The 71,646-nt window shown below is 47.2% G+C and overlaps 1 protein-coding gene across 2 annotated transcripts; it reads left to right on the top strand.

The window, feature by feature from the left end:
• The first annotated feature begins 17,986 nt into the window (after nucleotides 1-17,986).
• Nucleotides 17,987-50,303, top strand: LOC123353661 (adhesion G protein-coupled receptor E3-like). 2 transcript variants are annotated; one of them, XM_044994961.1, is made up of 17 exons: nucleotides 17,987-18,031; nucleotides 22,095-22,170; nucleotides 23,499-23,564; nucleotides 25,860-27,074; nucleotides 29,634-29,710; nucleotides 30,480-30,569; nucleotides 31,107-31,290; nucleotides 32,206-32,322; nucleotides 33,062-33,186; nucleotides 34,504-34,674; nucleotides 39,705-39,899; nucleotides 40,566-40,801; nucleotides 41,547-41,613; nucleotides 43,025-43,116; nucleotides 46,676-46,844; nucleotides 46,955-47,059; nucleotides 49,945-50,303. In XM_044994961.1, the coding sequence occupies exons 2-17, from the start codon at nucleotides 22,140-22,142 to the stop codon at nucleotides 49,978-49,980; spliced, it is 2,976 nt and encodes a 991-aa protein (XP_044850896.1). In that variant the 5' UTR covers nucleotides 17,987-18,031; nucleotides 22,095-22,139; the 3' UTR covers nucleotides 49,981-50,303. The 2 variants fall into 2 exon arrangements, with proteins under 2 accessions (XP_044850896.1, XP_044850895.1); XM_044994960.1 differs by having other exon boundaries at nucleotides 33,062-33,261.
• Nucleotides 50,304-71,646: the final 21,343 nt, after the last annotated feature.

Here is a 71,646-nt window from a genome sequence, read left to right as displayed (position 1 = left end):
TGTGTAGATCACTCTGGACCCTATCCCTACCCTCCAGCGTATCTACCACTCCTCCCAGCTTAGTGTCATCTGCAGACTTGCTGAGGGTGCAATTCATCCCATCATCCAGATCATTAATAAAGATGTTGAACAAAAGTGGCCCCTGAGGCACTCCGCTTGATACTGACTGCCAACTAGACATTGAACTACCCATTGAGCCCAACGATCTAGCCAGCTTTCTATCCACTGTATATTCCATTCATCCAATCCATACTTCTTTAACTTGCTGACAAGAATACTGCAGGAGACCGTATCAAAAGCTTTGCTAAAGTCAAGATATATCGCATCCACCACTTTCCCCATATCCACAGAGCCAGTTATCTCATCATAGAAGGCAATCAGGTTGGTCAGACATAACTTGACCTTGGTGAATCCATGTTGACTGTTCCTGATCACCTTCCTCTCCTCCAATTGCTTCAAAATGGATTCCTTGAGGGCCTGCTCCATGATTTTGACGGGGACTGAAGTGAGGCTGACCAGTCTGTAGTTCCCCAGGTTCTCTTTCTTCCCTTTTTTAAAGGGCACTATATTTGCCTGTTTCCAATAATCAGGGACCTCTCCCAATCACCATGAATTTTCAAAGATAATGGCCAATGGCTCTGCAATCACATCAGCCAACTCCCCAGCACCCTTGGATGCATTGGATCTGGACCCAGGGACTTGTGCATGTCCAGTTTTCTAAATAGTCCTTAACCTGTTCTTTCACCACTGAGGGCTGCTCATCTCCTCCCCATACTGAGTTGCCCAGTGCAGCAGTCTGGGAGCTGACCTTGTCTGTGAAGACCGAGGCAAAAAAAACATTGAGTACTTCAGCTTTTTCCACATCATCTGTCACTAGGTTGCCTCCCCCATTCAGTAAGGGGCCCACACTTTCCCTGACCACCTTCTTGTTGCTAACATACCTGTAGAAACCCTTCTTCTTACCCTTCACATCCATTGCTCGCTGCAACTCCAACTGTGCCTTGGCCTTCTTGATTACACCCCTGCATGCGCTAGCAATATTTTTATACTCCTCCTTAGTCATCTGTCCAAATTTCCCCTTCTTGTAAGCTTCCTTTTTGAGTTTAAGCTCACCAAAGATTTCACTGTTAAGCCAAGCTCACGGCCTGCCATGTTTGCTATTTTTTCTGCACTTCGGGATGGTTTATTCCTGCGCCCTTAATAAGTCTTCTTTAAAATATAGCCAGCAATCCTGGACTCCTTTCCCATGCATGTTAACCTCCCAGGGGATTCTGCCCATCAGTTCCCTAATGGAGGAATGCTTTTCTGAAGTCCAAGGTGACCTCCTGAGGTCCCTTCCAACCCTGAGATTCTATGATTCTATGATTCTAAGGTCCATATTTTGCTACTCTCCTTTCTTCTTTTTTTCTGGATCCTGAACTCAACCATCTCATGGTCACTGCTGCCTAGCCTGCCACCCACTTCTACTTCCCCTACCAATTCTTCCCTGTTTGTAAGCAGCAGGTCAAGAGGAGCACGGCCCCTCGTGGGTTCCTCCAGGACTTGTACCAGGAAGTTGGAGCCCATACGCCTCCCATACCCTAATCCCCTGCTCCAGATCAGAACTCCTCATTCCCAGCCCCACCCCAAAGCCTTCATCACCCCCAGCCAGAGCTCTCAGCTCCCCCAGCCCAGAACCCCCTCCTGCACCCCAAACCACTCTTCCCTGGCCCGACCCCAGAGCCCGCATCTCCAGCTGGAGTTCCCACCCCCTCAGCCCAACCTGGAGCTCCCTCCCACACCCTGAACCCCTCATTTCTGGCCCCGCCCCAGAGCCCACACCCCCAGTTGGAGACCTCACCCCCTCCTGCACCCCAACTCCCTGTCCCAGCCTGGTGAAAATGAGCAAATGAGTGAGTGAGGGGAGAGTGAGCGACAGAGAGAGGGAGGATGGAGTGAATGAGAGGCAGGGCATTGGAGAAGGGGAGGGAGAGGGGCAGGGCCTCGGGGCAGAGGTTGGGCAGGGGGTGGGGCTAGGGTGTTTAGTTTTGTGCTATTAGAACATTGGCAGCCCTAGCTACATACTATGGGTAACATTCTAAGGAGCCTCACAGATTCCTTAAAATAGTTATATCAGAAAACCCTTCCTAGTGTAGATAAGGCCTTAGTTACCATCAGTTAGATTTGGGCAAAACTTTTGAAGACAATGAAGTTACTCTGGTGTCACTGAGGTCATTCAGATTTATACCAGTGTAAATAAGATCAGGAGTATTTCCAGTAAAAGCCCAATGTAAATGACAGGAGACTAAAGCCCAGACACTTAATTTTTTTTCATTCTGGTCTCATCCTCTGATATTGCTTAGGGGCCTGGGTCTGAGTGGTTTTTCATTCTCCTAGCACTGCGTGTTTTGAGGCTGAGACAGGTCTTTCCCTGTGTGCCCTTGTTAGTTTGGGCTCTGGTTATACAGAACTCTCCCATCCACTCCTCATTGCTCAGTGGTGGAGCACAAAGATTTCTACTAGGGATCTAGTTTAAGAAGACCTTAAAACTCTTCTCTCCTTTTATTTTCAGGACATGACTGCTTGCCCACTGCCAAGTTTGCAGCTATTGGTCTTCTGCGCTACCCACAGCGTGTGTCTTTGTGAGGAACATCTGCTAGGCCATCATCCCTTCAAACCCTCCTGCCTGCAGCCCTCTTTCTATAGGAACATAGCTAGAAACACACCCAAGTCCTGCTACTGCTGCATATGGGTCCTGTGACATTCAGGGAATGTCCACACTGCATTCAGGAGATAAAAGCTAGCTTGAGTAACAATAGCAGTGTCGTTGCTGCATTGGGTAGCTCTAATATGGACAGCACAGTACAGAAAGAGCAAGTTTAAGGTGAATATTGGAGAATAGCAGCAGACAATAAAGCTAGTTGACTTTGACAATCAAAATTACTACATGACCCCAGGAACGGGGACCAAAGCCTGAGCCTGCCTGGACCCACCCGAGCCCCACCACCTTGGGTGCAGAGGTCAAAGCTCAAGGGCTTCAGCCCTGTGTGGGGGGCCTGTAATTTGAGCTCTGCCACTCAGGGGAGGAGGGATAGCTCAGTGGTTTGAGCATTGGTCTGCTAAACCCAGGGTTTGTGAGTTCAATCCTTGAGGAGGCCACTTAGGAATCAGGGGCAAAAATTGGTCCTGCTCGTGAAGGCAGGGGGCTGGACTAGATGACCTTTCAAGGTCCCTTCCAGTTCTAGGAGACTGGTATATCTCCAATTATTACCTTTTTTGCCTGTGGGCCCCAGGCAGTGGGGCTCAGGCTTTGCCTGTGGGCCCCCGGGTGGCAGCAACTCTAATGCCAGCCCTGGTGACCCATTAAAATCCACTTTGGGGTCCCGACCCACAGTTTGAGAACTGCTGATCTAGCTAGATCTTGTAGCTTTGATCTAGCTAAATCTTGAAGTTAACATAGCCAGAAACACACCTACAGGTCCTGGAATGGCTGAATATGGGCCCAGGGAATGTCTACACCGCATTGAGGAGATAAAAGCTAGCTTGAGTAACAATAGCAGTGTCATCACTGCACTGGGTAGCTCTAATATGGACAGCATTTGTACATTAAATAATACGAAAAGCATCATATTTAATATTACATAATATATGAATCTATAAGATAAAAAAGGTAATTTTACATGCAAAAGGTATTAATTAAACTATTCGGCAATTACTCTTTCACTTACCATGTGAATTTGCTCTTTTTTATCTACCTGTAAGAAAAATTAAGGAGTTTTTACAAAATGAATATAACAAACAGTCTTCATCTTATTTATTTTAAAAAAGTATAACGTTGAACTGCTTGTCCAAATATATTTATTATTCTTCCTTTAACATAGGTAGCCAGTTATGGTTAATTAAAAATATTCTTTATATTGTTACTTTATTGAAATCCAGATACAACAAGGTTCCTTCTTTCTGGGGAGGGATAGCTCAGTGGTTTGAGCATTGGCTTGCTAAACCCAGGGCTGTGAGTTCAATCCTTGAGGGGGCCACTTAGGGATCTGGGGCAAAAATCAGTACTTGGTCCTGCTAGTGAAGGCAGGGGGCTGGACTCAATGACCTTTCAAGGTCCCTTCCAGCTCTAGGAGGTTGGTAACAAACAAATAGGAAAAAAAATTAAACACAAGTTAATCATATGCACTCATCAGCACTTAATGGAAAATAGGTATCATTAATTTATGTGGTTTTTCTAATAAAGTCAGTGTGATTTTTGGCACTGCATTTCTTTAGCTAATTTTTCTTAGTTGGGAGAGTAGGATGATATTCCCGTTCATAAGCCATCGTTAAGATGAGCAATTTTAAGGGAAGCAACAGTAGCACTTTTAGTCGTTACCACTTGTCTAGTGAAAACAGATTGCTGGGCAGACAGGTTTGATTTGAGTTGATTAATTTTCTTCTTTCTCAACTCAGATTTAAGTGGATGGCTAATGTCAAAAGAGCCGTGATCAGTTTGGAAATGGCGTTCGACATTATGTTTTTTCGGCACTGCAACAGTACCACCGCACAATAAGCAAACATATTTCCCTTTATTTTCAACAAAGCAATAGGATTCTTCCCACTCCGCATTGAAATAATATGTACATTGTCTTTTATTTGAACTTCTCATTTTGGGGCAAAATGTTAAAAAAATAATAAATCGCAAAGCACGAGAAAACAGCAGTATCAGTGCAGCGGAAGAATACTCACATACAGGGTCGGCTCCAGGCACCAGCGGAGCAAACATGGGCCTGGGGTGGTACATGCTAAGGAGCGGCATTCCATCCATTCTTGGGGTGGCAGAGTCCGAGCGGGTTTTTTTTTTTAATTTTTCTGCTTCGGCAGTTCGGGCGTTTTTTGTTTTGTTTTGGTTTCTTTGCACATCGGCAGTTCGGGCGGCGGCAGTCCGAGCTGCTTTTTTTTTTGGCAGTTCTGGGCAGCGTGGAGAGAATCTGGAGAGAAGCCGTGGCCCCGTGCCTGCCAGGGACAGAGAACACCAGTGCCCGCAGCCTGCAGCCCCAGAAGTTATATATATATATATATATATATTGGCAGTTCTGGGCAGCCTGCAGCCCCGGAATTCTCTGTCCTCGGCAGGCACGGGTCCGCAGATTCTCTCTCTCCTGCTGGGCACTACTTTTCACACCTTGTCACTAGGAGGCATTTTGGCGGGTGCTCCACCGCCACCACGGTCCTTCGTCTGGCACCCGCCGAAAAGATTGGGGACCACTGGTCTAAAGCATCTTCAACAGGCATTCCATTGAATACATTTCGAGCTTTACCAGTTAATTTTGCAATCAGGGTAGGAACTCTCTTATCATCAGGGATTTCATATACACCTCTACCCCGATATAGAGCTGTCCTCGGGAGCCAAAAAATCTTACTGCGTTATAGGTGAAAGCGCGTTATATCGAACTTGCTTTGCTCCGCCATAGCATGCAGCCCTCCCCCCCCCCAGAGTGCTGCTTTACCATGTTATATCCGAATTCATGTTATATTGGGTCGCGTTATATCGGGGTAAAGGAGTATTACACACAGCCTTTCAAAGATAGATATTCAGCAATATCATCCTCTTCACTGTATGCAGGACATAAGCGTTCCCATTTATGGATTTTTGGAGTGATGAGAGTTGTTGGGGTCGGGAGCCTCTGGATCTGCTTCTCTAGCAGGTCCAGTTGGTGTTTTCGCTCTCTCTGTCCCTTTTTCTATCATGGCCCTTCTGTGTGCAGCCTCCTCTCTGGCTGCCTCCCTGGCTGCCTCTGCCTCCATAGTTTCCCTGGCCGCAGCTGCTTCTTTGAGCCTCATTACTGCCTGCCACATTTGAAACTCGCGGTCCTTTGCCTTCTCTGCCGCTTCCGGTCTGGCCAGCTCTAGTTTCGTAGCTGCCTCAGTAGTAGTCATTTTTCTGCTTTCTTGTGCTTATTTCCTCACCCGAAATAAACATACAGAAAATAAAAAACTGTGACCTCCTCCTGATTGTTTTTAGCAACTGCACTTAAGACTCAGTTAAAATCACAAATATCAGTGCTTAAAGTGTGAATTCCACTTGTAGTAACACGCTGCACATACAACCCTGCTCACTGTGCCACTGTGAGGGAGGGTTAGCTCAGTGGTTTGAGCATTGGCCTGCGAAGCGCAGGGTTGTGAGTTCAATCCTTGAGGGGACCATTTAGAGATCTGTGGCAAAAATCTGTCTGGGGATTGGCCCTGGTTTGAGCAGGGAGTTGGACTAGATGACCTTCTGAGGTCCCTTCCAACCTTGTGATATTCTATGATATTCCCCACCAGTGATCTGCTAGATCACTCCAATTCTTGACTCTGGGAGCCAGCCTTAGCCTGCTCTGCTGTGAGAACCCCCACTTCTGGGCTGTTCACACACAGCCTCTGGCATGTAACTGCTCCTTGGACTGTGGAACTGAATGACACTAGCCAATATCTCCAGTTCCAGACAGGAACCTCCATCTTGCAGTGTCCAGTTATGCCCACCTGATGCTGCAAGCTTATATAAGTTCATCAGTGTAACAAATAAATTGATATGTACCAGACTTGTTATCCCAAGGAGAGTCTCTGTCATGCTTCAGACCAAACACACTGCTTCAGGTAGAATAAACAAACAGATTTATTAACTACACAGATAGATTTTAAGTGATTATAAGTCAAAGCATAACAAGTCAGATTTGGTGAAATGAAATAAAAGCAAAACACATTCTAAGCTGATCTTAGCACTTTCAATGCCCTTACAAACTTAGATGCTTCTCACCACAGGCTGGCTGGTTGCCCTTCAGCCAGGCTCTCCCCTTTGGTCAGCGCTTCAGTCACTTGGTGGTGGTGTGTGTTGATGTAGGTGGAAGAGAGAGGAAGAGCCTGGCAAATGTCTCTCCCTTTTATCATGTTCTTTCTTCCCTCTTGGCTTTGCCCCCCACTTCAGAGTCAGGTGAGCATTACCTCATCACAGTCCCAAACTGGCCAAAGGCAGAAGGGTGACTCACACAAGAGTCCAACAGATTCTTTGTTGCTGCCTAGGCCAGTGTCGTTTGTTCCTGTGAGGCTGGGCTGGGTTTGTCCCATACGTGCCCTGATGAGGTGTGAACTGCCCCTCTGCTCTTGGAGACTTTTGCCTGGGCCTGTTTTAAGCTATGAGGACACATTTTCAGCCTCATAACTATATACATGAAATTACAACCTATAGATTTACTATAACACTGTAACAACAATTACTATAACATCACTATAACAACAATGCTCAGTGCATCACGAGCCTTCCGAAGACACCCAACATGACAAACTTTGCATTAGATACCACACAACCATATTATAAGGATGAACATGGGAATGTAGCGTGTTCCCCTGAATGTCACACATCCCTCCTTAGTTTACTGCAAGAGGGTTAGTCACTGACTATCTTGAAGGCAGTTTGTGTTATAGTTCTCTTGGTACCCAGCCATCAAGGCTATGAGGCAGCGTGCCTCAGTTTCCTCATTCACACACAGGAAACTGGGCTTTTTATGGTTTCTCTTCTGTGATAAGCTTTAAACCTGTTTACAGGTATTAATTGAAAAGTAGCATTATCATAAGGTTTAACATCCATGTTAAAATTCTTATCCCAAAAACTTATTGGAAAAAATAACCCCAACTATACATACAATATGATGGGGGCTAATTTAGCTACAACCAATCAGGAAAAAGATCTTGGAGTCATTGTGGATGGTTGTCTGAAGACATAGAGGCAGTGTGCAGCAGCAGTCAAAAAAGCAAACAGGATGTTAGGAATAATTAAAAAGGGGATAGAGAATAAGACAGAGAATATCTTATTGCCCTTATATAAATCCATGGTACGCCCACATCTTGAATACTGCATACAGATGTGGTCTCCTCAGCTCAAAAAAGATATACTGGCTCCAGAAAAGGTTCTGAGAAGGGCAACTAAAATGATTAGAGGTTTGGAACGGGTCCCATATAAGGAGAGATTAAAGAGGCTAGGACTTTTCAGCTTGGAAAAGAGGAGACTAAGGGGGGATATGATAGAGGTATATAAAATCATGAGTGATGTGGAGAAAGTGAATAAGGAAAAGTTAATTATTTGTTCCCATAATACAAAAACTAGGGGCCACCAAATGAAATTAATGGGCAGCAGGTTTAAAACAAATAAAAGGAAGTCCTTCACACAATGCTGTAGCCTGATTTGGGGTGTGTTAGTGGTGTTGATTTAATTTATCAACTTAATTTTATTTTAATTAATTAATTTTAGTTAATTAAATAATAATGATAATAATAATAATATATTAATTAATATAGGTTTAGGCTCGCCAATTTGTTTGATCAGAAGATAAAAGTTCGTCCTGAATCAGGCTTCACAGATTTTTTAAAAGGACCTTTGGGGGTATGACAGGAAGCTCACACTGAGACAGATATAGTCATAACGACTTTTTATTAAAATCAATTAAATAGTAAGTAAATGGTAAAACAGTTAAAATTACAGAGTTACAATTGTATTACTGTTATTCAAGAAATACATATGATAATACAAATGAAATTAATAGACAGCAGGTTTAAAACAAATAAAAGGAAGTTCTTCTTCACACAGCACACAGTCAACTTGTGGAACTCATTGCCTGAGGAGGTTATGAAGGCTAGGACTATAACAGGGTTTAAAAGAGAACTGGATAAATTCATGGAGGTTATGTCCATAAATGGCTATTAGCCAGGATGGGTAAGGAATGGTGTCCCTAGCCTCTGTTCGTCAGAGGATGGAGATGGATGGCAGGAGAGAGATCACTTGATCATTGCCTGTTAGGTTCACTCCCTCTGGGGCACCTGGCATTGGCCACTGTTGGTAGACAGGATACTGGGCTGGATGGACCTTTGGTCTGACCCGGTACGGCCGTTCTTATGTGCTGCAAACTTAGGTTAATACTCACATTTTATTTTAATAACCTGGTGTTGGAAGATACAGGACCCTGCCTCTGGCAGTTCCAGTTTCACACCTCTGGCAGAGGAAACTAATGCAAAGAGCTGTTAAAGCTGTTTACTCTTTAACTTAACTTAATAAACCTTGAACTGAAATAAAACTTTAGGGAAACCAAGCTTAGGCTAGTCCCCTTAAAACTTAAAGTTTGAAAAGAAACAAAGTACGGCCTATTAATAGTTAATAGCCATCGTAGATGGGTAGCATCGATACGTTGTTGAAGATGGAGACAATGAAGAGTAGATAGGTGGATAGATTGCATCCAAAATGATGAGATGAATTGCCTTTTTGTAGGGCATTGGCTGGAAATCCTTCCTCTTATGCCCAAATTTCATCCTTCCCCCATGGAAATATGAGGGTACACTTACCCCATAGGCTAGTATGTATGTGCGTATGGATGACAGGTATGTACGCACTTGTGGTGTACTTGTTAAGTCTGTGAGTACAACTTTGAAAAATCCCCTTTTCCATCCTTCATTGTCTCTTGGTTTAGGTAAAGGTCTCTAGACATCTGCATGGGTGTTTTATCTATGTGGGTAACAAATACAGGTCATCTTTACTTTTCTGGGTAAAGGGTCCCAATATAGATATGCTAACTTTGCCTTAGCTTAACATACAGGGTTTTGGCCTGTAGGTCTCTTGTATTACAGCCAAACTTATTTTTAATATAAATCTATAAACGTATTACATCAAATACTCAAGTTTATAAGAAAAGATATATCTATGCAAGCAAGCACATTAATCCTTAGGGCTACACTCCCTTCCCCACCTTTGATGTGGTGGTTTGCACCAATGAACCCTATCACATAGATAGGATTTAGAATCCCTGGGGACAATTTTAACCCCAGTTTCATACCTGGGCAGATTTAGGTATGTATCTGGAATGGGCACCATGTATATTTATTTATGTTCCTCACCATGTGGCTCCTATCTAGCTGTTTGTCTAGGTTTTGGCTTGAGTTTGTTGGATTTATACTGCAGGCAACCTAAAATAAGGAAATGAATTCCAATTGCAATTCGTTGAATAATCGCCCATCCTTTTAATTCAAAATTTTCCATGGGAGTTGTTGCAGGCTCATTACTTTCATTTATTACTTGGATAATAATTTGTTGGGATTTGTCCATATCGTTAGTCATTGGATGAGGTGAGTTGCCTTACGAGCCATTAATGATTTTAGCTGTAACCCTAGTGGGGGACTATAGGCCAGAAAGGTGGGTCTGCTTTGGCTAATTAAATCCTCATAGGCGGGCTTGGACTGAATAATGGTGATGTGCTTGAAAGTGGGAATAGGGGAAATAGCTTGATTTCCTATTAAAGTGGGCTGCTTTGGGGTAAAACAGAAATTTAGCTCTGTGACAGGACACTCCAAGGGACCATATTGGTACCTCTTTTGGTTGGTAACCACGCAAAATTGGTTACTTCCAGCATAGGTCACCCTCTCCATCGAAGTCTTCCACTTGGTCAGCCTCACCAGGCATGACGATGATGAATTCTGTATTTTCTTTCCTTGTAGTCCACACAAAACAGTGTCTGTTTCAAACACATTACACCTACAGATATACCGAGGCCCTTTCTCAGAACAACAGGCCATCGGTGGCACTTTCCAGGTCCGAGCTGGAGTGTGATAGACCACCAAGGGAGGTGCATTAACGCGTTCCCTGTAGATGTCATCGTCGAGGTGACCTATAGAATGGATAGCAGCCGATTGCCTGTACACATCCTTGCCTGGGTCAAACACTGGCAACAAGACCGTGAATGAGACATACAAGGATCGTGTCATCATACAATCTTTTGAAAAAGAACAACTGTCTCAGTTGGGGTGAGGTGTCACAGATCCTATTTCTCTCATAGCACAAACTGACAAATGCTGGCATGATTCCAAACAAGTGGATCTTTCCTTTTTCAGCTTTTGAAAACATTTAGGACAGTACCAACTTAACAGTTGCTCATTTTTAATTGTCAGGATCTTTTCCTAATCTTAAGGATCGTAATGCATCAGTAATTGTACTTACGATATATTCTCCATATGCAGAGCATATAATTTCTTTCCCCAAATGTTGATCCCTCTGCTGATCATTGTTTAAAGCAATTAACTGATTAATTTTCTGTTGAGTCTCACTAAACAATTGGGTTATGTCATGCATATTATAAACAGTAAATCGCTCTTCCTGTGCCAATCCCTTTATTCCCTGTAATTTTGGATTGACCACCCGGTTGGCTTCCTCTTTTAACACATAATCTATATGCCTGCGGATTTTTCAAATATCCACTTGATTCCAAACTGACATTCCTGAACCAAATAGTCCTGTTAGGGATCCTATATCTCCAAGGAGATTCAAGCTACGCTTTCTCCTAGGAGTATGTGACTTAGGGATTGCATTATCCACTCCCAACAGAACAGTATCAGAACAGTATCAGTATCAGAACAGTATCAGAACAGTATCAGTACAGTATCAGTATCAGAACAGTATCAGTATCAGTATCAGTATCAGAACAGTATCAGTATCAGAACAGTATCAGAACAGTATCAGTATGTAGCTGATAGGCTACAATGCTATCCACAAGTCGTACTGAGAAAAAGGAAGCTACTTTAGTATGCTGACGATAGCTAAATTCTCCTAAATACCAATTGGACAAATTTAGCACTACAGGAATATGCATAAACTAAACTTAATTAATCATTTCCCCTACTATGGGCGTTGTGGTGAGACCACTAGCAGGTCCTGGGTTTAACATTGGACAATTTACATCATTTTGGTATTGAATTATCATAATCATAGTTAATAATTGGGTCCTGAACCTTAAGTTCAAATGTCATATTCTGTACATATCTTTGGCTTCCTGTTTTGGTTTGAAAGGTAGCTATAATGAGTACCTCATATCGCCCTTGGTCCTCATATTCAAGCTTATATAAGGTTAAACTCCCCCCCCCTTATCAAATTATTACAACTAGCTTTGTCTTTCCAAGTTCCACAAGGTATACCATGTTTCAGGCAAGCTGAATTTGTTGTTGAGAATGTATAGGTTTTACATCCTCCCCACTTTGAATTTTCATCTAATCTTTTCCAGCCACTAGAGGGCAATGAAGTTACTCCCACCAACTGATATTCAAAGTAACATCTTCCCCTCTAATTCCTTAACCTGTTGAATCGGGTTGTAGATAAGTTCTGGCTTGAGTATAATAGTTCGTTCCTTTTTTGTCGGTATGTTCTGTTGCTTTTGCTCAGGCAATTGAGCACGACTGGGTCGTCTGGTTTATTGGAGTTGTAATAGTTCAGTCCCAAATTCAGGATTTTGGCTCAGTCCTACCCTTAGAGCAACGATAAGTGTGTAATAAGTAAGAAATAACAATGTCAATTTCATGGTTGCAATCTGCTGGGCTCTAGTTGTCGCGATTTCATCTGATGTTGTTCACTTAAGTCCTGAGGTGGAAGTTGCTCCTGCGACCTGGACGATCAATACAGCTTTAACTGGTTAGCACGGTAAATTCTGTCATTATTACGCTTTCCTCCTGTTATTTTAATTTTATATACTGCTGAACTGAGTTTATTGATGATTCAGAAAGGTCCAATCCATCGGTTACACAGCCCGTGTTTTGGTGACTTATATGATAACAACATTACCTGGTCTCCTACCTCCCGAGTATTCTCTCTGTTTTTTGTCAAAGTAAGCCTTTACTTTACGGCGGGATTTTCCCAATTTGGCAGCTACTGCAAGTGGATTTGATTTAAATGTTTTTGCAGATTTTGCAGGTAGGTATCCATTTTTATTCCCTCTAATTGAGTGCCACTAGTGTGCCAAATTAAATGTTCTGGTAATCGCATTGTTTGGCCTGTCATCACTTCAAAAGGTGTTTTAACAGTTGATGCAGCAGGTGTCGCCCTCAATGGCATTAAAATTAGGGGCATGAGAGTGTCCCAGTTACGTTCATTAGCAGCAACCAGTTTCCTCAACATCACTTTTATAGTCCGATTGGTTCGTTCCACCATCTCAGATTACTGTGGTCTGTATGGGATGTGTGGTCTCTGCGGGACTCCCATTAATTTAAGACAGTCCCTAAAGAACTGTCCCGTGAAATGTGATCCCTGGTCCGATTTTACCTTTGCAGTGATCCTCCAGCAAGAGAAGACTTGCTCTACTAGGACCCTGGCGGTGGCTTTTGCAGTATTGGCTTTAAGAGGAAATGCCTCTATCCACTTTGAGAAAGGATCAACAATCACCAATAGGTATTGCTTACCTCTTTGAGTCCTTGGCAAAGGACCTACAAAGTCAATCTGCAAAGCCATCCAAGAACCTTCGTACACCTGGGATTTTAGTGGCACATTTCTTTTGGATGGAGTTGGATTAGCTTGGGCACATGCCAGACAATTTTCACAATATTGTTGTACATCCATCCGAAGAAGTGGCCACCATCCTACAGATGCAAGATGTTGGAAAGTTTTGTCCACTCCCTGGTGTCCTCCCGTAGGAGTGTCATGGACCATGTACATCGTTTCCCTCCGTAGGTGAGCTGGAACCACCCACACAGGGAAAGGACCTCCTGTATACATGAGAACTCCATCTACTACCTGTAACTGCTGCTCATGTCTTTTGTAGAAAGGGTTTATTGTTAATGACCCTTCTTTTCCTGTTTTGGAAAACTCTAGGATTTCTCTCACTATATCCTTATTCAATTTTTGCATATCTTTTAAATCTGGTATATCGGGTTGTACCAATTTAGTTGCAGCTATAGGACATTTAGGACTAGGGGTAGTAACAGAATACTCCTGATCTTTTCCTTTCCAAAATTCTCCTGGTTGGGCTCCTTCTTGGGCCAATTTATCAGCCTTCTCATTTTCTATAGCATAAGGGTCTAATTTCCAGTGAGCTTTTACTTTTTTTCACTTTAATTGGCCACCATGAAACGGTAATTATTACTGCTAACCAATGGATATATTTCATTAGCGATGCATACCTAATAGGTGTGCCATCAGAAGATGTAAACCCATTTGTTTCCCAACATGGTAGAAACTCTGTGAGAGAATTGCATACCCATGCAGAGTCTGAAAACAGACAGATATTTTGGTAAGTCGTGGTGATGGAGAACTGCATACAGTACTCTAACACACAAGCCACTGCAGCTAATTCAGCATATTGAGCCGAATGTGGAGTGCATGAATATGCCTTCTCCCAAGGCTCTCCTTTCCCCTCAGGAGGAGCTGTATAGATTCTGAACCCAGTATATGGTTTGCCTTGATGGTAATAACTAGAACCATCAACAAAGAAATGATACCTATTAATGGAATCTGTCTCCTGGATCAAAGGTTGGAAAAGCTTTTATTTTTCCTCCCCCCTTAGATCCAATTGACCAAAATTGGGACACATGTGTGGTTCTCCTTGATACAACTGAGCAGTTGGTAACAAGGATGGTGTCCTAATAGGTTTGACTGCAATATCTTTTCCTTGCAGTAATAATGCCCAATGGGCTAGGCAAGCATTTGAGACTTGCCCATCTTTTACCCTATTGGACAGTAAAAACTGAAGGGGAGTGTGCAATGAGTGTAATATGATCGGGCTGAGACCAATTAGAAAAGCAAAGTGTTGTATGGCCCAACTGGTTGCCAATAGATACTTTTCACAATTGTCATATTTAAGTTCAATTGATGACATTAAACATGAGGCATAGGCCACAGACCTGATTTTCCCATGCCTTTCTTGTGAGGCCACAGCTGCTAACACATTAACACTCACTGCTACCTCAAGATGATAGGGTATTTCAGGATTTGGAGTGATCAACACCGGAGCCTTAACAATGGCCTGTTTTAGCGGGATACTGCTTCCGTGTCTTTCTTAGACCATTTCCATCAGACACCTTTCTTTACTAGTTGGTACAAGGGACCTGCAATAGAAGCAAAATTGGGGATGAAATCCCTGTGGTACCCAGCTAAACCTAAAAAGGATCTTAAAGCAGTTGGGTCCTGTGGTAAAGGCAATGGTTGGATTGCATCTACTTTCTGTTGCGCCAGGGTTCTACCCCACTTTGTCAGGGCGAGGCCCAAGAAAGAGACACAATCGGCCATTAGCTGGGCCGTGGCTGGATTGCACTTTAACCCTGCTTCCTTTAGAATCTGCAGGAGCTCGTCAAGTCTTTCTAAATGCTCCTTTTTTGTCTGTGCTGCAAAACATTGGTCATCTACATATTGAAATAGAACATTTGGTTTAGAAAATTGCAACAGTACCCACCTCACTGGTGCATGGAATAAAGCTGGAAATTTTTTATACCCCTGGGGTAAATGATTCCAAGAATATTGCACTCCCTGGAAACTAAATGCCAAACGGTCCTGTGAAATGTGGGCCAATGGCAATGTCCAAAAGCTGTTACTGATGTCTAATGCAGTAAACCCTACAGCCTCTGGATCAAAGGATTTGATTAGATCTGGCATTTTGGCCACAGTGGGGGCACAAATGGGTGTGATCTGATTCAGGCGTCTGTAATCTATTGTGAGACGCCACGAACCATCTGGTTTCTTTACAGGCCAAATAGGGGAATTAGCAGTAGAAGTACATCTGCATAGTACTCCCTGTGTCAGTAAAGACTTGATAGTCTTTTCTATGCACGGATTCGCTTGTTCTGGGTAAGGATACTGTCATTGGGCTGAAATCTCTCCTCCTTCCACAACAATAGTGACTGCCATGCAACCACAATCATGTTTCTGTTTAGCAAAGGCATCTGAATGCTTGCAAAGTAATGCCTGTAACTCAGGTTGGTCTGCATGCTTAGCCACTATTTTGTTCAAATCATACCCCTCAGGTTCAGAGTCCTCCACTGGAGCTACCATGCCACACTCAGGTATGACTACTGGAGAGTCATCCCTTGCCTGTTCTACAGAAAGACACAATAATTTGTTACACAAATCAAGAACACATTCCTGTTTGTATAAGAAATCAGTGTAAACGGCCCACAAAATTCTTGGGGTCTAGGCAATGTTGATTGCCCAAATGCCAATAAATGTCCACCCACAGGGACTGGATCTTCTACTCTATATGGTCCTAATGCAATACTGGGTGGAGGAGCAGGAATTCTATTCCTTGGTTGTTGTAGCTTTCTCTGTTGTAATTTAGAGATTACTACATCACATAGAATCATAGAATCATAGAATCTCAGAGTTGGAAGGGACCTCAGGAGGTCATCTAGTCCAACCCCCTGCTCAAAGCAGGATCAAACCCAACTAAATCATCCCAGCCAGGGCTTTGTCAAGCCTGACCTTAAAAACCTCTAAGGAAGGAGATTCCACCACCTCTCTAGGTAACCCATTACAGTGCTTCACTACCCTACTAGTGAAAAAGTTTTTCCTAATGTCCAACCTAAGCCTCCGCCTCTGCAACTTGAGACCATTGCTCCTTGTTCTGTCATCTTCTACCACTGAGAACAGTCTAGATCCATCCTCTTTGGAACCCCCTTTCAGGTAGTTGAAAGCAGCTATCAAATCCCCCCTCATTCTTCTCTTCTGCAGGCTAAACAATCCCCGTTCCCTCAGCCTCTCCTCATAAGTCATGTGCTCCAGCCCCCTAATCATTTTTGTTGCCCTCCGCTGGACTCTCTCCAATTTATCCACATCCTTCTTGTAGTGTGGGGCCCAAAACTGGACACAGTACTCCAAATGAGGCCTCACCAGTGCTGAATAGAGGGGAATGATCACATCCCTCGATCTGCTGGATATGCCCCTACTTATACAACCCAAAATGCCATTAGCCTTCTTGGCAACAAGGGCACACTGTTGACTCATATTCAGCTTTTCGTCCACCGTAACCCCTAGGTCCCTTTCTGCAGAACTGCTGCCCAGCCATTCGGTCCCTAGTCTATAGCAGTGCATGGGATTCTTCCGTCCTAAATGCAGGACTCTGCATTTGTCCTTGTTGAACCTCATCATATTTCTTTTGGCCCAATCCTCTCATTTGTCCAGGATACAGGTCCCTCTGTATCCTATCCCTACTCTCCAGCGTATCAACCACTCCTCCCAGTTTAGTGTCATCTGCAAACTTGCTAAGGGTGCAGTCCACACCATCCTCCAGATCGTTAATGAAGATATTGAACAAAACCGGCCCCAGCACTGACCCTTGGGGCACTCCACTTGATACCGGCTGCCAACTAGACATGGAACCATTGATCACTACCCGTTGAGCCTGACCATCTAGCCAGTTTTCTATCCACCTTACCGTCCATTCATCCAGCCCAGACTTCTTTAACTTGCTGGCAAGAATACTGTGGGAGACTGTATCAAAAGCTTTGCTAAAGTCCAGAAATAGCATATCCACTGCTTTCCCCTCATCCACAGAACCGGTTATCTCATCATAGAAGGCAATTAGGTTAGTCAGGCATGACTTGCCCTTGGTGAATCCATGCTGACTGTTCCTGATCACTTTCCCCTCCTTTAAGTGGTTCAGAATTGATTCCTTGAGGACCTGTTCCATGATTTTTCCAGGGACTGAGGTGAGACTGACTGGCCTGTAGTTCCCTGGATCTTCCTTCTTCCCTTTTTTAAAGATGGGCACTACATTAGCTTTTTTCCAGTCATCTGGGACCTCCCCCGATTGCCATGATTTTTCAAAGATAATGGCCAATGGCTCTGCAATTTCATCGGCCAACTCCTTTAGCACCCTCGGATGCAGTGCATCCGGCCCCATGGACTTGTGCTCGTCCAGCTTTTCTAAATAGTCCCGAACTGCTTCTTTCTCCACAGAGAGCTGGTCACCTCCTCCCCATACCATGCACTAGCTACTCGTGTCACTTGTGACACTGCATCTTCTAATCCCTGAACAATGACAGTTCCTAAAGGCACTGCCTCTTCACTATCAGGGGCTGGCACTAACAGAGGAGAGGATTTTTCCCTCCCCCTTTGCTTTGTTCATCTTCTCTTTTATATCACTAGCTTCCTTTTCTATGACACTCACCTCCACCTCCTGTGATGTCACCTTAGGACTTCCGTTTCCTATTGGCAGACTGCTGGTAGCTTCTGCATTGCCAACTTCCTCTTCTGACTCTCCTCGTGGGTCTTCAGACTCCATCTCCAACTCCACTCCTAAAGGTATTTTACCGGCCTGAGCTAATTTTCTTGCCCTGTAATTGGCCCTGTAGGTTTTTTTACCTCTGTCGGTTCCACCATGCCGATAGGGATGGGAATTGATTCTTTATCCTCCTCTACCATATCTTCTCCCCTTTCTAATTCTTTAATCTTTTCCAACATCTGACCATGGTCTACTCTATAGGCCCCCAGCATTTGCTGAGCTTCCTTGAGTAACTCTATTTTTTTATTCAATTTCTTTCGCAGTGAACTACAAGCCACGAGCAGGCATTCAACAGCTGTTCCCTTTACCAATTTAACCCTTTTCTTTTTCAGCTCTATTTCTTCATCACATACCTCACTTACAAAACCCCATGGGTTACTATGCTCAGAAATCATCTCGTTATTCCTCAGCTGTTCTAATCCTCCTCTATGTTCCTGAATACATTTCCTGGCAAAGTTTTCTAAAGTCAGACTGCGGGCAACTCCAACAGACTCTACTCTTGCCCTTGCTCCACTCTTAACACGAAATAGAGAACTCATTTCAATTCTACAACTTTACTAGCTTATTCAATAAACTAGAATAAATACTCTGTTGTTTTACTCTGAAACTGAAGGCTTCCCTTCACAGAAACAACAGGAAATAACCCCCCAACCGTTTTTTTTACACTTTGTTCAATAAGTCCCACTCTCTTCCCTCGATGGCTTGTAGCAAATTGAGAGGTCTTTTCCCTCTGTTGGGACCTGCCGAATACTGGAGAATACTGAGGCAGACGGATCAGAGGTGCAGTCCAGGAGAGTTAAGGGGACTGAGATAAGGTATCTTTGAACTGTTCAAGTTCCGACTTATTGTGGCCTTTCTGGCAGCGATTAATACCTTGCTTTGTCAACTCCCCCGCCACCACTAGTGTGGGTCATCAGATCCAATGCTACTGCTAATATCTTATTGGTACCATTCGTTATAACTTCAACCTTTACAAAACCCCTTAAACACGTGTATCACTTTAAATAATATTAATTCAGTCAATAACTTTATTACTTTATAATATTTAATTTTATCTTGCAGTATTATATTCAAACCCTTAAACTTAAACTTCTAAGTAAAAAACACAAATACTTATAAGGCAAAACCACAAAAAACTGGAAATACTGAAACTGCCGCCAAGCTGCAGCCACAGGAAATTAGGTTTCTGCTTTTCTTAAGAGAGAGAGGGTGAGACACATAATTTGCAAGTCTCTGTAATTTTTAACCATTTACTTATGCCTCAGGTGAGATTTCTTAAGGGTCTAAGGATGTCTGGAATCCCTGAAAATTCCTGTCGCACACTCCTCAAAACTCCTGGCTGGCTTGCCAGTCTGTAGCCTGATTTGGGGAGTGTTAGTGGTGTTGATTTAATTTATTAACATAATTTATTTTTATTTAATTAATTTTAATTAATTAATAATATTAATAATATTTATTATGGATATTAATTAATATGGGTTTAGGCTCACCAATTTGTTTGATCAGAAGATAAAAGTTCATCCTGAATCAGGCTTCACAGAGTTTATAAAAGGACCTTTGGGGGTATGACAGGAAGCTCACACTGAGACAGATATAGTCATAATGACTTTTTATTAAAATCAATGAAATAGTAAGTAAATGATAAAACAGTTAGAATTACAGAGTTACAATTGTATTACTGTTATTCAAGAGATAGATATGATAATACCTATGATAATACAATATTACATGCTGCAAACTTTGGTTAATACTCACAATCTGTTTTAATAATCTGGTGTTGGACGATACAGGACTCCATCTCTGGCAGTTCCAGTTTCACACCTCTGGCAGAGGAAACTAATGCAAAGAGCTGTTAAAGCTGTTTACTCTTTAACTTAACTTAATAAACCTTAAACAGAAATAAAGCTTTAGGGAAACCAAGCTTAGCCTAATCCCCATAAAACTTAAAGTTTGAAAAGAAACAAAGTACAGCCTATTAATAGTTAATAGCCATCATAGATGGATAGCATCGATACGTTGTTGAAGATGGAGACAGTGAAGAGTAGATAGGTGGATAGATTGCATCCAAAATGGCGAGATGAATTGCCTTTTTATAGGGCATTGGCTGGAAATCCTTCCTCTTATGCCCAAATTTCATCCTTCCCCCATGGAAATATGAGGGTACACTTACCCCATAGGCTAGTATGTATGTGCGTATGGATGACAGGTATGTACGCACTTGTGGTGTACTTGTTAAGTCTGTGAGTACAACTTTGAAAAATCCCCTTTTCCATCCTTCATTGTCTATTGGTTTAGGTAAAGGTCTCTAGACATCTGCATGGGTGTTTTATCTATGTGGGTAACAAATACAGGTCATCTTTACTTTTCTGGGTAAAGGGTCCCAATATAGATATGCTAACTTTGCCTTAGCTTAACATACAGGGTTTTGGCCTGTAGGTCTCTTGCATTACAGCCAAACTTATTTTTAATATAAATCTATAAACGTATTACATCAAATACTCAAGTTTATAAGAAAAGATATATCTATGCAAGCAAGCACATTAATCCTTAGGGCTACAGCGCACAGCCAACTTGTGGAACTCCTTGCCTGAGGAGGTTATGAAGGCTAGGACTGTAACAGGGTTTAAAAGAGAACTGGATAAATTCATAGAGGTTAAGTCCATTAATGGCTATTAGCCAGGATGGGTAAGGCATGGTGTCCCTAGCCTCTGTTTGTCAGAGGGTGGAGATGGATGGCAGGAGAGAGATCACTTGATCATTGCCTGTTAGGTTCACTCCCTCTGGGGCACCTGGCATTGGCCACTGTCGGTAGACAGGATACTTTGGTCTCACCCAGTATGGCCATTCTTATGTTCTTAACATTAATACCAAAAATCTCAGGTGTGCGTTTACAAGTATCTTTATGTTATCACACCCTCTGTTCTGATATTCTAGTTTGAGGTTAGTTTGTTCATTACCCAGGTTGTCCTTTGACTCTCTCCCATGTAATCAGCCACTGGCTTTTCTTTCCCTCCAGTGTGCCCCTCTGTGTGGGCTCTTAATTTAATCATGTTTCTGGCATTTTGGTCCCTCAGAGTCTGGCAAGATAGGTATTCAGGGGGATCCTGCACATTGGTTGGCCCTTTGGGGAGTGGTTTCCCAACCCCAGGACTGTACACATGCAGAAAATCCTTTTGCGTTTCCCCTATGTTTCCTCCTCCCAGCATTGAGACCTTCTCTGGCCCCTAGAGGGCTGTGATCTGTGCTCCCTGGGCTAGGTGTATTTACCCTTCGATCAGATTCATCTTCTCCCAGCACCTTTCCCATAACTACTCCCTGTCTCTCAACAGCCTGGGGGAAAACACTCCCTTCTCTGTCAGTTGGGTCATTTGTATTCTGGCAAACTACCACCTGGCAATTTCCTGGTCCCATCTCCTCTGTTATCACAGGCATTGGAGCTGCATCTTGATTTAAAGAGACACAGATACTTTCCAAAAACTTATCAGAAATAGCATCCTGAAAAACTGGAATCTGGCTTGAGGTACCCTCCGCCACCCCCTGCTCTGTCCCTGAGAAGTCAGCTGTGTGACTGCTCCTCTCCAGGAGGTCACTTACACAGTTCCCTCTCAAAACCTGGGTCACAGGCTGAGTGCCTGGGTGCACAGATGCTGACCCAGCCATTCTCTTAGTGTCATGAGTGACTAGGGAGGAGACATTCCTGTACCCCCATTATTCCTTCCCCAGTTCCCTCCTCTGGGCCCCCTCCTAAGACACATTCCACTGTGGGTCATCAGCAGGGATTGTACCTAGAATCTTCTGCACTAAAAGCCTGAGCCTTGTACCCTTTTAGCTAAGAGATATGCTGCATAAGGCCTGTCTGATTCCCTGTTGCCCTGTCAGGGCACCCAGCACACTGCAGGGGTGAGGGAAGATAATAAATAATAAAGGGCCCATCCCCTTAGTGGGATCAGTTACTGACTCCAGTGAGGTGAACTTGGCTCAAAGACTCTGTTTCCAGAGACCAGAGATAAGGGGACTAAAGAGGAAGATGCTGTGACTGAGTGTGTGTCAGTTTTGCTTTTGATCTTGTTTCTGGTTAATAAGGAAGCTGCAAGGGTCAGAATCCCAGAGCTTGTCTTCTGAGCAGCCATGGGACGCCGAGGCTTCGCATTTCCTGCAAGTAAGTAGAACCGAGTTAGTGATGACAGAGCGATGATGTATGGGAGAGTGTGGCAGGCAAGCCGCTATCCTCTGAATAGCTGGGAGTAGCCAACTGGCAACTTACTGGAGATGCCAGGGAGAGGAAGCTAGAAGGGTTCTGTCCTCAGGCCCTTTGGAGGTTCCCTGGCCTATCAGGGGACATCTATACAGCCTGTGGCAGAGACCCTCTAAGCCCAGTTTGACAGACTCGGGCTTGTGATACTATGATAAAAATAGCTGTGTAGATAGCACTTTAAAATTGTGGTTTGGACACGCTGAGGCCCATCCCCCTCCCTAGACCCTGACCTCCTGTCCAAGCCACAACTTAGAAGCTCTGTGTACACAGCTACTTTTAGCACAGTCGCATGAGCCTGAGTCTGTCGAGCTGGGTTCTGAGCCTTGCTGCTGCAGTCTGCTGCGCGCTGTAGATGGACATTCTGTTACCTGTTCAGCTTCACAGGCGGGCAGAGAGCAGCTGCAGCACCAACTGTTGGCTGAAGAGATTAGCAAGATACATGCTCTCCTGCAAACTTACTGTACATCTTTCCCTACAGCAGCCTGGCCCATGGGAGCCCTGGCATTGGTCAACATGGACCATGTCCTAACTTGTGCCTCTCTATGCTAAAGTAAGGACAGTCAGATTCTGGAGGCCAGGTGGCTAATACATTCTTACCTTGTTTTGAAAAAGCTGCCTGGCATTACTGCAAATACTCATTGAAAGCGTTGTTCCCTGAAGGAGTAAAGAACAAACCTCCCACTGGAGTTTGGCTCTGCTGGACTTACTACAGGGAGCCATGGAAAATGACGGGCGTTGCTGGCGCCCAAAGGCCTAGTTTTGGAGGCCACGGGTCTGTCCCTGTGGAACTGTGTAGGTCCTTGGGGCCCAGCAAGCTACAGGGATCTCTCCAAAGGGACTGGTTACAGGCTGCCACATAGACCAGACCCTGTGAATCCATGACACCCTGTCCCAGGGCACTGAGAAACCACTCCCAGCCTCCCAGATGCCTCCTACAAAGCATCAAAGGATGAGATTAGAATAGAAAAATTCAGTGCCTAGCTTCCATTGTCCCCACATCAATGAGGTCCAGTGCCCTGATCGTAATCCTGATCTCCTAAGTCCCAGGATAAATCCAGGGTAACTCCAGTAAAAGTAAACCAATGGAGTCATTCCAAATTTACACCAGTGTAATTGAGATTAGGGTCAGACTCATACAAAGGTGCTTAGACTCCTTTATTTAGTAATATCTCCCTGTGTTGTTTGTTGCCATATCTTAGATTTTAAACAAGTTTTGTTCATCTTCTCTCAAGTGTTTTTCCTCCTTGGACTGTTCTGGTTTCTACCACCAGCAGGTGCTCAGAGGACAAACAGAACTGGTAAGTGAAACATAATGCCTTGTGTAACGTTTCTGTGCCCATAATAAGTGAGTCACATATAGAGTGTCTGCAATGAAGCTGGTATTGGTTTGGCAGCTCTCAGCAGCATTATCTGGACTCTGTGGTGGTTCACTGCATATGGGTCACTAGGAGTGGTGGAATGTCCAAAGGGGTGGGTACAGCTCAGGTTTTAAACAGGCCCTGAAAAGAAAACCCAGAACTTTGAGAAGAGGAAAGACTGGGTATCAGGGATAATTCCTCCTCCTCTGTGTTTGTTTAGTCATTCACTCCCTCTTTCTCCCTCTGTCACTCCTCAGGGTGTTCTAGCTTTAGTCTGCTCACACTCTGTCCCATGGTGGACAAGAACCTCTTTCTGCTGCCATGTCCCACTGAGAGGTCTTTTAATAGTGTCACTAGGCCATACTGAAAAGCCAGAGGTGGGCCCAGAAAGCAGTAGCTGGAGACTATACTGGACTGCGGTACCTGGAGGTCTGTCAGAAAGGAGCGAAGGAGACTGAAGTAGCAGTAACTCTGGGTCTGTCCTTTTGGCAGCTTCCCCTTTAAGAAGCTGTTAGCATTACAGAATTGCAAATGAAAATGGAGATCATGATTAAGTTAATATAGAAACTAGAAGCACTGGGAAATCCTACAAATGGAGCTAAATCCTGAGAGGCATTGTGGACCGGCAGCCAGGGCCGGCCCTAGACCAAATGGCGTGTGCCCTTCCCCCCCTGCATTTCTTAAACTTTTAAATACCTTATTTTGTATTGAATTTGTTGCCATTTCATGACTTTGATGCATGATTTATCCCTGTCTCATAAGACTGATTGGTGATACCAGGGTTGCCAGGAGTCCGGTTTTTGAACCGGAACGCCCAGGTGAAAAGGTTCCCTGGCAGCTCCGGACAGCATCACTGATCAGGCCTTGAAAAGTCTGGTGGCGACGTAGTGGGGTTAAAGCAGGCTCTCTGCCTGCCCTGGCTCTGTGCAGCTCCCCGGAAGCAGCCGGCATGTCCGTCCCCTAAGTGCAGCAGTGATCAACGAAGCTCCGAGTGCTGCCGCCGCTCCCAGCGCCAGCTCTGCAGCTCCCCTTGGCCAGGAACTGTGGCCGATGGGAGGAGTGGAGGTGGCGGCTGCAGGTGCAGGCTGCGCACACCGCGGAGAGCCACCTGGCTGAATCTCCGCCTATAGGCTGAATATGCCGGCCACTTCTGGGAACAGTGCGGAGCCAGGGCCGGCAGCGAGCCTGCCTTAGCCCCACTGACCGGGAGGTGCCTGAGGTACACCGCCCGGCCAGAGCCCCCACCCTCAACCCCCTGCCCCAAGATGGAACCCCCTCCTTCACCCAAACTCCCTCCCCCAGCCCGCATCCCCTTCCGCACCCCAATACCCTGCCCCAGCCCTGTGCTTTCTTCTGCACTCCAAATCCTTTGGCCCCAGCCTGGACCCCCCTCTTGCATCCCAAACACCTCATCGCCAGCCCTACCCCAGAGCCCGCCCCCCCCAGCCAGAGCACTCACCCCCTCCCGCATCCCAATCCCCTGCCTGAGCCCAGTGAAAGTGAGTGAGGGTGGTGGAGAGCGAGCGCCTGTGGGAGGGGCGCTAAAGTCAGTGGGGGCAGGGCCTTGGGAAAGGGCAGGGCTTGGGGAAGGGGCGGGGCCCAGGTGTTCAGTTTTGTGCAATTAGAAAGTTGCCAACCCTAGGTGATGCCCTAATCTGTGTATACTCACGAGGGCATGGCTGACAACATTCTAGGAGGCTGGAGGAAAATGTAGTTCTCAGAAAATCTGGAAGGTTCCATGAGATCCTATAAAAGTCCAGAACATTCTAGGAGACTGGTGAAAAATGAATCCACATGCAGAATACCTGAAACATTTTACTGCAAACATTCTGTTTTCCCTTTTGTCGCTAACAATAACAGCACCCTGATCTCAGCGCCACGCAAGCCTGGCACCCCAGGTGGTTACCAGGGTCACCTGCTCCTAAATCCAGCCCTGCCCAATACATTCCCCAAAGTCGTGTTTGGTTCCAAGGCCTTTGTTGGGTTCTAAGATGTCTAAGTTGTGCTTGTTTATTATTTAAAATAATATTTACTATTGATAAAAATTATTTTCATTTAGATTAAAAATATAATGTGGAAAATTTCTAGCTGCATTAAGATTTTCAAGATCCTTTTCTTTTTTACTGGGCCTTAATTTTAGGCCTGAACAAAGTTGATCCAGTCCCTTTTACTCTATCCACCACTTGACAGTATCTCTCTCCACCTCCAACATTTTATTATTATTTTTCTTTGCAGGCACATGTCAGACTGAGACTCTGGGAAGAGAATTCATCACTTCCTACATGGAGGAATGTGGGAACTCTAGTCAATTTGAAATGCAAATTAGTGGCTACTTTGCCTTCACTTCAGTGTCTGTTTCCATCTCCAATTACTCGTTTGAGGAGAAGATTATGGTAAATCAGGGAGAGATGGTGCCGGTCAGGCTACCAGAGTCAGTGGGAATTAAGGGCTCTACCAATTTCTCCAAGGTGGTCCTAGTCAAGGCTGACAAAGATATCTCAGTAGTGTCTGTCAGCAACAAACATATGAATCCTGAGACCACTGTGCTGTATCCTGTCTCCAGCTTGGGAAATGAACACTACATAGTGACTCCCTCTACACAATCCTTAGATAGTTACCCAGAGTTCTCTGTTATGACGTACGAAGACCACAACCGTGTGGAGGTCCATGTGAAAGGCATGTTACGTTACGAAACAGGGGTCTACTCCACTGGCACCAAACTGGAAATTAAGCTCCACGCTTTCCAAGGCATCCAGTTACAAGGCATAGCAGATCTGTCTGGCACCAGGATTGTCTCAGAGAAGCCAGTGGCCGTCTTGGTTGGCCAGGTGTGTTTTTGTAATAACACAAAATGCAACCATGTCTTTGAGCAGCTCCTACCAGTTTGCAGCTGGGGTACAACATACATCATTCCTCCCTTGCCCTGGCAGAAAGTAGATGAAATGGTCTACATCACTGCCTCCCAGAACACAACTGTGTTGTATCAACTAGGGGAACAGCAAGATAATGTTACTCTAGCAGGAGGCAGTGTACTCCAGCGTCCTGTCAAGCGCTGGATCCCAGTCTCCATCTCTGCTAATGTGGGCATCCAGGTGGTGTTCTACAGCGTGGGCGCAGCTGTCCCTAATTCCTCCCACGCCTTCCTGATGAATGTTCCAGATGTTGCCAGTTACTGCCCGATGTATTCTATAAATGCCCAGGAGGGCTTTGAGAACTTTGCCTTGATGGTGGCCAATATATCAGAGACTGGTGCCATCATCCTAGACAGTCAGCCTCTAAGGGATGTGGTGTGGAACCGAGTCCCTGGCACTGAGTTCGTTTGGGGCATGCGTCCGCTTGGACCTGCCATGAGCTCCCATGCTGTGGAACATCCCAGGTCTCCATTTGCACTCCTGAGTGTTGGCACTGCCACCATGGACAGCTATGGGATTCCGGGGTCCTGCAGGAAGAGTGAGTAACATGGGTTTTAAATCGATTTTGGCCACAGTTTGTGTCCATGCTGCAAAGAAAACAGTGTCACAACCAGGAAGGCAACCTTGGGCCTGGTGTAAAGTCTGTTGATTTTGATGGGGCTCCATTGAGTTACACCAGCTGAGAATTTGGCCCAACATGCCATCCTAGGCCACCACTAGCCACAGTTACTCAGGCTATGTCCATACTACAGAAGCGACAGCAGCACAGCTACAGCGCTGCAGCTGTGCCTCTGTAGCACTGTAGTGTAGACACTTGGTACAGCGATGGAAGTTGTTTTTCTATCACTGTACTTAATCCACCCCGTCACTCAGGGGTGTGAGCTGCATTGAACTAGTTTCAGCCCAGCTCATGCAGGTAGGGAGATGCTCGCCAGCTGTTCTGAATTGGTTTAAGAACTGTTGCACTTTTCCTCCTACACTTGGTTGTAATGCCCGCTGGGTACCCAAGAGAGTTTTGTGCCTTATTCTCATTTATGCCACTCCTGTGCTTGCAGCGGGAGACAGAAAGGGTGGAGGAAGAGGTATCTTTAAGCCACCTTTGTTCGCTATGTATTCTGTGACCATGCAGGGTTGCTGTAATTTACCCTCTGCTTCCCATGGCCCCTGAGAACCAGGAAGTAGCTGTAGCATGGCACATTCTGACCACATCCTTGATCTGCCTTGCATATGAAGCCAAGATCATGTAAAGGGTCCCTCCACAGGGAACATTCTTAGGAACCTTTTACACCCACTTTAACCTCCTTTTCCATGCCAGAGCAACATAAGGCTTTTAGTGTAACTGAGGCCTGCTCAACACATGAAACTTCAGTCAACCATAAGCCAGGGAAAGATGTTAGACAGCTTATTCCTTCACTCTCCCACTTCCCTGGTCCTTCTCGTATGAACAGAGAGCAACAATACCTGAAGTCCGAAGGTGCAAACAATTTGATGTTTATTGGGGTGAACTTTCAGCAAGCTTAAATTCAAGTTCCTTTTTCTTATTTTCGAATTCCAACTTACTTCCTGTTTGCCCCTAATTTATATAGTAATATTCTCAGCTATACCTTAACCAATCATTCTACTAAAATTTACCTAACCAATCCTAACGTATTGTAACATGATTAGCTAACCAATTATATCCCACTACCTTAATTACTTTACACCCAGCAAAACTAATTATACAGCAGACAAAAACAATTACAGAACCAGACAGAGCCCATGCAAATAAACATACAAAGCAATAGAGAAGTGAGGATTTCACAACTACATCTATACAGACATAAGGGTTCTCCAGCTGTGTCTATTAATAAGTGAGTTCTTACCAGACAGAAAACTATCAAACTAAGTTTCCTTTTACATGTTTTAGGCTCTTCCCTTTCTCTGGAGGTGATAGATCAAATCACCTTCCTAACAGCCCCAGATTGCCTTATTTTAATATGACTAGTTTGGAATGTGAGGATGTGACCATACAGTTTATGGCTGCTTAGCTGAAGAACCAGGCCTCAGACTGTCACAGTAAGAGAAGGCCATTAAACAGACAGACAGTGATTTCTGATTCTTTCTTTTATACCTCTATAACTAGCTAAGTGATGAGAATACACCTACATTTTTAAAGTATAGGCCTTTGCAGACAGTCCTGAATATCTATATCCTAACAAAAGCCTCAGTGTAGGCAATACTAGGTCAACAGAAGAATTCTTGTCTTGTCCTAGTTACCACCTCTCGGAGGTGTATTTACTACAGCAATGGAAGAACCCTTCCAACACTGTAGTGTTTCTAGTGTAGACATACCTTGATGAGACTCAGGCCTTTTAGAAGTACAATAGCAGGGTTAGAACAGTTCCTGGGAAGGGAAACTTCTTGAGTACAGATGTAACAACAGTCATCTTCGTTATCACCAAGGATCAAACCCAAGACCTTTTAACTGCATGACCCTCACTGTTTGAGCTGAGGGACGAGCTCCCATAGCTAGGAGCCGTAGCAGAACCAGACCTGTGGTGGACCAGCCCCTAGAGGACACATAACGCACACTGATCAATGAGATACACAGACAAAGCTTAAGTGAGTATTAACCAGGTGATGTGTGGACACATGCCAGGCTTTTAGGGCCGAATGTATTGCTAACTGATTACAGACTCAGTTGAAAGTTGTCAGATAGACAGGGCTTAAGGGATCAATGGCGTTAAAGGGAGAAAACACCTGCCAGATTTCAGTAGATCATCAGCTTTGTATTGTGGAAGGAAGAAAGGACGTCCCTTGTGGCTAAAATGCTAGGCTAGGACTCAAGTGATCAAGCTTCCATTCCCAGCTCTGTCCTAGAGTCCGTGTGTGTGTGGCCTTAGGTGTGTCACTTAGGCCAAGGTTTTCAAAATTGCCTTGTGATTTTGGTTGCCTAACCTGAGACCTTAAAGGGGCCTGATTGTCAGAGGGTGACTGCTCAGCACTTTTGAAAGTCAGGGCCCTTTTATTATGTCTCAAATCACAAATCACTTTTGAAAACTTTAGCCCTGCAGATGTTAACCTGATGTAATTGTCCTGCCTCTCTTTCTGTTGCTAGATGTTACCTTTCAATGCCAGACTGAGACTTCACAGATAAAAGAGCCATTGAAGAGGTGCAAAGGTGTATTTCTGCGGGTACGTGGAAAGCGTTTATTTGGGTTTTTGAGGGTTTTCACTTTGAGCCTGAGGATTCTCAGTCTATCCAGGGTTTACCACTGACTTCAGTGGGAGCCGAATCAGTCCAACACAAAGTGCTTTTGAAAACTCAACCCTATCATGGTGTGTGACACCCCCACTGTACATCAGAGTTCTGCAGTTAAGGCATCAGCCAGAGATACAGGAAGTCAGAGTTCAGTTCCCATCTCTGCCCCAGAATCATTGCATGACTTTGGGCAATTTGCTCAGTCACTCTGTGCATTGGTTCTCCATTTGTAGAAGGAGGATAAAGGTAATAATTGCAGATATACCAATCTCCTAGAACTGAAAAGGACCTTGAAAGATCATGAAGTCCAGCCCCCGGCCTTCACTAGCAGGACCAATTTTTTGCCCCAGATCCCTAAGTGGCCCCCTCAAGGATTGAACTCACAACCCTGGCTTTAGCAGGCTAGTGCTCAAACCACCGAGCTATCCCTCCCCCTTATGGTAATAATCCTTACAATTCCCTGTGAGGAAAGGAAGGAGAAATTCATCGATATGCATGAACGCTTCAATACTATGTGAAATGTTAGCGTGTCTGTGGGCTTCACCACACTTAGCCTTAACATGTCTTAATCTGTGGGCATTCCAGTGGGACGGCAGCCAGTCATAGATCAAAGCAAGATCACTCTGTGGAACCATTAACCTTAATTTTGGGTGGCGTTTCCATGCTTGCAGAAATAATCCATTTCCTCTGACTGTTCTGCAGGGCAACAACAGTGAATTTTGCTCCTTCATGAATTCAACCTTGGTGAATTTGGAGACCATGTGTGCAGAGGACAGAGCAGTATCGCTGCAGGTCAGAGGTTCTGCCCCTATGGGTGTGGGCGCTCTATGGCCAAATGCCCTGAGCACAGGAATAGCAGTCTAACTTTGGGGAGAATTGTGGCTGCTCTTCAGAAAAGGAGTGTGTGCGCATGTGCATGCTCTCTAGCTTAAGTGGCAGGAGATCTGGGTTCTGTCCCCACTGGTCCTAGGAAGATCCAAATTCCTTCCGGGGGCAACACAGAGACAAACTAGATGCCTGCTGGTTTGCTGCAATGTTCTCTGGCACGTACACTGATGAAGGGACCAGGGATGAGGAGGGAATGGCACAGGGTGTTAGCCCGACCCTGGCTTCAGGTGACTGTGGAGTCCTGAGCAAACCTCAGCAATCTCACTCGCTCTGTAAAGGGCTCCCTCCTTGAGAATGCTGCAGTCCTGCTGAGTGGGGAAGGTCACTATGAACCCATATGTCCCTAAGAGGGTCATTGTTCCCCTGGGAGTCTGAAGAATGTGACTCATGAACCACTGAAATCCTCCCTCCTTCTCAGGATGTTTCCTTTCCCAATCCCAGGAAGTTGCTCGCCCCTTTGGTTCCTTCCTGAATAGCTCCACCCTCAGTGCTCATGGGAAGGAGAGAAAGGGGGAGGTGGCCTCCGCTGTGACGTTGCTCCTGCAAAGTGTGGAATTGGCTGCACTGACGGCTGCTTTGAGGTCTCCGAATAATACGACCCAGACTGTGACAACAGAGACTATGGGTGAGGAGGATGGGAGGCTCCCACATCGCCTCGCGGTTGCTGTGAGATAGAGGGTTAAACTCTTTTCAATATAGAACAGTCCTGCAGCCTCTCTCAGGGCTTATAACCCAGCCGTGGGTGGCAGGTGAACGAGCCATTGAAAGAGACTAGCCCCCAGCCCCTCCCTCTCTGCCCAAGGCCCTGCCCTTCCCCTTCCACCCCCTCTCGTCCGCTGGTGCCCAGAGCAACCCACTGCCTGCGTTACCCCAGCCCCAGAGCGTCAGGCGGGCAGTGCGGCGGTAGTGCCCCCACTCCTGGAGCCCTGGGCAGCCAAACCATCCCCAGCTCCAGTGCAGGCAGCGTGACATGGCATGGCCCCAAGCCCTGGGCCTTGTGAGCACTGGCCCCAGCCTGCCTGCCTCAGCCCCTAGCCACAGAAAAGCCGGAAGGGAACTGGAAGCAGGCAGGAGAGGACCTGGGGACAGAGTATTAGCAGGTCCATGCCAGGCTGTTTGGGGAGGCACAGCCTTCCCCGGCCTATGCCCCCCGCCACCCATAAACTCAGCCCTGGGGCTTTGCAGCAATGGCAGCTGCCTGAGAGGGTGTTAAAAGCGATGCCAATCTCCTGTCACCACAGGCAGCTGCCATTGCGTCCTCCTTTCACTCCCTGCCCCAGCAATATCCCTTCTTGCTGCTTCCCCTGCTAAAGCGCAGAGGTGAGGCAGCAGGGAGAAGTTGCCTTCTGCCTCTTGGCACAGTGACATCTTCATGGGGACACAGGGACGATGGATCATAGGAGGTCAGCCAGAGGGGCTCAGGGAAACACAGAGAAATGGAGGTGAAGAGAAAGGGGGAGGGGTGGTGGGATTCAGAGAGAGTGGAGCTCCAAACCTGCCTTGCCCTTGCAGCAAGAGGCTTTGCCATTTCCCTCCCCAGCTATCGAGACGCTCGTTGTGCCGGCTGCAGGTCCCTGTGATGAGGTCTTCAGGCTGAGAGCTCAGAATGAGACAATGGACATTCACTGCGATACGGTCACCAGAGCAGCGACAGAAGGTACCATGCTGGTACTTCCCAGGCATTCGCCTCTGTAACTAGACATCAAGTCCCAGCCCTAGTTCTCCCCTTCCCCTCGCCCCAGGCTGGTTCGCTCGCCTCTGTTATCCTGACACCAGTGTGGACCTTGTTGGCCCAGCTAGACCCCAGGCTGACGTGTGTGACTTCCTGGAATGGAACCAGGATAATATTTACCAATTTTACTCCAATTTTCAGGCAGATGTGACCTAACTGGGACTGGTTTTAATTTTTTTCTTTAATTCTTTAATTAATTTAATTCTTTAGCACCAGGAAAAGCTTCTCACTAACCAACATGTCTGCCTCTCCTAACCAAGAAAAACTATGGCTTCACCTAAGTGCCTTTCACCTAGGGGTGTCTACTTAGCTGGATAAAGTGCAGTATGAGGGTATGATTTTTCAAGAGCATTAATGTACTGTGCATTAATTGGTCCATATAGACCATACTAGTGTGCCCTAATGTGCTTGAATGTATGTTAGTGCACTTTAGGAATCAAACTCCCATAGTGCACGCCAGATGTTTCCAACACAGAAGCACTTCTGTGGCAGAAGCGGGAGGAAGCAACATACTCTAATGGTTAAAGCTCAAACTGCTAGCCAGGACTCCTGGGTTCTTTTCCTGGCTCATCCCAAGACTCGCTGTGACTTTTGGCACCTGGCTTGCTCTTTCTTTGTCTCAGTGTCCCTGTCTCTATGATGAGGCATCATTTCATGTTTTCAGATTCCTGGGCTGTTGCTTTTATTTCTTACTCCACCCTGGACTCCATCATTGACAAGAGATTTCTCGACGAGGGAGATCTAACGGCTGATGAGAAATTGAGGAATTTTCACCTGAATTCCAGGGTGGTGAGTGGGGCTGTTGGCAATGGGAGGCCCATGAACATCTCCAAACCTGTGTTCTTCACCCTGCGCCATAGACAGGTGAGTGTCGATCCTTTTACTTTGCTCTGTGCCCGGGGCTCCAGCTGGTCACTTAAAAGGTGCGTCTCCTGCAGGGCATTTGAGTTCTGTTGCCTTTCTGGACTGAGAAACAGTTATCTGAGAAAGAGAGGGAGCTTCTTCAGTCCTGACACGGGGGCTGTTTTGGTGGAGGACGTTACATAGGGTTCACCCCAGGCCTGTTTGGGTTATGATTCATCCTGTATCAACTGTCTCTGGCTCACTCCTTAGAAAAGGAATAATTGGAAAATAACTCTCTATAGCAGTGGTCCCCAAACTTTTGAGGATTGCCTCCCGCCTTACCATAATCCTCGCCCTTCCCTCTGAGCTGGGGCCAGAAGCGGGGCTCAGGGGCAGGGGGAAAGGACACGGGCAGGGGTAAGGGCTGAGGTTGGGGCTGCAGCTGGGTTGGGTCTGAGGACGGGAGCAAGGCCAGAGCCCGGGGTTGAGGCTGGGGGCAGGATTGGAGCAGCAGCCTGGCTGTGGTAGGAGCCAGCAGCCGAGCCCATGGCCATGAGCGGCTCTGCCCTCAGCCCTGCCCCTGCCCCCAGCCTTGGCCCTGGGCCAGGAATGGAGCTGTAAGGGGCTGGGGCTGGGAGTGGAGCCATGCTGAATCTGGGGATGGTGCCAGACATGGGGCTGGAAGTCAGAGATGCGGCTACGGGTGGGACCAGAGCAGAGATCAGGGTGGGGAGGAGCTGGGAGTTGTTCCCTTTCCGCACCCCATGGGGGCTTACCCAGGACCTCTCACGTCCCTCCAAAGGATCCTCTGTACCCCCATAGGGGGGCGCTCCCCACAGTTTGGGGAACTCTGCCCTATAGATAGCAAAGATCAGGGAAACAGCATGAGATGATGCCTTCTTTGATAAAGTGATGAACTTGCTAGAGTGCATGTGGATATTTGTGGGCGGGTGTGTGAATGCCTTTCAATGGCTCAAATAGGAACTGCACAATTGTGTGTCATAGACCCTACAGTGCTCAGAGTTAAAGGAATTACCACTTTAGCTCTGGGCTCAGGGGCTTGTGCTATTGGAGCTGGAGGATCTTGCTTGTATTTCCACTGCCAATGTGAAGTCCCAAACGGCTGTTACGTGCAGCACAATGAGAGCCATGAAGCCGTTGGTGATTTCAGGTTTATGATGGTCTATTAGAGATGTGTGACAAAAGAAACAGTGTTCTCCCCCTGATCCAGTGAGGATGATGATGGGGTGTTTTTCTTTCCAGACAATAAAAGAGGAGGAAGAGACTCGCTGCGTTCACTGGAAATTCATCGCTGGGAAAGGCACCTGGGCTGAGGATGGCTGCACCGTTCTCCACACAAACACCACTCACACCAACTGCAGCTGTGACCATCTCTCCAGCTTCGCGCTCCTTATGGATCACACCGGAGTGAAGGTATCTCACTGTCAGACTCAGATCAAAGGGCTGGACTCTGAGGTCCTGACTTGAGCAAAATCAGTGGGAATTTTGCCTGAATGAACACTGAGTCGGAACCTCAGGGTATAATCTGTGGCCCTACAGGATGGGTCAGGGTCTAGGGGTCTGGGCTGGGGTTGTGATCCAAGGTTCCTAGAGTAGCCCCCACTGACAATGCCAAGGGCAGGGCAGGCTGCAAAAAGGAGAACAGATTCCCCCCCGAACTGGTGGTTAACACTGTAGTCAGAATCACCAGGGCCGGATTAACTTTTTGTGGGCCCGGTGCCAAACATTTGTGGGCCCACCTGGGGAATGAAGGGGCCATGGGCAAGAGCATAGCGGGCAGGGTGGATTTGATTTAAATCATGATTTAAATCACTAGTTAGGAAGACTCGATTTAATCATGGTTTTCTACATAAAAGTGCATCCTTGTTGGTTGTTATAGCCTTAATATTCTTCACAACTCAGAGATAGACGTAGGTTTCATTTTTAGAAGGTACACACTGTACATTTTTAAACAGTGATTTATTTTGAAAACTTTTCAGATGAGTTTTACAGCTATATCAGAAAATGAATGATTGTTTGGTTATTTCATTTACCAAAGATAATTGAAGCAGATATTTATGAAGTCATTGGGATGTGAACTATCTCCAATTCAACAGGCTAATCATTCATATTTGGAGGATTTTCTTGCCAGGCTGTATTAGGAGGAGAACATCACCAGACAGACATTTAAATTGTTTTATTTAACTAAAACAACAATGTTAAGTAGTCTGCATTTTTTTTCTTCAACAACACACATAATATTTAAACAAAAAAGCATATGTCCCTCGCTTCTCACATTTATATGCAGACTTCTTCTCCTTGTCCAGATCTATTCCACCCCCAACAATCTTCTATTCATTGAATTGTTTGAAACTTTTCAATTTAAAAGAGAGTTAAAAGATTGACTCTGTGTACACAAATTTGCAGAGGGACAGTAGAGTTGAGGTCTGTTATTTCTCACCTCTCTATATTATTTTTTATTTATTTATTTATTGCTGTTAAAAGCATGTTACCCCTGGCTACACAAATCCACAGTTTGAGAATTGCAAAACTAAGCATCTCTGATGGTATCTTCTAGACTGAGCACTGAGTCCCATTGCGTAGATAGAAAGATTAACCTAAATAATCTATACAGAAGCCTGTGGAACCCCATAAGATTGGGTTCCCCAATCCATGAACTATTAGAACTCATTTAAAAAAAATTTCTTAAACATGACATGAATATATTGTCTCATATTATAAAATTAGAATTTATAATCCCTATTCCATTATGAGAGATAATGTATCTTAATTAAAACTATCTTTAGATAGGTTTTTCCCCCCTCAAAATCTGATTAAAACAAAAAAAAAATCCATTTTTTAAAAAAAAGTCATGGATTTTTATTCACCCTGACAGCAGGGAATGGGGGGGGGGAAGGATTGGTTCCCAGCTGGAGTGAGGGAGGGGCAAGGGGCAACATGAGCACAGTGGTGCATGGGGGGACGATTAGTCCCTGCTGACTGCAGCAAGGCAGGGACTGGGGGCAAAAGCATAGTCGGGTGGGAGCTGGGGTTGGTCCCTGGAGCAAGGGAGGGGGCCGGGGGTAAACTGCAAGTGCAGCAGGGCTGGGGAGGGGGTAAACAGGATCCCCCGACCCCTGCCCACATAAAGCAAGTACCTACCTTCTCCCTGGTTCTAGCTCATTCTCTTCATCTCTTTCTGCACTGAGCTGAGGGTCGGGCACAGCGCTGGGGGTGCAGGGTCAGGTCTGGTAGAGAGTTAGCATGCAGGAGCAGGCTGGGGGTTGGGGGTGTGTGAGGGGGTGCAGAAGTCAGGTCTGAGAGGGAGTTAGGGTGCAGGAGCAGGCTGGGGGTTGAGGTACAGGGTCAGGCCAGGAGCTAGGGTGAGGGAGAGGGCTCAGAGTTGGGGCAGGAATTTGGGGTGTGGCGAGCTTACCTGGGGCAGCTCCCATTTGGTACAAGGGGTGCAGGTGGGATTGTGGGGGGAGGTGCAGGAGCTCCCATTTGGTGCTCAGTGTGGGGGTGGGTATGTGTGGGTGGTTCAGGAGTCAGAACTGGAGGATGGGGATGTGTGAGGGGGTGCAGGAGTCAGGGCTGGGGTCATGGGTGTGTGTGGGGGTGAAGGGGACTGGGATATGTGTGTGGGGGTGCAGAAGCCATGATAGAGAGCTGGGGTTGTGGGCTGGGGTTGTGGGGGTGCTCCCAGCCCCCTGCCCTGAGCAGCTCACGGCAGAGAGCTGGAGGGGCTATGCCCTGATTCCACCCCCTTCCCTAAGGCCCCGTCCCTACCTCTTCTCCACCTCCTCCCCCAGCAGCGAGCACACTGCGGCTCCGCTCCTCCCCCTCCCTCACAAGGGCAATCAGCTGATCGGCAGCAGGGAGAGTGAGAGGGAGGGAGAGGGGGAGGGTCAGCAACATAGCACACTCCAGGGAAGAGGCGAGGAGGGGGAGCTTGGTTTCCAGCAGAGCCTGCCCTGCTGCAGGAGCTGGCAGGACCCAGATTCTGCCTGCTGCCCCACAGGTGAGAGCGGGGGGTGGAGAAGAGGGGGCCAGACCGGGGTCCCTTTGGACCGTGGGCCCAGCCCCGTGTTAAATCCAGTACTGAGAATCATCAACCAGTCTCAATCTGTGCTCTGGATCCCCCACACTGATTATCAAGAAGCTGAAAAAAATAAATCACACAGCCCCCTGGATTGCATTCCAGTCTCTGGCTCCCACTCAGCAGAGAGGTCCAGTAAAGTGAGAAGTTACTTAAAACTCTAGTCACTTAACAAAATGTTCTTCTGAGCCCCTGCCATAAATATAAAGGGAAGGGTAACAACCTTTACGGATGTAGTAACATAAAATCCCTCCTGGCCAGAGGTACAGACAGAGGTAGAGAATCATTTGACCTGTAAGGGATTAATCAGTTCATTTAACCTAGTTGGCACCTGACCAGAAGGACCAATGGAAAAAGAAGATACTTTCAAATCTGGGGGGGTGGGGGGAGGAGGTTTTGTTTGTGCTCTTTTTGTTTGTTCTCTCTGGAGAGAGAGAGAGAGAGAGAGAGAGAGACCAAGCAGGTAAACCATCTCTTGAAAAAATACCTTGAAATGATACATCTAAAATTACAGAAATTGTAATCTGACAAAGTGGGTATTCACCCACAAAAGCTCATGCTCCAATACGTTTGTTAGTCTATAAGGTGCCACAGAACTCTTTGCCGCTTTTACAGAAATTGTAAGTAAAGGCAAGGAAATGCATTAGATTATCTTTTGTTTTAGCTTGTGAATTTTCCCTATGCTAAGAGGGAGGTTTATTCCTGGGTTTGTAACTTTGAAGTTGAGCCTAGAGGGGAATCCTCTGTGTTTCAAATCTTTTTATCACCCTGTAAAATTACCTTCCATCCTGATTTTGCAGGTGTGATTCTTTTACTTTTTTCTTTATAATAAAGTTCTTCTTTTAAGAACCTGATTGATTTTAGTGTTCTAAAATAAAGGGACTGGTCTAAAGGTAACTGGTTGGTATATTATTCTCAAGCCTCCCCAGAAAAGGGGGTGAAGGGGCTTGGGTGGATATTTTGGGGAAATAGGAACTCCAAGTGGTCCTTTTCCTAAATCTTTGTCTAAATCACTTGATGGTGAAGCAATACCATCCAAGGACAAGGAAAGGATTTGTGCCTTGGGGAAGCGTGCCTGCTAGAAATAAGCTTAGAGGGTCTTTCATATGAGTAAAATGATTCTGTACCTTTGGCCAGGAAGGATTTTATGTTATTGCATACATAAAGGTTGTTACCCTTCCCATTATATTTATGACATCCCCAAAGGGGCAGCCACATTGCCAGGTCAACATTAGGTTGGATCTTACCCGAAATACCACACTGACAGCCAATCCTTTAGTATCTAAAACTAAAGGTTTTATTATATAGGAAAATAAAAGAAAGAGAAAAGACCTGTTAAATGATCAAAGCAATCCGATGCATATGGCTTCAAGGTCCATATATCAGGTTCTTAGCAACGTTGGTGAGTTTTCTGGCTTGTAAAGTCTCTCTGGAAAGCTTAGATGGGTCTATCAGACCTTTCTTCAAAGCTTCCATTTGTAGAGAAGTTACTGCAGAGGTGAGAATCAGGACTGAAGACAAAATGGAGGTGATGCAGCTGCCTTTTTCTATCCTTTTCCATGTGGCTTGTACTTGCTCTGTCCCAAACAAGCTCGCAGCACATGTGCATGGAAAGGTACTTGGAGTCCCCTGTCCATAGGCATGTCCTTACATTTCCTGCTGACTCATGGGCATAGCCCCTGGCTTCTCTTAATGGGTTCATTGTAGAGCTCAGTGGTTCTCAAACTTCAGCAACCTGAGGACCCCCATTTTGATTTAAAATTTTGTGCAGACCTACAACCCCCCCGCTCAGCCTGAGGCCCCACCCCCATTCCATCCATTCCCCCAAGGCCCCACCCCACCTCATCCCGCCCCAGCTCCACCTCTGCTCCTCCTCTTCCCTGCTTCTTTCCACCCTGTCCCATGAGCGCTCCCCATCCCTGCTCCTCCCCCTCCCTCCCCGACCCTCCTGCATGCTGCTGAACAGCTGTTCCCCGGCATGCAGAAGGCACTGGGAGAGAGGTGGAGGACTTGGTCAGCGGGGCTTATCGACCCCCAGAGGTCCACCGACCCCAGTTTGAGAAATGCTGGTATAGCTGATTACCCTTGATGGGCCATCAAACTGACTGGATAGTGGTGATGCCAATCTGTCTGGGGGTGTCACCCAGAAACACATGATAACACATGATGCAAAGATGATACATACATAAAAACAAGATTCTCATACTTAGCAAATCATAATTTTTCAAGTCATAACTTACATGGCATATCTTGTAAGCTTCATTACAATTTTGTAATATTGGTATCCATAATATTATAAATGCTCACCCATATTCCATATAGCGTCACAGGGCTCACTGGTGATTCTCACTTTGCTATGTTGCAGGAGAGTTACCCACTGAAAATCATCACCTACGTGGGACTGACCCTCTCCCTGCTGTGCCTCCTCCTCGCCATCCTCACCTTCCTCCTGTGCCGCTCCATCTGGAACGTCAGCACCTCCCTCCACCTGCAGCTCTGCCTCTGCCTCTTCCTGGCCGACCTGCTCTTCCTCACCGCGGTGACCCGCACTGGCAGTCGGGTCTGTTATCCACTTTTATTCTTTGTTGAAAATTGAGCCGTGTCCAGATCCTCTGTCAGCATTTCTAAAGCTCCCCTCACCCCAGCACCTTTTTATACCCTCGGCTGGACCGTAACATTTATTCCATGCTCTTTAGTCCTGCAGAAATAATTATTTACTCCCCTCCAAAAGAAATCTATATGGGTGAAACCAGTCCTTCCCTTTTCCTTGCGGGCCCCATCCTTCATCATTCAGACAAAGGAACCCTGATTTCCAGGGTCACAGTCCCCTGCCTGTCCTCTCTGCCCCCACACTGATGGGCAGATGCAAGACACCCCTACCCTGAAGCAGATATAGAGAAGAGAACCTACACCCTCCAGGTCTCTCCCTGTTATAAGGACCCAGAACTTGTTTACATCCCTGCTCCCTTTCCTAGGATTCCTCACAGTATCCAACAATTTCCATGATTCATTTGGGAACTACAACCCTCCGAAACCATCTTTTCTGAGTGGAGATCAGGACCGGGTATAGACTGAAGAATGTATTGTCTCTGGAAGAGAGCTGTAACTGGAGAGATGTGTTAATAAAAAGCTCTATGTGATCCTCACAAAAGTCCCCCCAACTCCAGATTCAGCATTTCCTTTCCCAGAAGCAGTGTCCCAGAGCTCTCTCTTGTCCTGTCCTCAGGTGGTCTGTGCTGTCATTGCTGGCTTCCTACACTACCTCTTCCTGGCCTGCTTCACCTGGATGTTCCTGGAGGGGCTGCACCTCTTCCTCACCGTCAGGAACCTGAAGGTCGTGAATTACACCAGCGCCAGCCGGTTCAAGAAGAGATTCATGTACCCGTTCGGCTACGGATTCCCAGCCCTGGTGGTGGCTATTTCTGCAGCGGTGAATCCTGGTGGCTACGGAACGTCCAAACAGTACGTGCATCGCCCATCCCAAAGGGGAGCTGGGATGTGGCTTCCATGTGCTTGTCCGGCTCACCCCAGATCTCACTTGAACCTAGATTTCCCTGCTCACCCTGCCTGGGAGCTGAATGTCCCCCTGGGACCCTTCTCATCCCCAGGGACACTAAGCTGCCCAAGCGCTGTAGTTGAGTTGCCCCCTGTCAGCCATCTACACTCCTCACCCCACTGATGATGTGGAAGAACAACCCAGAAAGATACCAGCTTGACTCCCAGGTCCCAGGCTGGGTTTGTGGGGCTGGTGGGTAGGAAACAAATGCACCTTCTTCCTGTGTGCAAATCCCTGCGGATCCCCTCTCTAAAGTGAGCAACTCCACTGAAACAGAGTGTGGCGTGTTCTAGACACCCCAGGTGAGATCCTCAGCTGGTGTAAATCCGGGCAGCTCCACTTCCTTCAGTGCAGCTAGGCCAATGTCCCTCCGCTGCATGTCTGGCCCTCCATCAATACTGTGCCCATCCACCAGAAAGGGTCATGTGAGGAGGTGGAAGAGGAAGTGGTGGATGGAAGCAGGAGATGCTGAGGTAGATGGGAAGGGCTGTTTGCCTGGTGCCTGCAAGAGAGTCGGCCATGTCACAGGCAGGCTGAGATCCATCTCGCTTTTGAGAGCCTGCTGCCCTGTGACACCCCCTCTCTGCCCCCGGGGCTGAAAAAGGGCAGTAATCCCATTAAAGTCACCTTCTTCTTCCTCCCTCCCTGTAGCTGCTGGCTCAGCCTGGACAGAGGCTTTCATTGGAGCTTCCTGGGACCAGTCTGTGCCATAATCCTGGTGGGTTCCTCACAGAACCAGAGGGCCCTATTCTCCTCGCACCTCTGCAACCCTGTGGACTCCAGTGGAGCCAAGAGAAGAATATCTCCCAGAGAATTTAAGTTGAAAGAGTCCTATAAGATCCCATTTCATCCACCCCTCTTTGGCCAGTGCAGGATTTCCCCCTAACACAACAGCCTACATTCTATGGAGTCAGTCAGGGCGAATGGGTCAGGCACTGGGTTGTGAGTCAGGAGCCCTGACTCTGCCATTGGCCTGCTGTGTTAACTTGGGAAGTAGCTTCCCCTCACTGTACAGGGATTGTCTCTGACTGTGTTTATGTACAGAAGCATCGTAGGCTCAGCACTCACTGGCAGCCAGCTTCCCCACTCACCTCCCGTGCCTCCCGTCCACTGGCAGCTGCGCCGATCAACTCCTCCCCCTCCATCCCAGTGCCTCCCGCTTGCTGCAGTCAGCTGCTCTGTGGTGTGCAGGAGGTGCTGGGAGGAAGGGGGCAGAACTGTGTGGGAAGAGGTTGGGCAGGGGTGGGAAGAGGTGGAGGCTTGGAGAAGGGGTGGGTGAGGGTGAGGCTTGGAGCCAAGCAGGGGTGGGAAGAGGTGAGGTGGGGGCTGGGGAGAAGGGGTCGGGTGGGGGTGGGGCCTGGGGCAGAGCTGGGGGTTGAGTGACCCGGGGGAATCCGGCGCCTGTGGTCTTGCCCAGTTATTTTGCAAACAAATGCTCCAGGACTGGGCCTTCCCCTTTCTAGGTGTGCGTGTACAGAACCCAGTGCAGTCTTAGTGGAGCCTCTAGGTGCTACCATAATATGATTAATTATAATATGTCATTACTCATGCAATGCTGCCATGGAAGCAAGTGGAACCTCTGGTGGAATGAGGATAGTTTTGTTCCTTGACTTGTCCAGCCTGGCTGGTAAATAACCCAAGTGATGGGGGAAGGGAAGGTGGCTGCAGCGTGGGGAGTTTGAGGATGGAAGGGTACATGTGTTGCAAGAGATAAAGGTAGCAAATGTCCTTGCAGATTCCTGCCCTTCTCAGGCAGCAGGTTAAGAATTAATTTCAGCCTCAGAATTGAAGGGAACACTCTAGAGACAGGATCTAGAAGCTTTTGGCCAAATCACACGGCTCGAAATCAGGAATAACTGCAGACCCCACTGGAATCAGTGGAGTCCCTCCAGATTCAGATAAGAGCAGAATGTGGCCCTCTGGCTGTATGATCACATGTGATGCATTGCAGCCCTGCCTATGCCAACAGTTCCCTGCAGGGCCTGGGACTAGGATCTGGCAGGGAATGGTGTATGACCCACCTTGACAAACAGTCATATCTGATCCCATAGGATTGTTCCGCACCTCAGCCAGAGAGACTGGCCTTGGCTAGCATGTTTTACAAGGAATATTTCATGCTGTTTCCACAGATAAATTTAACATTTTTTCTTGCAACCCTCTGGATCCTGAGAGACAAACTCTCCTCCCTTAATGAAGATGTGTCCACTCTCAAAGACACCAGGTAGGACAGCACTACATCTACTAGAACAGAGTGGAGGAGGGGTGCAGGGTGTACAAGGGGGCTCAGGGCAGGGTTTGAGGGCTCAGGGAAAGGGGTTGGGGTGCAGGAGGGGGCTCAAAAAGGGGGTTGGGGTGCAGGAGGGGTGTGGGGTGTGGCAGGAGCTAAGGGTAGGGGGTTGGGTTGCAGGGATGGGTGCGGAGTGTGGGAGGGGGCTCAGGGCAGGGAGTTAAGTGCAGGAGGGGTTCAGGGTGCAGGCTCCGACCCGGCACCGCTTACCTGGAGCGGCTCCGGGGTGGTAGTGGCTCAGGCAGGCTGCCTGCCTTCCTGCGCTGGCCCTGTGCCGCTCCCGAAAGCGGCTGGAACCACGTCCCTGCAGCCCCTGGGTGGGGGGCAGAGGGCTCCAGTGCTGCCCTCACCTGTGGGTACTTCCCCCAAAGCTCCCATTGCCTGTGGTTCCTCATTTCTGGCCAAAGGGAACTGCGGGGGAGGGAGGGGACTGCAGGCGAGGGCAGTGCGTGGAGCCCTCTACCACGCCCCTTCACCCAGGGAATGCAATCCGTGGGGGTGGCAATCCCGCAAGCTGGATCCAAAGCCCTCACGGGCCGGATCCGTCCCACGGGCCATAGTTCGCTCACCCCTGTATTAGAAGGATCCAGTGAGCCTCCTGTATGGGAAATCCTGTGGGATTCTGCACAGATTGCTGCCATCATACAACTGAGCACATGCCACTGTAGGGTTTCCAGGTTATCTTGGCAACCTTCGGCTTGATGAGAGAGTAACAGTCTCGCTGTCCAAGGAGCTGATAAACCCTAACTCACATCATGGGACCATCTGCCAAAATAAGGACAATTTGCATGAATAAGAGTATGCTGTATCGGACCTTAAATTAGACACAGCACAGCCAGGATGGCAATTGAAGGGTCAGGTTAGGAGAGGTCTATGGCAGTAAAGGATCATCATGGGACAAACTTTTCTGCCATATGCATCATGTTGGTCCCTGGATGGATATTGAGATCATAGAATCATAGAATCTCAGAGTTGGAAGGGACCTCAGGAGGTCATCTAGTCCAACCTCCTGCTCAAAGCAGGACCAAACCCAACTAAATCATCCCAGCCAGGGCTTTGTCAAGCCTGACCTTAAAAACCTCTAAGGAAGGAGATTCCACCACCTCCCTAGGTAACCCATTCTAGTTCTTCACCACCCTACTAGAGAAAAAGGTTTTCCTAATGTCCAACCTAAACCTCCCCCTCTGCAACTTGAGACCATTACTCCTTGTTCTGTCATCTTCTACCACTGAGAACAGTCTAGATCCATCCTCTTTGGAACCCCCTTTCAGGTAGTTGAAAGCAGCTATCAAATCCCTCCTCATTCTTCTCTTCTGCAGGCTAAACAATCCCAGTTCATAAGAACATAAGAACATAAGAGAGGCTGTACCGGGTCAGGCCAAAGGTCCATCTAGCCCAGTATCTGTCTACCGACAGTGGCCAATGCCAGGTGCCCCAGAGGGAGTGAATCTAACAGGCAATGATCAAATGATCTCTCTCCTGCCATCCATCTCCAGCCTCTGACGAACAGAGGCTAGGGACACCATTCTTACCCATCCTAGCTAATAGCCATTTATGGACTTAGCCACCATGAATTTATCCAGTCCCCTTTTAAACATTGTTATAGTCCTAGTCTTCACAACCTCCTCAAGTAAGGAGTTCCACAAGTTGACTGTGCGCTGCATGAAGAAGAACTTCCTTTTATTTGTTTTAAACCTGCTGCCTATTAATTTCATTTGGTGACCCCTAGTTCTTGTATTATGGGAATAAGTAAATAACTTTTCCTTATCCACTTTCTCAACATCACTCATGATTTTATATACCTCTATCATGTCCCCCCTTAGTCTTCTCTTTATATACCCTATCATGTCCCCCCTTAGTCTTCTCTTCTCTTAGTTCCCTCAGCCTCTTCTCATAAGTCATGTGCTCCAGCCCCCTAATCATTTTTGTTGCCCTCCGCTGGACTCTCTCCAATTTATCCACATCCTTCTTGTAGTGTGGGGCCCAAAACTGGACACAGTACTCCAAATGAGGCCTCACCAGTGCTGAATAGAGGGGAATGATCACATCCCTCGATCTGCTGGAAATGCCCCTACTTATACAACCCAAAATGCCATTAGCCTTCTTGGCAACAAGGGCACACTGTTGACTCATATTCAGCTTTTCGTCCACTGTAACCCCTAGGTCCTTTTCTGCAGAACTGCTGCCCAGCCATTCGGTCCCTAGTCTGTAACAGTGCATGGGATTCTTCCATCCTAAGTGCAGGACTCTGCACTTCTCCTTGTTGAACCTCAACATATTTCTTTTGGCCCAATCCTCTAATTTGTCTAGGTCCCTCTGTATCCTATCCCTACCCTCAAGCGTATCAACCACTCCTCCCAGTTTAGTGTCATCTGCAAACTTGCTAAGGGTGCAGTCCACACCATCCTCCAGATCGTTAATGAAGATATTGAACAAAACAGGCCCCAGCACCGACCCTTGGGGCACTCCACTTGATACCGGCTGCCAACTAGACATGGAACCATTGATCACTACCCGTTGAGCCCGACCATCTAGCCAGTTTTCTATCCACCTTACCGTCCATTCATCCAGCCCAGACTTCTTTAACTTGCTGGCAAGAATACTGTGGGAGACTGTATCAAAAGCTTTGCTAAAGTCCAGAAATAGCACATCCACTGCTTTCCCCTCATGACAGTTGCAGTCTGTTCCAAAGCCCGCTGAAGTCAGTGGAAGTAATGGGACAGAAGAGGCTGCTTGATCAGTGAGGGTCTTGCAGTAAGTCCTGTGGCACATTCAGATTGTGGAATGCAAATAGTCTTTAAAGCAGCTCATTATGAAATCTGTTTGTTGGGGAGGAACAAGATCAGGGCTGCCAGCTGGGAGTGCTGGATGGAGACATGAGAGGGGAAAAAGATTTTGGAAGCAGATCAGAATGTTGAAGCTTCAGAAAGCCATGATGTTACTTACTGCACGTGCCTAGTGCTGTGTAAGGAGAAATGCAAGTCTGTGCTGATATTCAGAGCTGGGCCATGTGCTATGTAGGGAGGAAACTCATCTCTTTCCCCTGGGGCTGTGGATACTGTCGAGGTAAAGTGCCATCCATTGAGGAGGAAGGCAAGTGTGGCTCACTATTGCTCTGTAGCAACCTCTCTGTTTATTTATGGAACAAGATAGATGGGGTCCCGAGAGCCCAATATCCTGTTCCCACTTGACTGTCACATTGCCAGGGCCTGATGTGAAGGGATTAAAAACAAAACCATAATGAGAGGTTGAACCATTTGCTTTGGAAGAGCCACCTGTAGGAGGGGAAGGTGTGTAGGGGGGGGAGATGGTTGAGCACAATATTGTATTTCAGATTCATAGGCGTAAGTTGCCATTGTGTTCGTCTTAACAGTAACCCTAAGACACAGTAAAGCGGGTGCCAGCTGTTTCGCTCCACACTGCCCAGAGCCCCTGACTCAGTCACTCACCATCGGGTCATTATAACGGGATCTCTCCATCTGCCTTTATCCAGGCTACTGACTTTTAAAGCTATCGCCCAACTATTCATTCTGGGCTGCACATGGAGCCTTGGTCTCTTCCAAGTCGGCTCAGCAAAAATGGTCATGGCGTATTTATTCACCATTGTCAACAGCCTGCAGGGAGCCTTCATCTTCCTGGTGCACTGTCTCCTCAATCGCCAGGTAATGCCCGTGGCGCATCATCAGCCAGCCGGTGACTTCACGGGCCTAGCAGTGGCCTGGTCTGAGGGTGTTAGTTACATGATGTAGTGACCATGTCCCTTATTCTCCAGGTGAGAGAGGCGTACAGGAGATGGATTAAAGGCACAAGAAAACCCAGCCCCACAATTCAAACTGGTAGTGTATCTGTGTCCACTGTCACTACCAGCACCAAGATGGTAAGAGATCCTCTATTCTGTTCCAATACCAGAATCCAAAAGTCTCCTAGAACCCAGCATAGAACTCCTCCTTTCTTGCGCACCTCCACATTCCCTTCCCTTTGCTTCTTTGCAAGCTCCATGCATCACTCACTGTGGAATGGGCTGGGAAGGTGTCGGCTTTGACAGAATTTCAGGTAATTATCCAATTGGGGAAGCTTGCAAACCAAAACCTGGGTGGAAATCTTGTCAGTGCAGATGGGCCATCCCCAGCGAAGAGTTAGCACTGCATGGAACTTCCTCTGGCTCTGTTACCTCTACTGGGAAAGGATCCAGAAGCTTTGTCTGGAGGGTAAAGTGGAGCCTTATGTCTGGAAAAACCTCCCTGCTCCAGTCCCAGCACGAGATGCCACAACCTTTGTCTGGAAGTGGACATTTCTGGTTTATATAGAGCAGCCTATATTAACTGGGGCCGTGCTCCTCTTGACCTGCTGCTTACAAACAGGGAAGAATTGGTAGGGGAAGTAGAAGTGGGTGGCAACCTAGGCAGCAGTGACCATGGGATGGTTGAGTTCAGGATCCTGACAAAAGGAAGAAAAGAGAGTAGCAAAATACGGACCCTGCACTTCAGAAAAGCAGACTTAGACTCCCCTAGGGAACTGATGGGCAGGATCCCCTGGGAGTCTAATATGAGGGGGAAAGGAGTCCAGGATTGCTGGCTCTATTTTAAAGAAGCCTATTAAGGGTGCAGGAACAAACTGTCCCATGTGCAGAAAGAATAGCAAATATGACAGGAGACCAGCTTGGCTTAACAGTGAAATCTTCAGTGAGCTTAAACTCAAAAAGGAAGCTTACGAGAAGTGGAAATTTGGACAGATAACTAGGGAGGAGCATAACAATATTGCTCAAGCATGCAGAGGTGTAATGAGGAAGGCCAAGGCACAATTGGAGTTGCAGCGAGCAAGGGATGTGAAGGGTAAGAAGAAGGGTTTCTACAGGTATGTTAGGAACAAGAAGAAAGTCAGGGAAAATGTGGGCCCATTACTGAATGGGGGAGGCAACACGGTGACAGAAGATGTGGAAAGAGCTGAAGTACTCAATGCTTTTTCTGCCTCAGTCTTTGCAGACAAGGTCAGCTCCCAGACTGCTGCACTGGGCAACACAGTGTCGGGAGGAGGTGAGCAACCCTCAATGGTGAAAGAACAGGTTAAGGACTGTTTACAAGTCCATGGGTCCAGATCTAATGCATCCAAGGGTGCTGAGGGAGTTGGCTGATGTGATTGCAGAGCCATTAGCCATCATCTTTGAAAACTCATGGCGATCAGGGGAGGTCCAGGATGACTGGAAAAAGGCAAATCTAGTGCCCATGTTTAAAAAAGGGAAAAAAGAGAACCCGGGGAACTACAGGCTCACTTCAATTCCCAGCAAAATCATGGAACAGGTCCTCAAGGAATCCATTTTGAGGCACTTGGAGGAGAGGAAGGTGATCAGGAACAGTCAACATGGATTCACCAAGGGCAAGTCATGCCTGACCAACCTGATTACCTTCTATGATGAGATAACTGGCTCTGTAGCTATGGGGAAAGTGGTGGATGTGATATATTTTGACTTTAGCAAAGCTTTTGATACGGTCTCCCACAGTATTCTTGACTATAAGGTGGATAGAAAGCTGGCTAGATTGTTGGGCTCAATGGGTAGTGATCAATGGCTCAATGTCTAGCTGGCAGCCAGTATCAAGCAGAGTGCCCCAGGGTTCGGTCCTGGGTCTGGTTTTGTTCAATATCTTTATTTAATGATCTGGATGATGGGATGAATTGCACCCTCAGCAAGTTCGCAGATGACACTAAGCTGGGGAGAGAGGTAGATATGCCGGAGGGTAGGGATAGGATACAGAGTGACCTAGAGAAATTGGAGGATTGGGCCAAAAGAAATCTGATGAGGTTCAACAAGGACAAGTGCAGAGTCTTGCACTTAGGAAGGAAGGGGACTAACTGGCTAAGCAGCAGTTCTGCAGAAAAGGACTTGTGGATTACAGTGGACAAGAAGCTGGATATGAATCAGCAGTGTGCCCTTGTTGCCAAGAAGGTGAATGGCATATTGGGCTGTATTAGTAGAAGCAGATAGAGGGAAGTGATTATTCCCCTCTATTTGGCACTGGTGAGGCCACACCTGGAGTATTGTGTCCAATTTTGGTTCCCCCACTACAGAAGGGATGTGGACAAATTGGAGAGAGTCCAGCAGAGGGCAACAAAAATGATTAGGGGGCTGGGGCACGTGACTTACGAGGAGAGGCTGCAGGAACTGGGGTTATTTAGTCTGCAGCAGAGAAGAGTCAGGGGGGATTTGATAGCAGCCTTCAACTACCTGAATTAGCGTTGCAAAGAGGAAGGAGCTCGGTTGTTCTCAGTGATGGCAGATGACAGAAGAAGGAGCAATGGTCTCAAGTTGCAGTGGGGGACGTCTAGGTTGGATATTAGGAAAAACTATTTCACTAAGAGGGTGGTGAAGTGCTGGAATGGGTTCCCTAGGGAGGTGGTGAAATCTCCATCCTTAGACGTTTTTAAGGCCTAGCTTGACAAAGCCCTTGCTGGGATTATTTAGTTGGGGTTGGTCCTGCTTTGAGTAGGGGGTTGGACTAGATGACTTCCTGAGGTCCCTTCCAACCCTAATATTCTGTGATTCTATGATTCCGTGAACTGCTACTTTATGGCTTACTTGTGCATGGCTGGGGGAAGGGAGCTGGCTTAGCTATTTTCCTGCACATGATGTCACTTCATTGGAGGTTGGCTGAATTTTGCAGTCTCTGCACTATTCCTGAATGAGGACCCAATCCTGTTCCCATTGAAGTTGACTGGAGTTTTCCCATGAGACTGGCACTCAATGTATATATATTTTTTTGCTGGCAGGTGAGTTGGGGAGAGCCCTCCACTTCTTCTCCGTGAAACAAATCACCTCTCCAACCAATGATGTTTATCATACAGCCGGCTTTGCTGTGCCAGTGGAGCAGATGCTTAAGCTGCAATTCTTCATCACAACTACATACACAACCTGGAAGGGAAAGCGGGATTCGACCAAATCCTTTCTCTGATCCAAATCCACAACTCCTCAATTCAAAGGCCACCCTAGGGTTGTAGCTGGGTGTCTCTCCCAGATTTAAAAGGCCAGATCCCAGGTCAGAGAGCAGTTATTTCTTAGGGAAAGAACACCATGTGTGTGTGGGGGGGGAGGGGGGTGATTTGCAGAGCCTTTGCGTGCTATGTGTGTGAGCTAGCTCTGCTGTTTCACTGTAATGTGTAAACAATAAAATAATCTGCTCATGGACCTTGGTTGCTTCTTTGGTTTGAGGGTTTGCTATCACGTTCTGCCTGTGCTGGAAACCTAGGGCCCAATTCTAAAGCTTCTTTATGCCAATCTGGCAGTGTAAAGGGACTTTAAAGTGGGCAGAAATGGCCCTGTGATTAGCCCTCCAGTGCAGGAGTCCTTCCTGGCTGCTGTAGAGCTGGCATAAAATCTCTGCATTAGCCCTGCTCCCAGCCCCTGGCATGGGGGTTGTGAGTGGTGGGGTGGAGGTGCTGCTGAGGGCATGGCTGAAGCACACTGCTTCATGGCTATTGTCTGCTGCCCAAGCCCCAGAAGGATCCTTGAAAACGCACTAGTTTACACCAGCTGAGGACCTGGCCTATAATCGGTTTTCAGATCCAGCACTGTCACTGCACCACTAAATGCTCTTCTTTTTTTTTAAGAAAATTTGCTTTCAAACTGTGCTTTCCCCACAACACTATGAAATTCGCTGATGTCATCTTTCCGTAAGAAACTTCTCCAAACTGAGAGCGATGACTGTGTCAGCCCACTTCTGTTTCCCCGTTTTGTTTTTTTTATATTATCTGGGCAAATACAGACCCACGATGCTTGGTGCTGTACATACACACAGTCAGAGACAATCCCTGTCCCGAATAGCTTACAGGCCTAGTAGACAATGTGGACACAAGTGTCCAGAAAAAGCCACACCCTTCTTAGGGGAAGTTCCTCATTTTAGAGAAGGGAGAAGGGAGAGGGAATCCTCAGGGGTTTGTACACAGGAAGAAGGTTGGTTGTTTCTTATTCACCAGAACCACAAACCCAACCTGGGACCTGGGAGTCGAGCTGGGATCATTAGTGGGGTGAGGTCTGTAGATATATGGCAGGTGGGCAACTCAACTACAGTGCTCGGGGCAGCTTAGTGTCAGTGTGAAGGGCGAAGGGTCTGCACTTACTGTCGGGGAGTTCTGTAGCCATCTGGGATGAATGCTGCAGAAATAGCCACCACCAGGGCTGGGAATCTGTAGCCGAACGGGTACATGAATCTCTTCTTGAACCGGCTGGCGCTGGTGTAATTCACGACCTGCAGGTTCCTGACGGAGAGGAAGAGGTGCAGCCCCTCCAGGAACATCCAGGTGAAGCAGGCCAGGAAGAGGTAGTGTAGGGGGCCAGCAATGACAGCACACACCACCTGGGGGAGACAGAGAGCCCAGGGATACAGCAGCAAGGAAAGGAAATGCTGCACATGGCGGAGATCTGCCTGGGGCCACACGGGGATTCCTGTTAGCAGAGCTCTCCAATTACAGTGCTCCGTGACCCAGAGATGGCAGGTTCCTCGGGCTATGGAGGGTCCTGCGGGTGCACATTGCTGATGCAGGAAGGGAGCGGAGATTAGTGGTTAGAGCAGGGGAGCAGGGCTCAGGGGATCCTAATTCTGTTCCCAGCCCTGCAACAGATTCCCTGGGTGATAGTGGGCAAGTCACTTAGTTTCCTTATGCCTTAATTCCTCTCCTGTGACACAGGGATAGAACTGGCCAAACTCCTGGGGATGGGGAGACTGAGGCCAACTGTGGCCAGCTCCTCCCCCGCCCCCCAGGAACCTCCCCTGTGTCCTGCACAGCCCAGAATCCAGGGAACACAAGGGGTTCAAAGCCACACACCCCAGCCCTGCTGCGATTTGAGGAACAAAGTAGGGGAGAATCAGGCTGTACTCGACTGCGTGTGCAGGTTACCGTGGTGAGGAAAAGCAGGTCGGCCAGGAAGAGGCAGCGGCAGAGCTGCAGGTGGAGAGAGGTGCTGTTGTTGTGGATGGAGCGGCACAGGAGGAAGGTGAGGATGGCGAGGAGGAGGCACAGCAGCAAGAGGGTCGGCCCCATGTAGGTGACAATGGTCAGTGGGGAACTGTCCTGTAACACAGCAAAGGGAGAATCACCAGTGAGCCCAGCCCAGCCCCCTCGCCCTGAGATCCTGAGGTTCCTATTCAGTCTTAACCCCAGCAAAGCCACCAGTGGCCCAGGGTCCAGCCTTTTGAGCTGAGTCTGAAAGTGAGATACCTCCACTGCGGTGGGACCCATAAGGAGAGCGAAGCTGGAGAGACGGTCACAGCTGCAGGTGGTGTGAGTGCTGTTTGTGTGCAGAGCAGTGCAGCCGGCTGGAGACCAGGTGCCTTTCCCAGAGATGAATTTCCAGTGGATGCAGAGAGCCTCTTCCTTGGCTGTCTTTGCCTGGAAACACAATAGCACCATCATCATCCTCACAAGATTACTAAGACAATTTTTTTTATGTTTTTGTGGCTTTATATCCCACACAGTAACAAACTCAAGGCCATGTAGTGCCACATGGCTCTCCCCAAACAGCACCCAGTGCCCATGGGTCATTTTATGATGATCATGGAGAGAGAACTCAGATCCCAGAGCTCCAAAATCAAAGGCCCTGCTACCTGAGAGTCCTTGTTAGCTAACAGCCCTACAGGGCATGTGGCACATGACAGAGCCATTCTCGTTCCATCCAGTAGATGGCAGTAGTACAACTGCCCCCCCAGCTCATTTCTGTATCAAAGAAAGCACTGTTTCACGCTGATTCCCTGAACCCCATGAGCCATAGGTAGCTGCTTTCTCATTAGTTTGGATTGGGGTGATCCAGGCAGAGCTGTTACCCCAGAGCACTTTCCACAATGAATCATAACCCAGTGTGACACAGTGCGAACTCTCGTACCCAGTGCATCAGGAATAAGGAGGTCTCTCTGCTTCTCTGACCCAGTGGGAGCCCAGAAAGGCAGCACAATCCAAATGCTCAGTAGGGGAGCCCCAGACAGGAAGCAAAGTGAGGGGATCTCCACACACTTCTCTATGGTGCAGGGTCAAGTACAGGTCTGGAGAGGTGAATGGGTCTCCCATCTCCGATGGTGCCACTCACCACCTGAGCATTCCTCAGCTACTCACCAGCTGGTTGATTTCCCTCACTGAGAAATGTCTCGTTAATGATGGAGTCCAGGGTGGAATAAGTAATACAAGCAACAGACGTGAAACCTGTTGGAACAGGAGATACCTCATTCTGGAGATAGGGACACTGAAGGTGAAGAAAGAGCCAGCCAGGTGCAGCAAACGGGAATTTCAGAGAGCACAGCTGCAGATCCTATGGTTGGAGCTAGAGGGACTTAGCGAGTTGTTCGGTGTTGTTTGTTTGTCTCCGTGTAGCTGGAGTTTGGGGCCCCTGAACAGGTCAGGCGAGAGAAGTCTGTTCTTGTCTCTTTGGGGGGCAGAACAAGAACCTACATCTGGAAGTTGAAGCCAGACAAAATGAAACTGGAAATAAGACACCACAGCGAGAGCAATTAACCATTGGAACAAACTCCCAAGGGAAGCAGTGGATTCTCCAGCCCATGCTGTCTTCATATCCGGACCAACTGCCCTTCTGGAAGGCACCAGGCAATTTAGACAAGCACAAGTTATTGGGCTCTATACATGCGGCCTGTTCTATACAGAAGGTCAGACCAGATGATCGAATGGTTCCTTCTGGGCTTAAACTCTGTGAGGCACTCAATGACCAGCGAGACTGTGGCAGAATTGGGTATCGAACTGGTTAACCAGTAGACCAGGCTACCTCCCCGCTCTGAGGCCAGAGAAACATTCCATCTTGGAAACATTAAGCTGCAGGAAGCTGAGGGGAAGACATAACTTTTCTCACTGAAGACAAGCAGAGGGGTTGGCCAGGGAGGAGCTTTCCCTGGTGCTGGAGGATTCGGGAGCAGTATCAGGACTTGTCTACACTGCAAGTTACTGTGCTGCAAGCGAGGTGGAGAATCTATGGCGCACCAGCTTGCTGCACAATAACATCCCTTGTGGGCACTGCAGTAGCACACTGAACTGCAGCAACACTCACAGGGGATTTTACTGAGCCACAAGCTGGCGCGCTGGAGATTCACAACCTGGCTTGCAGCGCAGTACCTTGCCATGGAGACAAACTGTCAGTTGGGTCGTATCAGCCTGAAAGTGGGAGTTGAGGGGAAATGTTATTCTGGTTCCTACCTGGGGAGATGCTCATCTCCAGCCTGGGGTTTAGCTGGGCTAAGAATTCCCTCCCGTTTCCATTCTCTGGGCCCACTTTATACCACAGAGGCCCTCTGCTGAGCCATCTCCCCTCTGAGCCCCCACCTCTGTGAGCCGACCAGAAATGAAAGTATCTGCACAGTCCCATGGCCGACAGCCTGAGAACCATTGGCTCAGTCAGCAAGGTCCACACTAGTGCTGGAGCCAGAGACGAGGGTCCTGGCCTGGAGATCCATGGGGACAGAGCAAAGATAGAACCAGGACTGGGGTTTGGTGCCTGGGAATCTCTCTGTGTTGCAGTTTGGTATCTGAGCATATCCATCCCCTGGATGGTAGCTTGTGCAGTTGCTATGGTGACTGTATCACAGTGAATGTCCATCGTCTCCTCCTGAGCTCTCAGCCTGATGGCCTTGCTGTCCGCACTGCAGTTCCCTGTGATGAGCCGAGTCTCAGTACCTGGGAGGGGGGAAGTGACAGAGCTTCCCACTGTGAAACCACTTCCCTGGGAATCCATCCATCTCCCTGTATCCCCTCCCCAAACTCTGTCTGTGTCTCCCTAGGGGTTCTGTATCCCCTCTGCACTCACCCAGCTGGTGAAGTGGTGTTTGGAGCAGGGGCAGGGGGCGGTGCTGTTCTGTGTCTGTATTGAATGCACTGTATAATCTTCTATCCCATAGCAGCTGAGAGCCACACGGCCCTGTCACCTATAGATCCTGTCCTCCCATTCTGAGTCTTTGTCTCTGGAGACTGGAGTGGCCAGCATGGCCAGTTTCATGGCCTGCAGCCAGAGCGTCACAGCCGATGCCACCTCTCCCTCGCTGGCACGGGCCTGGAGGGAGCTGCTGTTCAGGAGGGAGTCGAAAGGGCGAGTTGGTTCCTAGTGATGGGAAAAACACACCTTGTGAGTGAGGAGTCTGGGTGCTCCGGTGCCACATCCCGTGTGGGGACATTGGGGGTCAGACTGGTCTTTCCCAGCTCAGGGTGCTACATGCAAATATGCACTCCCCACTAGAGCGCGCAGGCACACATCCCCTATGGACGGCATAGATATTTTCTGAAGAGTATCTATCTACACATCCCTCTGCTGTGAGACCCCTACATGAGCTAAGGGGACACTGGGCTGTGGGATGCACCCAGTGGGCTCTGAGGCACACGCAGGGCAGACCCTCTTACCTGCAATGATAACACCGCACTCTCATCTCCGCACATGGGTGTCAAAATCTCTACAGTTGAATTCATGAAAGAGTAATCCCTGCTGCTGCTCATCTCCCCCTGCAGAGAGACCCAGGGCAAAGGGTGAGTTCTGCAGGCACCGGAGGGCAACCCAGAACTGAGGCGGATGTCTCCTCATTGCCATTTGGCATAGACACATGCGGAGGCTTGATCCTGCCAACCCTAATCATATGCATAAAGCTTTTCAGGACAGGGCTCCAGTTATGAAAGGTACAAACAAAAAGGCACGATTGGTGATTTGGCATCACTGGAAGGGCAGAGTTAAAGTTCTTGGTGCCTGAACTGTGCGTTTCTGGCCTTTCAGCCAAGTAGGTTTTCTTTTAGTTTAGCCGTAGTTCTGAATTTCCTGGGTTTCTGGTGCTTCCTGTTTTTTTTTTTAAATAATTACAACAGTTTTGTGAGATTCCTTTTTTAACTCTTAAGTTTCTGATGTTGGGTCTGGCCCATGCTGAAGGCCAATGGCTTTGTGGCTAAGGCACACGATGGGGACTCAGGGAATCTGCGTCCAGCTCCTGGCTCTGCTGTTCACTCTGGGTTCCCCTGGGCAGATCATGTAATGTCGCTGCACCTCAGTTTCCGTTTAAGCAAAGCATGGGTAACCATCCTTCCCCTATTTGGTTTGCAAGTGCTCGAGGACAAGAAGTATCTGTGACTTGGTCTTTGGAAGGACCTGGCATAATGGGGAGCTGATCTTGGCTGGCGCATCTAGGCACTGCTGTAATATGATTACATTTTGTGGCTCCAAAAGGTGACCTACCCTCTAGGAGGCCGAAACTGACAGAGAAAACGGGTTTAGAGGTAGTCTCAGCACATCAGGTGACAGTCCCAAGGGGGGGTCTCTGAGACTGAACCCATCACAGTGGCATAGTTGTGCTTGGACACACATTGCCACAGGTTAACTGAGTTTTTGGATCAGAACCACACACTTGTCAAAATTTAATTTTGATATTGGAGAGTTTAAGGGTTAAAAATCAGTTACAGTGAGTGACTCATGATCAAGATCCTGACAGAAAAAGCCTGGAAGAATTTTGCTTACAGAGAGGGTTGTATTTTAAGCAAAAGGCTCCAGAGGAGGAACTGAAAAATCTGTTAATTGCCAGTGATAAGGAAGTAGACCCAGGGAAAATGCGTGCAGTGAGAAACCAGCAGCTAGAACTTGAATACAAGCAAAAATAGCTGATATCGAAGGAGAAGCTGCTGAAAGACAATGCCTGTGTTTTGAACGTGAGCAAAAAATGGCAGATATTTGATTGCAAGAACTAGAAGCTAAGGCAAAAGTGGACAGACTGAAGCTCCAACTCAAGAGAATAAAGGAACAACAGGAACTGTATCATATGGAAAAAACAGCTCCTTTCAACAACAGAGATGGGGATAGAATCTGTCCAGTTTGTAACAATGTTGATATGTTGTTTGACTCTAAGCAGTTGTCTGTGTGTAACCAAATTTCCCCCAACACTGCCACCTTTTATGTAAATACTTTTACTGTGAGCTCAGGTGAAGGTAACCCCATAACTTGTCCAGAGAATGTAAAAGTCAATGGTTTAGGGCAAATTACAGTTTCTAACATCACTCTTGTTAAAACAGATTTTGTCAAAGAGGAAGATTATTTACCAAATCAGAGTGTGAATATTGTGATCCTCTATGAGTTTACTGTACGTCTGCCTTTAGCCAGAATCCATCTTGAATGGAATGGTGTTAAACATGAACTTATAGCTGATGTAAGGAAGCTATTGCCTAAGGGTCTTTTGACTGGGGATGATATTAAAACATTGTTTAGTCAAGTTGATGACATAAATCAGTCACAGGAAAGAAACAGTCCTGAACCTGTGTCTACTAGGGGCAAGGATTGGCCTGTGGAGAGTTTCTCCAAATGTTTGTCTGAGGAAGATGGCTGTTTATCTGCGCAAAGAAGCAGTGCGTATATGGAGGAAATTTCTGAGTGTCTGTCTGGTATCTCAGAAGAAAATCTGGCATTAGATAAGGCTCAGGAAGATGTTTCTCTAGAGCAAATTAAAGTTGGCGATGAGGTTAAAGCCCTACCTGAGAAGGAAGGGATACAGTCTTGGTGAGTGGTGGGTTGTTGGCAAGATCAGTGGAACATGAGTATCCCAATACCTTACCTGTTACCTGTGTGGAGAATTGTGACAGTGAAGGAAATGTGCCTTTGTCTGTTAGGGGTAATGACTTGCCCTTGAAGGGAGCTACCCCAATTGCCAAGCAATTGTCTGTGAACAGCCATGTGTGCTGGGACAAAGGAAAGGATATCCCAAGCTGTTTGTCTGTTAAAAGGGAATGTTTCTTCAGCCCTTTTCTGCCTGTAAACCAGACAGAAGAAGCCTGTCAGCTTATGACAGTTGACAATTTATCATAGAATATCAGGGTTGGAAGGGACCTCAGGAGGTCATCTAGTCCAACCCCCTGCTCAAAGCAGGACTAATCCCCAGACAGATCTTTACCCTAGTTCCCTAAATGGCCCCCTCAAGAATTGAACTCACAACCTTAGGTTTATTAGCAGATCAATGCTGATTGACCACTGAGCTATCCCTCCCCCAGAGTTGATTCTGGATACATCTAAAGCCCAGAAAGAAAATGGTCCTCAATTTGTGTCGGCTAGGGATGGTGACATTGTAACTAGGCTGCATCCAGTTAATGTCAGAAATAGCTCCCAGAGACCAAGCGATTCTAGTACTTCTATTTTGCCTGTGTTGCTGGGTGAAGATATGACAACTCTGTTTAACCAGGTTGATATCATAGCCAGGGCACAAGGAGAGCATGAAGGTGATTTAATTGTGTTACCCACTAACAGTGTGGAAAGTTATAACAAGGAGGAAATGATTCCTAAGCTTGTGTGTGGCAAAGGGAGAGAAAATGCTTTTAACCTTTTATCTAGTAAGTCTCTCAGCTTGCCTGGAAGGGGGTTATGTAAAAATCCTTGTGATGGGTCAGGGGTGATTCTGGATTTAAGTGAGACCCAGAAAGAGTCTGTTGTTGCCAAGGAAAATGTACCTTTAGAGCAAGCCCTAGATGAAAAGGGTAAGGGCAGAATTGCTATTTAAAATGTGTGGTTGCTTAGAAAGATTCCTGAAGAGAAAAATCTTCAGGGTAGTTTTTGCAAGCAGTTTGCGGTGAGTGATGAGTGTGGAAGTGATTTGATTGAGTTAACTGAGGGTGAATCACTGTATAGAAAGCAAGTTTGTTCAGGAGACTTGTTTCAGTTCCTAACTGCTAGAGTCTTTCTGAGGCGTATAGATCCACTGACTTTGCTTTGGAAAGGCCCTGTGCGGATAGCTTTGAGAAGGTTTTAGATGGGATGAAAATTGTCAGGGAATTTGAACAGCCCTATGACCAGGTGGCTGTGCTTGGCCAGCTGGTTGGGAAGACAATGTTGTTGGCACAGGAATGTCTCCATATTGAGTCTTTGAGTAAGCAGTGTGTGACTCAGGTACTGAGGAAAGATCGGGTTACTGGTTTTTCAGAGCAGAACAGCCTCATGACTGAACTCACATGGATGCAGGGGAGAGCAGGCAAATTCTCACCCTTAGACACTTTGAATTCGTTTGGTGTCTCTTTAAAACAGAGTCCCAGTCTCTAAGTTGCTGCTGGTGGTAGATTCACAAGCAAGCATGCAGGAGGGAGTCTGTGTAGATGTTCATAGCACAGAGGGGCTGCAGTTGGTGAACACACCTAGCCAGCAACGGAATTTCTGTGAGCAGGAAGTTTCAGTTTTCAACCTTCCAGGAAAAAGATGGGGAGGAAAAGAATGGAATCCTGCTGAAGGGAAGAATGAGTGTCCAGCCTTGAATTTGAAAGCTAGTGTTTGTGTTCATGCAAATTACCTGACTGACTGGAGGGAGAAAGACTTGCCTGGAGCTGTTAGCAAAAAGGACACACCCAGCTGGCCAATGGATTCTGTTAAGCAAGAGAGCTCAGATTTTGACCCACTGGAACAGGGAGAAAGGGGAAAAGTTTATCATGCTAATGAAAGCCACAGGTTAACCCTAAAATGCCCAAACCCCAATGGTATTGAGCCATAGGTGTGGCATAACAAAAATTTAATGTTAATGCTAATGTTAACTTTTGTGACTGTGGTGCTGATACTAAGAACCGTAAAAATGTACAACGTGCGTGTTGTTTTGGAAAAGCCCTTGGACATGTTGGGGGTTGTCATGGTCTGCACCCTCACTTGAAACTGGGGGGTTTCAAAGTGAGGACCAGCATGTATTCCCCCACCCTAAAATCCTAGGGTAGGTCTCCTTCGCTGCCACCAGTCAGGTTAAAGTGTCTGACACACTGCCTGTCCCCCAAGCTTCCCCTGGGGAACCCAGATTTAAACCCCTTGAATCTCTACACACAGGGAAGCAGCCCACTTCCCCCCTCTCTCTCTCCTAGCCACTTTGGAGAGATATACACCGAGTCAAATCCTTGACTCAACACAAAGAGGGACTCACTTCCCCCCTCCCCTTCCCTAGTCCTGGAGAGAGATACCTGATTCAAACTGCTTGAATCAAACCCAGGAGGAACTGTCTCTTCCCCCCTCCCCTTCCCCTGAATTTCCACAAGAGAAGGAATTAACCAAGTCCAAAGAAAAGAAAATAATTTATTAAGAGAACAAAAAGAAAATACAGAATCTCTATGAGCCCAAGATGGACACTCATAGGGGATAACCTTATCAATCTCTGGAGAGAATCCCCCTCCCCCTTTCTTTCTCAGTGAAAGCAAAGTAACAGCAAACAGGAATAAAGAATTTCCTTTAGCAAACACACAATTGCAAATATAGAAATCAACTCAAAAGACTAACCCGCCTTTCTAATTAATACTCACTATTAAATAGTAGAAACTACTCCAGGAGAACTTGGAGACATGACTGGTCTCTTTTAGATCCAAAAAGAGAACCTGAGACAAACAAAGAAAACACAGACAAAAACTTCCCTCCACAGAGATTTGAAAAAATCTTATCTCTGATTGGTCCTCGGGTCAGGTGGTCATCAGGTACTGCATGTTAACCCTTTACAGGTAAAAGAGACCTTAACCCTTAACTATCTGTTTATGACAGGGGTGATACATATAAACTCACTATGTTGTAAAAGCCTTCATGGTTATACTGTTTCATTACATAATAACACACACTGTGTTAAAAGGCCTGGTGATACTGATATTTCACAGTCAGTGCCTGTATCTAATCTTGAAACTGCACACAGCAGAAAAACCACTACAAGCTTGAACTGCTGTGCAAAAGGGGAAACTGAGGTACAACGCTTCATAGCCTTTGTGGCTGAATGCCAGAGTAAGTGCTCTCTGAAGATCATTAATGGTTATGTTAAGTTAACACATAGACCAAACCCTAGACTCACTAAAGTGTTTCACAAAGTATGGACAAGTTTTTAACTTGGGCCAAAGCAGACATCAATAATTTGGCCTCACAAAGAATTCAGTGTAAACACAGCTCATATCAATGTTGGAAGGTCCCAAAGGTGTATCCAGGAGCTCTAATTTCACCCTTCCACACCAGTCTCACGTTGGGGGTGTGATGCATGGCTAGAAAGGGTTAAACATCCTGCAAAATGAATAACCCTCAAAAGACATGTAGGGAGATAATGTTTGTGTTTTTGTGTGTTTACATATGTATGAGTAGGTTTCACATTGTAATCAACAGTCTCTGTCTATGCTGTATTCTGATGTCATTTAAATGAATTATAAACATGGGATATCTCGGTATTCATGTCTCTTTGAAATGTACAGTGAATGGTGGAGGAAAAACCAAATGGCCTTATGTTAATTTGTATAGCTAAGTACCGATGATGGACCTCCTTCAAAGTCATCCTAATTATCTTTTGTTCCCCAAGGGAATCCCAACTTGTCAAAGAGGACTTGAAATTGTGTAAAAGATCCTTGGGTCCCGATTCTGTCTTCTCAGATCTGCTTAGACTTCATCAGGGGAAGTTTGAGTCACAAGACCGAGGTCCCAGTTATGCGTGCATAGTGTTAGCAATATTGCACCCCATCATGTTTTCAGGCATCCAGGGACTCGGAACCCAGAACTTTGCTAGGACACCTATGAATGACATCATAGGGTTTAAATGCAGGGGGGGAGGCAGGGCTAGCTCAGTGGTTTGAGCATCAGCCTGCTAAACCCAGGGTTGTAAGTTCAATCCTTGAGGGGTCCATCTAGGGATGTGAGGATTGGTCCTGCTTTGAGCAGGGGGCTGGACTAGATGATCTCTTGAGGTCCCTTCCAACCCTAATAATCTATGATTCTAAGGTACTGGAAGGGGGTGTGACCAAAGACAAACAGGGATTTCACATGTACTACCTCCACCATGGACAGAGTCAGACTCCAGCAGTAAGTTCAGGAGGAGGGTGTGACATTGCACTCCATATGTTTATGAAAATATGCTTTTGAGTGTGAATATGATGTAACTGGAATATGCCTTATGTAAAAGGTTTCTTGTAAGGTATTATTACAAAGCTTATAATCTACTGAGTGTGTTCATCCTGTTTATATGAATGTATCATTCTTGTATCTGAAACTAGAAATGTGAAGTATAATTCTGAAGTCCTATTGTAATTATGTAAAGTGTGGGCCATTAATAATGACTTGGAATCTTGATGTCTCCCATTAACTAGAACAATTGACTATAGATGGCTCTATTTACCTACATACATGCGGGCCAGTCTTGGAAGAATGGAGGCTAGGAGTTTTACAGGTCATGTGAACATGTCACATGATACTGGAATCCATCTTAAACCTGGTGCTTTTCCATTTAGAAGGAGGGGTGGGAACCCAGAGAGACAAAGGATTCACACCTTATGCCAAAGCTATGAAAGGGGGTGGAACAGAACAAAGGGGTCCCAGTCATGTGGAATCCTCTGCTTTCCACCCAAGATGCCTGCTGGAACTAACAAGGTCTGTACCAGGGGAAAGGATCGGGCCCAGACTAGGAAGGAGTCTAGTCTGTGAGAGAAGCTTATTGGATCATTGCTGAGGGTGAGATTTACCTGTATTCAGTTTCTTAAATGTATTAGGCTTAGACTTGCATGTTTTGTTTTATTTTGCTTGGTAACTTACTTTGTTCTGTCTGTTATTACTTGAAACCACTTAAATCCTACTTTTTATACTTAATAAAATCACTTTTGTTTATTAATTATCCCAGAGTAAGTAATTAATACCTGGGGGAGTAAACAGCTGTGCATATCCCTCTATCAGTGTTATAGAGGGTGAACAATGTATGAGTTTACCCTGTATAAGCTTTATACAGAGTAAAATGGATTTATTTGGAGTTTGGATCTGATTGGGAGCTGGGTGTCTGGGTGCTGGAGACAAAAGCACTTTTTAAGCTGTTTTCAGTTAAGTCTGCAGCTTTGGGGGCGTGGTTCAGACCCTGGGTCTGTGTTGCAGGAGGCTTGCATGTCTGGCTGAACATGTCTGGAGGCCTAAACTGACAAAGAAAACGGGCTTGGGGAGGTAGTCTCAGCACATCAGGTGACAGTCTCAAGGGAGTCTCTGTGACCCAACCTGTCATACTGGCCTCGATCCATCAGGTTTCTATGCACCAGGAACAGCCAGTGAAAGTGAACAGAGAATGGCACACTCAAGCGTGATATTTACGATACGCCTGATCCTCTGACCCACTTCACTTCCTTTGTATGAACACTGACCCCTGGGGTGGGGAGTTCTCCATGGGTGTAGGGCCAATGTATCTAGCTCCTTCAGCCTCCCCTCCAGCTCCAGCATAGCGGGCGGGGCAGGCACGGGGACCATTACCAGTTGGCAGCCCCCAGGCTGCACCAGACTCCACCAGGGCTGGTGTAGAACCAGCCAACAAGCACTAAGAGGTTCCTGGGAAGAGCCAAGACCTGGGGTTTAAGCTGGTTAGTTATGTTTCACATTGAAAGGCACTGTAGTGCAGAGGGGCCATCCCACTCCAGATCCTATGGAGGCTACCCCACCTCACTATGTCACTGATATGTCGGGCACTGTGGGGAACGAAGTGGTCTCCACTCACAGCTCAAGCCCAGGTGAGTGTGCAGGCTGAGCGTCAAATAAACAGTCAATTAGCCCAGACCCTGGATCAATGCGGGGCAACAAAGAGTCTGAGGCTCAGGTTTCTGGCCTGAGGAAGGGGAGACTGCCACGCCTGGGTTGGGGTTGCAGGGGGACGCAGGCCCACCACTCCACTGCCCTAGCAGTGACAAAGTGCTTTGTCACTGGGTCACTGGGGATCCATGCCACAACACACTGACTCACCCTCTGTCAGAGTTGTGGCCAGACAGGGGTCTGCTACCGCTGGGCCACTTCCACTCTCCCCTTCTTGGTGTGAGAATGGATCGAGGCTGAAGGTGGTTTCCAGGTCCAGGAGCAAGTTCTCGGGGATCTGGTCCGTCCATGGTCTGGACCAGTCGTCCTTTCCCTCCGGGGTCAGGTCTGACAGTGGTCTGGGCAGTCTGGGCCAGTTGTCTACTTCCTCCAGGTCTGAATCAGCTAGTGGCCCCAGTGGCCCAGGCCAGTCCTCTGCTTCCTCAGCACCCTCCACTGCTTCCCAGCTCGGGAGGCCACAAGAGGCATCTGGGGTCTCTCCAGTGGTTGCCTCCCTACTGAGCTTTCTCGGATGCCTTTTATACTTCCTTTCCCTCCCACCCACTTCCTGAGGGGCTCAGTGCAGGGGCCCTCCCACTCGGGTCACCCCACCTCACTACACACCCCAACCTTAAGTCCGACTCCCCATCTTCAGGGCTGGGCTCTTGGCTTTCCCCTGGGTGGGACAGAAAGTCCGCATTAGCATTCTGTTTCCCCATGCAGTGTCAGATAGTGAAGGCATACTGCTGCAAGGTGAGGTACCATCTCATCAGCCAAGTGTTGGCGGTTTTCATGGTGCCCAACCACCTTAAGGGCTCATGATCGGTTATCAGAATGAAGGGTTTCCCAAAAATGTAGTTTTTAAGGGCCTCGATCGCCCATTTGATGGCGAGGGCCTCCTTTTCTATAACCGCATAGTGGTATTCTTTGGGGAAGAGCTTCTGGCTAATTTAGAGGATAGGGTGCTCCTCCCTATCCACCTCCTGAGACAAGAACACTCCTAGTCCCACCTCTGAAGCATGTGTCTGGACCAGGAACTCTTGGTGAAAATCAGGGCTGAATAGTACAGGTTCCCGACACAGGCTCTCCTTGAGGGTTTGGAATGCCTCTCCGCATTCCACTGACCATCGTACTCAAAGTGGGCTGTCCTTAGTTAAAAGAGCTGTGAGGGGAGCTGTGATGGATGCGAACTGGGGGATAATTCAATGATAGTATCCTGCTATGCCCCAAAACTGCCATGTCTGCCACTTTGTAGTTGGCAGTGGGCAGGCCTGCAGGTGCTGGACTTTCCCTATGAGGGGCCATATGAGGCTCACTCTAGGGTATATCTCAGGTAGGTAGTTTCCTGCCATCCAATGTGACATTTCCTCATGTGCTGAAAGGTAGCTGGGGCCCAATGGAGACCAAATGGCATCCGCACAAATCGATACAGTGCTAAACACCGTCTTCTCTCTGGAATGCAGGTCCAGGCAGATCTGCCAATACCCTTTTGCGAGATCAAGTGCGGTGTTGACTTGAATTTTATGGGTTAATTGTTATGGCTCACCACTGATTGCATCCGACCAGAAAATATGTAGGTTCTTGTCCAATTCAGACTACAGGGTCCGAGAACTCAGAGAGTTCTATATCGGGAGAGGACTCTTGGGGTGCTTGGCAAAAACACTTACACTGAGGACAATACCAAATTGATAAAAACTTTATTGAGATTAACAAAAGAATAATAAATGCTATGAAACTTATGACTGCAAAGCAGTAAAAGAATTCCAAAACTCCTGATGGTAACATTCCTATTGTACGTACCTTAACCTAACAAACTGAGTGGGATAGCTCAGTGGTTTGAGCATTGGCCTGTTAAGCCCAAGGTTGTGAGTTCAATCCTTGAGGGGGCCACTTAGGGATCTGGGGTAAAAATTGGTCCTGCTAGTGAAGGCAGGGGGCTGGACTCAATGACCTTTCAAGGTCCCTTCCAGTTCTAGGAGATGGGTATATCTCCAATTATTATTAAATTTCCTTGAGGACCTGGTAATAGGAGGTGAAGGACCAGCCTTACTCCTGGCATTCCCAATAACATGATGGTTCCCCAATAGTTAGGAATGTTGAGTAGTTATACTATACTACACAAGCTGAGCTGATAGCGTGATAGAAGATAGAATGATAGGTAGATAAAAACATAGTCTATAGAATATATGAGGACAAAGAAAAGAAAGAGCTAAAGCCTCCCTGTGATATCCTTACAAGTTATTTTATAGGATCCTGACACTATGTAATTCAGGCCCAACCTACTATACTCAAATCTTATTTCTGTACTCTAAGAAATGTATGGGTACCCTTATCCTATAGGTTAGTGGATTATGACACTTCCGCTTTATATATTAATAAGGATTATCTCACTCCAAAAACTGCCAACCTAGGGTCTCTTGGCAACTTCCAGGTGTAGTAAAATGAGGACCTGAAACAAACTCTTGTGTCAGAGGCCCAGTCTGAGGCCTGAAGCCTGAACCAAAGTACTTCCAGGCATTGCTAAGCAAAAGCTGAGCTGTGAGCCAGAGGCAGGCCCCACTCACAGAAGTTGGCAAGAAGAGGGCTGCTAGAATCAGGTGCATCCACCCATAAATGCTAATAAGAGGAACTTGTGCCAAGATAGCATCAGAACACTCCACAGAGATAACAAGGAACAGGCAGGTGCATATTAAAGAGAGGGTCAAAAGGACAACGTGATGGATAGATTTGATTGAACCTCCATGATCAACGAGGGAGACAAACCCCAATGAGCCAAGGGGCTGTACCTCAATACATCAGTAGAGATGAGTAATCTGTCCTGTAACTGTATAAAAGTAGGTCCCGGAGTGCACATCTTTCTCTGGCCTAGGCGGCAGTGGATAGTCCTGCCACTGACTGAGCTGGTCCATTGCCAGGGGGCACAAATTCGTAGTATGTCTTGTAGAGTCTATGGGAAACTATTACTGTGCTTCCTTTGACAATAAATCTGGCTTGGGTTCCTTCGTACCCTACTACAGTCTGTGGTCTTTGGGGATTCTCTCGGGGTTTGCTGTGTCAGCGATCTGCGCAGAGCCGGGGCAGCACACAGAGGGAACACACACGCAGCTGACTTTTATCATCATCAAACAAGGGGAGAGCACCACACCAATAGCTACTGACAACACCAGCTTTGTGGTATACCCTGCAGTTACCAACTGGTCGCAGATGCTAGATACACCTGTTCAGTGTTGTGTATAGTTCCTCCCTTTGGTTCCCCAAAGTTCAGGGACCATTCCTATCTGTGCCAAAGGTTACCAGCTGTTATGCTGATTTACCTTAACTGATTGTACTTTTAGCTGTTTAGAGCATTTTACTGGATACAAGCCAGTAAGCTTCTTGCATTTCAGCAAAACTTATTCATTAGGAAACACGTATCATATGCCTCAACACATCCTAATTTCATAGGAATTAATACTGATAAAATGCAAGAATGAAATGGATAAATTCAGAAAGAGAAACATATTATTTGATATGGCTGGCTGGATTAGTAGGATATAATAGCAAGCAAAATAATCCTGTGGGCTACAGTGGTGATGTAATTGGCAGTTCCTAGATTGTCAAGGAGCTCATCAATCCACAGCATCGGATAGGCGTCAAACTTTGAGATTGCATTTATGTTCCGAAAGTCGATACAGAAGTGATGGCTCCCATTGGGGTTTGGGACCAGTACAATGTGGCTGCGCCACTCGCTTCATGACCGCTCAATAACCTCCAATTCTACCATCATTTTGACCTCCTTCTCCATGATCTGCCGCAGGAGGGGGCGTGTCGCTTCCTGGAACTCCTGTCTCGGGGTTGTCTGGATCGTGTGCTGTACGACAGTGGTCTGGCCAGGGCGTGTGGTGAAAGTCTTCCGGAAGGCTTCCAGAAGGCTCTGAGCTTGTTACCATTGATCAGCCAACAGCATGTCGCCCAACTGGGGCTCTATCTTGTCCAGCTCAGGCACTTGGGGCTCTAGGGCTGGTTCGGGTGGGTAGGGGGCAATTAGCAATCCTTCCCGGGCATGTCAGGGTTTCAAGAGGTTCACATGGTACACCTGTTTCTTCTTCCTCCTCCTCAGGCTGGTGAACCCTCATAGCTGACAGGCCCCATGTGAGGGACAATTTTGGGCCTTGCCACCAGACCAGGAGCTTTGACTCTTCTGGTGGGAGGAGTACCCGGTCCCTGGGCTCAAAGCTTTTTGTTCAGGCCCAGTGGTTATAGCACCGCTCCTGGATCCCTTGGGCCACCTGAAGATTTTCTCAGGCAAGGGTCCCGGCTCAATCAAGCCGGGCTCGCAATTGTAATACATATTGGAGAAACCCCTGGGCGGTTGAGGGGGTGTACTCCCAGGTCTCTCTCCTCAGATACAGTACCCTGCGGGGCTGGCATCCATACAAGAGTTCAAAGGGGGAGAACTTGGTGGATGAGTGGGGTACTAGGTTCGGACCTCCTGGTTCTGGGGGTCCCACTCTACCCGATAGAGGCGAGCGGCTATAATCTCAAACCGTGGCTACTGCAGTGCTCTCTGGGGGTCTACTACAGTCCTGTTGACGTGGGACACTTGGTTTTAGGCATGCTTAAGGGTGGTCTTGAGGAAAGTTGGACGGGAGGTTCTCACAGAGCCTTCCCCCACTGGATCTAGGGGCCAGATTTGGATCTGGGGGCCAGGTTTGGGTCCAGGACTCATGGGGGTTTTCTTTTCCCTGTTTCTCTTCCTCTGGTTCACAGTGTCCCTCTCCGCTGGCCTCAAGGCCCTGGTTTGCCACTGCATCTTCCCTTAGAGCTGTCAGGGGAAGAGTCTCCCAAAGGCTGGCCTCCTGGAGAAGGTCATTAAAGCCCAGCCAGTCCCGTCTGAGAATGATGGGATAGGCAAGGGTGGGGGTCAACCCTACTATCATCTCCTCAGTCACCCCATTTGTCGTTAAAAGTACCCGGACCTGGGGGTGCCCTTTTATGTCTCCGTGAACACACTGGAGTCAAATCTCTCCTCGGTCCTTTTCGGGTTCGGGATGACTCCCTGCCATACAAGGATCTGCCCACATCCCAAATCCAGGAGGGCCATGACTGGCTTGGGGTCTACTTCCATTGGCATTGTCAGCTTCGGGGAGGATGGCTTGCGGGCCCAGGATTCCCCAGTGCAGACCAGGCTAAAGCTACAATCCATCTCAGGACATTCATGCTGTAAGTGTCCTAATCGGCCACACGTGAAGCAGGGCCACACGTGAAGCAGGGCCACGTGTCTGAATGCGCTGGCTGGGGCACCGCCTCTGGAGGTGGGCTCCGATGATAGTCCGGGCCCACTGGGCTCAAGGAGCCCCGAGAGGCGTGCCCTGTGGATGAAAGGAGGGAGGCAGGTTACAGGTGTGGTTCTCTGAGTTGCCTGCACCCAGGCACTGCTTAGTCTGGGTCCAGGTCTCTGGGTCAATGCTGGGGTCATCGCTGTAATTGTGGCACCCAGAGCCCAGGCCCCCAGCCCATTGGGATCTTCAGCAGCCAAGAATTCCTCCACCAAGGTGACGGCCATGCTTAAAGTTTTTGGATGATGTCAGAGTACCCATGCCCTACCGCAGGGCCAGAGAATCTGGGTGAATTGCTCCAGGGCCACTTGCTCGGTGATTTCTCTCGCTGAATGCCACTCTGGGAGCAACCACCACCAGCAGACGTCCTCTATCTCATGGGCAACGATGCGAGGTTGGGCCCCTAGAGGGTAGGTCGCCTTTTGGAGCCGCCAAATGTAATCATAGAATCACCACCCCCCTCTGAAACTTGAGACCATTACTCCTTGTTCTGTCATCTGCTACCATTGAGAACAGTCTAGATCCATCCTCTTTGGAATCCCCCTTCCAGGTAGTTGAAAGCAGCTATCAAATCTCCCCTCATTCTTCTCTTCTGCAGACTAAACAATCCCAGTTTCTTCAGTCTCTCCTCTTAAGTCATGTGCTCCAGCCCCCTATTCATTTTTGTTTCCCTCCGCTGGACTCTTTCCAATTTTTCCACATCCTTCTTGTAGTGTGGGGCCCCAAACTGGACACAGTACTCCAGATGAGGCCTCACCAATGTCGAATAGAGGGGAATGATCACGTCCCTCGATCTGCTGGCAATACCCCTACTTATACATCCCAAAATGTCGTTAGCCTTCTTGGAACAAGGGATCACTGTTAACTCATATCCAGCTTCTCATCCACTGTAACCCCTAGGTTCTTTTCTGCAGAACTGCTGCCTAGCCACTCGGTCCCTAGTCTGTAGCAGTGCATGGGATTCTTCCATCCTAAGTGCAGGACTGTGCACTTGTCCTTGTTGAACTTCATCAGATTACTTTTGGCCCAATCCTCTAACTTGTCTAGGTCCCTCTGTATCCTATCCCTACCCTCCAACGTATCTACCACTTCTCCCAGTTTAGTGTCATCTGCAAACTTGCTGAGGGTGCAATCCATGCCATACTCCAGATCGTTAATGAAGATATTGAACAAAACCAGCCCCAGGACTGACCCTTGGGGCACTCCATTTGATACCGGTTGCCAACTATACATGGAGTCATTGATCACTAGCCATTGAGCCCGATGATCTTGCCAGCTTTCTATCCACTTTATAGTTCATTCATCCAGCCCATACTTCTTTAACTTGCTGGCAAAAATACTGTGGGAGACCATATCAAAAACTTTGCTAAAGTCAAGGAATAACATGTCCACTGCTTTCCCTCATCCATTATCTCATCATAGAAGGCAATTAAGTTAGTCAGGCATGACTTGCTCTTGGTGAATCCATGCCAACTGTTCCTTATCACTTTCCTCTCCTCTAAGTGCTTCAAAATTGATTCCTTGAGGACCTGCTCCATGATTTTTCCAGGGACTGAGGTGAGGCTGATTGGCCTGTAGTTCCCCGGATCCTCCTTCTTCCCTTTGTTAAAGATGGGCACTACATTAGCCTTTTTCCAGTCATCCAGGACCTCCCCTGATCACCATGAGTTTTCAAAGATAATGGCCAATGGCTCTGCAATCACATCCGCCAACTCCTTTAGCACCTTTGGATGCAGCGCATCCGGCCCCATGGACTAGTGCTCATCCAGCTTTTCTAAATAGTCCAGGGGAAAAATGGGAGCCTCCCCTCCCACCAGTTTTAAACCCCTCTTTCTGTGGCCTACCCTCAATAGATGCCTGAGTCTCTTCAAAGGCATCAGCTAAAAAAGGCATCCAGAGACTTTACATTTTTTTCCCATAGACACTGCTTTACTTCAGCCTTACATATGCTTAGAAAATGCTCTTGAGCAACAAGATCAAAGCATTCCTTCAAAACTTGCCACCTCTTTACCGCTCACCCATTTTCTCAACAAATCTTTCATTGTGTTTACATATTCCCCATTACTCATATCAATATCCCTCTTAAGATTCCTAAAATTTAACTCTATATGTTTCAGGGGTAATCTGAAAACTTCGCAAAACAGTATCTTTAAATTTACAATTGTCTAAAGCATCTTCAACAGGCATTCCGTTGAATATATTTTGAGCTTTAGCAGTTAATTTTGCCATCAGGGTAGGAACTCTCTTATCATCAGGGATTTCATGTATTACATACAGCCTTTCGAAGGCGGTGAGATATTCAGCAATATCCTCCTCCTCACTGTATGCAGGACATAAGTGTTCCCATTTGTGGATTTTTGGAGTGATGGGAGTCATTGGGGTCAGGGGGTTCTGGTTCTGCTTCTCTAGCAGGTCCAGTTGGTGTTTTTGCGCTCTCTCTTTCTCTTTCTTCTCTCTCTTTCTTCCTTCTGTGTGCAGCCTCCTCCCTGGCTGCCAGGGGCGGCTCTAGGTATTTTGCTGCCCCAAGCACAGCAGGCAGGCTGCCTTCGGCGGCTTGCCTGCAGGAGGTCCCCGGTCCCGCGGATTCGGCGGCATGCCTGCGGGAGGTCCGCCGAAGCCGTGGGACCAGCATACCCT

The sequence above is a fragment of the Mauremys mutica genome, chromosome 20, assembly GCF_020497125.1.
Source record: "Mauremys mutica isolate MM-2020 ecotype Southern chromosome 20, ASM2049712v1, whole genome shotgun sequence".
Lineage (NCBI taxonomy): Eukaryota > Metazoa > Chordata > Testudines > Geoemydidae > Mauremys > Mauremys mutica.
This window is presented reverse-complemented; position numbering and strand designations above follow the sequence as displayed.

Coding starts and splice junctions, on each gene's coding strand:
- LOC123353661 (XM_044994960.1), top strand. CDS start 22,140: ATGGGACGCCGAGGCTTCGCATTTCCTGCAA. Junction 33,262..34,503: donor TCACCCTGCGCCATAGACAG/GTGAGTGTCGAT, acceptor TTTTCTTTCCAG/ACAATAAAAGAGGAGGAAGA. Junction 39,900..40,565: donor TGACCCGCACTGGCAGTCGG/GTCTGTTATCCA, acceptor TCCTGTCCTCAG/GTGGTCTGTGCTGTCATTGC.